This window comes from Manis javanica, chromosome 13 (assembly GCF_040802235.1).
Source record: "Manis javanica isolate MJ-LG chromosome 13, MJ_LKY, whole genome shotgun sequence".
In the NCBI taxonomy this organism is placed as follows: domain Eukaryota; kingdom Metazoa; phylum Chordata; class Mammalia; order Pholidota; family Manidae; genus Manis; species Manis javanica.
Genome location: NC_133168.1, coordinates 97,692,374 through 97,763,064, shown reverse-complemented (window position 1 = coordinate 97,763,064; position 70,691 = coordinate 97,692,374). Strand labels below are relative to the sequence as shown.

Genomic DNA, 70,691 nt, shown 5'->3' with positions numbered 1-70,691 from the left:
AAATGGAGGCTAGAGGTCTGGAAGGGAGGGGTCCTTGGGGCAAGTCCTCTGCCGTACGGGGGCCCAGCCTTGGGGCAGACTTGAGGTGTGCAGGGTGAGAAGGGGGAGCTGATGGGGGAAGTAGGGTCCCCCAGGCCCCCAACGGCCTCGTCTGTCTCCTTCCCTGGCCCCAGTTGACTGGGTTCCTGGCATCCTGTGAGGACCCAGAGGACAGGTCCCTGGTCAGGACTGGGGCTGGCGCGGGGTCGGCAGCAGGGGTGGGGCCCGTGGCTGAGCAAGGTCGGCCTCTCCCTGGGTCCTCTGAGACCGTTACCCTGGGGTGCGGACCTGCCAGGTGAGCAGGGTTCAGGGAGCGCAAGACGTGCTTCAGCTTGGTGCCCATCCCACCTTATGGTGTGAGGGGAGCAGTGGTGATAGCCAGGTGACAGTGGGTGCTCAGGGCACCCTGGGACGCAGGGACCTCCCCACACACTGTGCAGGTGAGGAGCCTCTCATGGCGGCTGGCCGCGGCCCAAGGACACAAGAGAGGATGAGTGTGTGCCGGAGCTGGGGTCGCTCTAGGCTGAGAGCCTGCTGGAGGTGGGGACAGCATAGGTGCCAGGGGACGCGCGCAAGGCACCCATCAACCAAGGCCTGGTGGTGGGAGGCCGCGTGGGAGGGGAGCACGAGCACCTGAGTGTTCTGGACCTTGCAGGCGGGGAGATACCTGTTGCTGCGATGGCGGTGGGGTCGCACGGTATCCCACTACCAGGAGAACCAGGTGAGAGTTGTGTGGCACAGGTTATGGGCAGTGCGGGCGGGCCTGCACCTGCTCCTGGTACCAAGAGCCCTGAGCTGCCAGCACTGGGGTGACCAGGAGGGCGATAGCAGCTGCGTACAGGGAGAAGTTGGAGGACAGGTGCAGGGACCATAGGTCCTGGGATTGGCCAAAAGCCAGCCCTGGGAGGGACCGGGAGAGGAGCGCAGGGTGAAGGGAGGGGAGGAAGGCAGCACAGGGTGGTCCAAGGTAGCCGGGGCTGCGGGTGTGGGGTTAAAGAGAAGCTCTGTGGGCGCCCCTGAGGTAGGCGGGGACTCATCACCTCCGCACCCCCGTGGCATAGGGCATGGTCCCCTTCCTCGGATATATTCTCGATGACGTGCCCATGGAGCAACTCCCGGAATATAATGATGAAGTAAGTGAGCCCAGCGGGACACAGGGGGGCAGGATGGTGAGCTTTGGGGAGGAGAGAGCCCCAGTGAGCCCACACCTCTCAGCACCTGGCCACCCCGACTTCTGAGAGTCTCCCCTCCACACCAGGAGCTGGACCTCTAGGAGGGGACGCACGTAAGCCCCCCGGTCCTGGCCCCAGGGAAGGCGGGGCTGAGGGCTAGAGGGGCAGCATCTGGGCAGGACTGTCCTCCGCCTCAGGCCCTGCCCAGGGGGAGGCGTGTTGCTCCTTCAGGGCAGGAAGCACATCAGGGGGCTGGCAGTGCCTGCCCGCCTGAGGCCCCGTCTCCCTGTCTGCCATCACGGAGAGTTGCGTGGGAAGCTTGGCCTCAGCTCCCCAGTCCATTCCCCGCCTCTCGGTAGCCCCGATCCCGGGCCAGGTCCGGGTGCTGTTTCTGGGCAGGCCGCCCCATGGAGGGCCCTGGAGGTCCTCCACCTTGAGAAACGGTGGGGACGTTCCAGCATCGTTCTGGGCTCAGGGGGCTGCTTCCGATGCACTTTGGCTGCCTTGCTGCCTTGCAGGGTGATGGTATAAAATAAGAGTTGAGTGCCCAGCCATGAAAGGTGAGGGACAGAGTCAAGAAGCCCTGGGTGGGACCTTGTCCACCCCATCCCCTGGGTCTAACGTGTCTTGAGAGAGTTAAGCCACCCAGAGCTGAGGACACTGAAGGCGTTGTCAGCTGGGGGGTGGGGGCAGCATCAAGGCCGCCTTCCTGGAGGAGGAGCTGGAGAATCAACAGTGGGAACAGGCAGGCCTGGATGGCACTGGAGGGAAGGCGGGTCCCCGTGTGAGCAAAGATCCGGGACCATCCCAGTGCCCCCACTCCTCACCCCCCTCCTCGTCTGCATCCTGTCCTTCCTCTGCCCCAGGTCATCTCCATCCTAGACGAGATCTGGATTCAAAGGCGTGTGGCCAGGCAGTACGACCTGGAGCCCGATGAGCGCTTCCAGTCCTTTCTCCAGGCCATGGAGCCCCAGGATGAGCAGCAGAGGTGAGGCCGGCTGGAGTCAGGTGTGGGCTGCAGCTGCTCGCAGGCTCTGGGAGAAGGGACCCTGACGTGTGCCTCCAGGGGCTCACAGGTGTCCCTCTGTCCTGCAGCTACATCCTGTCCTGCCAGCTGGAGCCAGAGGGCCAGAGGGCCGGCAGAAAGGGGCTGTCGCAGCTCTTCAGGCGCCACAACATTTAAACTTCCTGGCCAGGGCCAGGTGAGTATTCTGGGCGGGGGCGATCGGCAGGGGGTGGGCTGCTCCACAGCCTCAGGGAAGCTTCGGGACACATGGGGTGTGGGGGCGTCCTAAAGACAGGTGGGGCTGTGATCCCAGCACCACGGCCGACCAGTCCTGCCAGACTGAAGGATGGTTCCCCTCCCCCTCTGGGACCCAGCCTCCTCCTCTGTGACTAGGTGACGCTCAGGAGACTTCCCGTGACAGGGACGCTCCGGGTGCTTGTGATTGACAGGACCCTCCGTGCAGGACCAGGGGCCCAGAGGGCAGTGGGGACGGGGTGCAAGCAGGATAACGGGGGGAACCCGGGATAACCTGCCTCTTCTGTGCACCTGTGTGGCCCTGCAGCTGCCGTCCTCGGGCCCGCAGCCCTGGTGGTGCCCTGGCTGCGTGCGGACGAGAGCTCCCCCTTCGGGCAGGCGGCACCTGGCACTCCCAGGCCCTAGCCTGCTTCCTGCTCCTCTTCCTGCCCCTGCTCATCCTCAGCCTCTGCTGCGGCAGGTGCTCTGGCACCTCCTCCGTCGGTCGGCAGACCCGGGCAGCTCCCCAGGCTGCCGCTGCACCCCAAGGACCCGTACGGAGCTGCAGCCAATCTGGCCTCCTTCCTGCTGGGTCGTCCCCTCTGATCGTGGCCCGCTGGACAGAGGCGAGCTGCCCCACCACGCGGAGGGTGTCACCACTTGTGCACGTGGCCTCCCGTGTTGTCAACACCACCTGCTGCCTGGGTGCCATCAGCCACCGAGTTGTAGCCACACGGTTCCAGGAAAAGGTGGGGCCGTCCCCACCAGGCCTGGACATTCCCGGGATGGACACAGACACGGCGCAGTGCTGCACGGAACCACCACCCCCTGGGTGGCCAGAGGAGGCATCTGAGGATGCAGGGGTGGCCGGCGGCCACAGGTTCCCAGGGAATGCTCCCAGGGGCGACCCTGTGCAACTTCCACCCCTCATCCCTGAGAAACAGCCTCCCTGGGGATTAAAGACGGCAGGGTGAGAGGTGACACAGAGACCTCCTCCCAAAACCACATATAATATGAAAATATAATTCACACAACTCAGCCTGAAAGAATAAAAGGAAAGAAGGCTACGCAGACTGCACACACCTAGAGAAAAGAGCAGACCTCGCGGAACAGGGTAAGGTACCAGAGCTGTGACCCGGCGGGACTCGAGCCCTTCCCCCACCGCAGCGCATCGGCGGGAGGAAGAGACACAGACCAGGGACGGAGTGGACGCCTGGCACTGCTGAACACCCAGCTCTGGAGATCTGTTCGGAGCACAAACCTACATTGCATGGTGCTCTGGTGATTAGCGGGGCTGGAATACCTGGAGAGATGGAGATTCCCACTGCTTGTGGAGAACAGGGATTCATCTCCGGCTGCTCTGGGCGGGCAGTCTCAAAAACTTCCTAAAAGCAAGAGGGCTGCTGAAGGGGCAAGGATTGCACAGAGCTTACTGCTCAGGAGAAAGGCACAGGGCTCTGGGGACAGACCATCATCGGAACCCAGAGAGAAGCCATGTGGCTGAGGCTGCCAGCAGCATCGATGCCGGCAGCTGCTGCTCCAGGGGCAGGGATGTCAGGAGCCTGTCCCATCCTCCGCTGCGGTCGGCAGATCCTCTGGGTGCCAAGTGTATGGACACAGCCCCGGCCCCTCCCTTCAGGGGAGGCCTGCTGGCCATAGGGGCAGCTGGCCACCGGAGGAGGTGAGGCCCTGGCCCTTGCTGCCCCCCCACTGTTTTTTCAGAAGATATATTTAACTTTAATAATAAAAATAAAGAAATAGCCTCCCTGAGGGCAGTGTGATGTGGATGTTGTCCCTGGGGGTCACCCCTGTGCAGGTGGGATGCAGTCAGTCAGAGGACTGCCCCCACCCTGCTCTTTCCTCTCATAGCTCTGCCCCACAGGCAGTCATCTTGTGCCCCCCGACCCACCCCGGCCCTCAAACCCTCTGACCCAGGGTGGTCCCGACCTGTGTATGCCAGGTTGCCCTCCATTCTCCGTCCTTGCTCATAAGGTGCTCAGGAAGAGCGGGGTGCTCTAAGACCCAGGCGTGCACACCTTGGCAGCACTGGGAAGAGCTGCCCAAAAAGAACCTGGGCCTTACTGCCTGTCACCTATAGATTATGATCAGACATGAAAGTCTACTGATTAGAAGCCCCGGGGTGTCTCCTCATGTCTGGGACACCAATGCACATGTAACCCAAGTAGATCCCAGGGCTGCAGGCCACCAGTCTAGCACTGTCCCACTTGATGAGACACAGCTGCCCCACACATTTCAGAAATTCCATTGCAAAAAGGTGGAACTTGGTCTCTCAAAGCACCTCCAAGAGGTGCATGCCTTCCATTGGGGGGCTTTCTCTGAGCCCAATTTCTCCACACTTCACACCTCAAAGCTCCCAGGACCCCAGTCCTCCCCCATGGTGCCCCTCAGCCGCCCATCCCCAGGCCAGGCTGGTGTGAGGCCCCTGGTGTCCCGCTCCTGGGTCCTGGCTGAGTGGCCTGAAATCTGTGACAAATGGCTGGGGAGGCTGAGCGGAGGCACTTGGCTCTGATTCTCCCCACACGCTCCCCCAGGGCTCTCAGGATGTGTTCACCCTCCCAGGAGGGGAGGCCTGGGCTAGAGGGGAGTTCCAGGATCACCACAAACACCCCCTTGGGGGGCTCCAGGCTGGAGACAGTCTCCAGGCCTTATGCTGCACGTGGAGCCACAGACTGGGGACTGGGGAAGCAGACGTGGGCCCTCCTGACAGCCTCAGGTGACCAGGTGGCAGGAGGTAAAATCGGGATACCCAGGCCACCCTCCTTTCCCTGGTCCTGCCCACAGAACCCTCAGAGCCATCTGCCTGCATGGTGGTCCCAGGGATGACCTCAGGCTCCCCGGCCACATAGGGAGGGAGGTTTGGGCAGGAGGACGGCAGACGGGCCCCTAGCAAGGCAGGGGCCCAGGTCAGACCTGTCATCCTGCACGGCCCACCAGCCTCAACCTGACACAGAAGAGCTCTGGGCCCAGAAACAAAGCAGCAGCCCTGGGCCTGCTGGGTGGTCACTGGGCCAGCGGTCCGTCCTGCCCAGGGTCTGTGCGTTACAGCCTAGACCGCTGGTGCAGGGACACCAGGATCACACGGCGGCGTGGCCACCCTGACTGTGGGCTGCAGCCCACCTTCTCCACCCGGCGTGTGCTGGGGAGGTGGCTGGGCCCTCTGGTCCCTGGTGCGCTCCTCTGCACCCAGGCACGGGCTCTGGGGGCTCCCCGTCTTCGGGCTGTTCAGAGAAGCTGATGCTGGTGTTCTTGTTCGCAGGCTCAGAGAATGAACTTTGCAAACACTCAAGGAAGGAGAGCATGGGCGAGGCTTCTATTTACGGATAATGCAGAGGACAGAGCTCCTGGCTTGCCCCTGCCCGGAGGGGACAAGAGAGCCCCGGGGTGATGCACTGTCTAGGGGATGTAGAGGCAGGTGAGAGACAAAGGGCCAGGGATGCAGACCTGCTGAACGGTCCCCAAATGCTTATCTTCGAAGAGACACTAAGTTTCTGACCAGTCTTCCAGATTATTTTGCTTACTTGCCTGTATTACTTGCCTCCATTGCACATCATCTGATTAGGGCTAGAGGAAGAAAAGCAGCATCTGGGTAGTTAAAGAAAATGGGCGATGCTGCAGTCTTTTCTTATGTGGGGGATATTCAAACATTTCAGGACAACTCACTCCTCCTGCCTTTTTAGTTTGAATTAATCTCACACAAGAACGCTTATGTTACTTTAGAGAATGAATGTGACTGACTTTGCTTAATTGTCTGATACGGAGTTTCAGTAAGGGTTTTATTCCGGAGGCCCTCACCCGGCTCTGTCTGCACCCACAGTCCCTGCCTCGCCAGCACTCAGGCCCCGTGGCTTCCCTCCCCAGCTGCCATTCCCTCCGAGTTCCTCCTCCAGGCTTCCCTTCCACACTCCCCAAGCTCTCTGCTCCCATGCTCGCACCCCTCTCCCCCCGCCCTCCCAGCCTTCTCCTACCCCCACCCCTCCCCTGGGCTGGGACTCCTGTTAGGAGGGCATTGTGCATTTTTCTCACTTCTTGTCCCCGCTGCAGCAAAGAACTGAAACGCAGAGACACAGTAGTGAAGTAGAATAAAAGTTTTATTTATGGAGAGAAAGTGCACACTCAGACAGAGGGGAGTGTGGGCTACCTCAGAGAGAAAGGCGCATGGAAATGTAGGGGGATCCCGCTTTTAAGGATTTTTCAGGAATGTGACAAAGGGCTAGGGGTGTGGACCTGTGAAGTGGTCTCAAGATGAGACGTGACGTTTCTTATCAGTCCTCCGGGTAATTCTGCAAAATTAGCTTAACACAAGAAATGCACTGCTCAGATTCCCTGCAGAATAGCAGCTTCGTGGTTGGAGAGCATATCATTTAAGACTGCCTTCCCTGCCTCCAAGGTGGGCTGAGTTACTGTATGTTTGCTCAAGAGCATGCTAAGTGTGGATAAAATGAAAATTCCTGGGTCCAGGATTCTCACCTGGGCCTAGTCGGCTAGCTCACCACTCATGTGGGCAATAGGTTGCTATTGACTCTATATAAAAAAGCTCCCACCCAGTGCTCTGGGTGACACGGTGACAGGGCTGCGAGGCTGCAGGAGAGCAGAGCAGAGGCTGGAGTGGTGGCAGCGCTGAGGTCAGAGGCCTAGAGGATGTCTGCAGGACGGCTGTGCAGGCAGAGAGGCCCAGGGGCAGAGACCGGCTTGCTGCATGCAGACTCGCTCTCATTGGATGGCATGTTAGGGATTGACCTGCCACGGTGGAAATAAAGTTGGGTATAGCCCTTCCACCCCGAGAGCGGTTTACTGTCATTGCTTTGATCACATTGAATCCATAGCGAACTTGCCCGGGGTTGAAATCGATCAGCAGGACATTAAAACTCTTACTTCTTCACTTCCTGGGCTTTGAAATGCAATCTTAGCTTTAAGATCGAATCTTTCCTGTCTTACTGTGCTGCGATGGCTGGGCTGGCGTGCTACGTGAACTGTCCAGTCCGCAAATTACTTGAATATACGGGGATGGAGGAGGAGAAAGAGCACATAGGTACAGGTAAAAAAATAAGCTGGGCCTTTAAGCAGGCTACGTGAGTCTCACCATGACATGATTCACTAAACACAATCAAGACAAGGGTGTGCCGAGAGACCTTCCTTTGTCTGGGGAATACTCAAGCATTCCAGGCCAGTTACTCCTGGCTTCTGGAACTTTAACTGATCTCACTGAAGAATGCCTATATTCTTAGTTTGCTATTTTTACCCTAGAGAAGGGAGAAGCACAAGGTGCCAAAGAGCCCCGTGCACCTTATTAAGAAGTGCAGACTCTATTTCATTGGCCATACAGGGTCAGAGAAGGATTTTGAGCAGCGAAATATGATCACTTTCTTATAGGTAGGTGATCTACAGTAGTGAGGGGGAAGAATTTAAGTGGGAGGCAGTGAAGGCTTGGGGGTCAAGTAGGAGGCCACTGCACAGCTTAGGGGAGAGACGGTGAGGGCTTGGAAACCCAGTGTGGTGGTGAGAACTGAGAGGAGACACAGACGTGAGAAAGAGCAAAGTCACTGGAACCGGGCCTGACTCGCTATGCGCAGGATGGAAGGCGAAGCCGTCTCCCAGGTTTCTTCCTGGGATGGCTGGGGGACAGGTAGCGATACTGGTAATAAAGTTGTGGGCAGAGGAAGATAATGGACTAAGTTTGGAAGACTTTAGGTTTGGGATACTTGTGAGTAACCTAGGAAGAATTAATATTGTCAAAATGGTAATCCTACCTACGGCAATCTACAGATTCAAATGCAAACCCTATCAAAATACCAACAGCATTCTTCAACGAACCAGAACCAATCGTTCTAAACTTCATAGGGAACCACAAAAGACCCCGAATAGCCAAAGCAATCCTGAGAAGGAAGAATAAAGCCGGGGGCATGTCACTTCCAAAATTTCAACTCTTAGTAAATCTGCATAAAAAGTCAAGATCTACTACAAAGACACAGTAATCAAGACAATTTGGTACTGGCACAAGAACAGACCCACAGACCAGTGGAACACAATAGAGAGTCCAGATATTAACCCAAACATATGCGGTCAATTAATAGGCGATAAAGGAGCCATGGATTTATAATGGGGAAATGACAGCCTCTTCAACAGCTGGTGTTGGCAAAACCGGACAGCTACATGTTATAGAATAAAACTGGATCACTGTCTAACCCCACACACAAAAGGAAAGTCAAAATGGGTCGAAGACCTGAATGTAAGTCATGAAACCATAAAACACTTAGAAAAAAAACATAGGAAAAACTCTCCTGGACAGAAACAGGAGCAACTTCTTCATGAACATATCTCCCCAGGCAAGGGAAACAAAAGCAAAAATGAACAAGTGGGACTATATCAAGCTGAAAAGCTTCTGTACAGCAAAGGACACCGTCAACAGAACAAAAGGACATCCTACAGTATCGGAGAATATGTTCATAAATGACATATCCGATATGGGGTTGACATCCAAAATATATAAAGACCTCACGAACCTCAGCAGACAAAAAGCAAATAATCCATTTAGAAAATGGGCACAGGATTAGAACAGACACTTCTCCAACGAAGAAATTCAGATGGCCAACAGGCACATGAAAAGATGCTCCGCAATTGCTAATCATCAGAGAAATGCAAATTAAAACCTCAATGATACATCACCTCATACCAGTGAGGATGACCACCATCCAAAAGACAAACAACAAATGTTGGCGAGGATGTGGAGAAAGGGGAAGCGTCTTACACTGCTGGTGGGAATGTAAATTAGTTCAACCATTGTGGAAAGCAGTATGGAGGTGCCTCAAAAATCTCCAAAGAGAAATACCATTGACCCCGGAATTCCACTCCTAGGAATTTACCCTAAGAATGCAGCAGCCCAGTTTGAAAAAGACAGATGCACCCCTGTTTATTGCAGCACAATTTACGATAGTCAGGAAATGGAAGCAACCTAAGTGTCCCTCAGTAGATGAATGGATAAAGAAGATGTGGTACATATACACAATGGAATATTATACAGCCAGAAGAAGAAGAAAATCCTACCATTTGCAACAACATAGCTGGAGCTAGAGGGTATTATGCTCAGTGAAATAAGCCAGGCAGAGAAAGACAAGTATCAAATGATTTCACTCATCTGTGGAGTGTAACAACAAAGAAAAAAAACCTGAAGGAACAAAACAGCAGCAGACTCGCAGAACCCAAGAATGGACTGACAGTTACCAAAGGGAAAGGGACTGGGGAGGATGGGTGGGAAGGGAGAGATCAGTCGGATAAAAGGTGCATTACTATTAGCAGACATAATATAGGGGGGCCACGGGGAGGGCTGTACAACACAGAGAAAACAAGTAGGGATTCTATAGCATCTTACTATGCTGACGGACACTGATTGTAATCGGGTATGTGGGGGGGACTTGATGATGGGGGAGTCTGGTAAACATAATGTTGCTCATGTAACTGTAGCTTGATACCAAAAAATAATCATAATAACAACTTAATAAAAAATTGAAAAAAAGATTATCATTTAAATTTGAAGGAGGGATTAAACAATTTCTAGATAAGCAAAAGCCGAGAGAATTTAGCTCCCAGCAACCATCTCTACAGTGTATTTTTGAGGGACTGATATAGATGGAAGTGTTCCTAACATTAAATAGCTGTCACCAGAAGTAACAAAAGGGGATAGACAAAGAGTACAGAATATGACACCTAATATATAAAGAATGAGGAGGGAAAATTAAAAAAACAGCCTCCCTTAGACTGTTTGTAATAGCATACTTAACTGAGTTAAGATAGATTCTTAGATAGTAAGGAAGGTAAGGCACCCTTGAACCTTTGGTCACCACGAACCTAAAGCCTGCAGTGGCAATAAAGACATACCTACTGCTAATCACCCTAAATGTAAATGCTCTGAATGCACCAATCAAAAGACACAGAGTCACTGAATGGATAAGAAAACAAGACCCATCTATATGCTGCCTACAAGAGACGACTCACTTCAAACCCAAGGACATACAAAGACTAAAAGTCAAGGGATGGAAAGAGATATTTCATGCAACTAATAGGGAGGAAAAAGCAGGTGTTGCAGTACTTGCATTAGACAAAATAGACTTGAAAACAAAGAAAGTCACAAGAGACAAAGACAGACGTTACATAATGATAAAGGGGTCAATCCAAAAAGAGGATATAAGCATTATAAATATCTATGCACCCTACACAGAAGCACCTACATACGTGAAACAAATACTCACAGGATTCAAAGGGGAAATAGAATCAATGCACTCATGTTAGGAGACTTCAACACTCCACTCACTCCAAAGAACAGATCAACCAGACAGAAAATAAGTAAGGAGACAGAGGCCCTGAACAACACATTGGAACAATGGACCCGACAGACATCTACAGAACTCTCCACTCAAAAGCAGCAGGACACACATTCTTCTCAAGTGCACATGGCACATTTTCAAGAACAGATCATATACTAGGCCACAAAAAGAGCCTCAGGAAATTCAAAAGGATTGAAATTGTACAAACCAGCTTCTCAGACCACAAGGGTATGAAACTAGAACTAAATTACACACAGACGAAAAAGCCTACAATCACATGGAGGCTTAACAACATGCTCCTAAATAACCACTGGCTCAATGACCAAATAAACACAGAGATCAAGCGATATATGGCGAGAAATGACAACAATAATTCAACAACGAAAATCTGGGATGCAGCAAAGACACCGCCGAGAGGGAAGTATATTGCAGCACAGGCCTACCTCGGGGAAGAAGGGCAATCCCATATGGACACTGCAAACTCACAACCAACCAAGCCAGACAAAGAAGAAAAACTGAGGCCCAAAGTCAGTAGAGGGAGGGACATACTAAAGAGTAGAGCAGAAATAAATAAAATAGAGAAGAATAAAACAATAGAGGGAATCAATGAAAGCAGGAGCTGGTTCTTTGAGAAAATAAACAAAATAGTAAACCCCTAGCCAGACTTATCAAGAAAAAAAGAGAGTCAACGCACATGAACAGAATCAGAAATGAGAAAGGAAAATACAGTACTGACAGCACAGAAATATGAAGAATTATGAGAGAATACTATGAAAAATTATATGGAAAGAAACTGGATAACCTAGAAGAAATGGTCAACTTTCGAGAAAAACGCAACCTCCCACGGCTGAGCCAGGAAGAAACAAAACCTGAACAGACCAGGGGCCGCAGGGACGCTGACCCGGGAACCCCCGACGGCAAGGCCGACAGGCACCTCGGGAAACACTTCTGATTCCGAAGGCGCGGCCCCCGGCGGCCCGTCCCCCGCCGCCCCGACGCGGGCACCGCCGGGCCCCTCAGCGCGCCCGGCCCTCGCCCTCGAGGCCGCCGCCGAGAACCTCCACACGCGGCAGGACGCCCTCCGGCCTCCCGCCTGCGCGGCCCCCGGCCGGGCCCAGCGAGGACCCACCACCCGCGCAGCCCGCCGAGCCCTCGCGCGGCCGCCCCCTCAGCGGCGCCCCCGCGCCCGCAGGCGGAGGCACAGGTCCACGCGGACACCTACCTTCCGGCCCGCAGAGCCGTCGCTGTCGCCTTCACCCCTGAAGCGCGGCCCGCCCGGGACGCTCGGCCGCAGGTCCGCCGGGAGGAAGGCGCCGCCGAGCACAGCGCGGGTCCACCCTCACGCGGTCTCCGCGGGGCCCGCTGCGCGGACGGGGCGGCGGCCCGGAGCATGGACGGAGCCGCGGGAGCTGCCTGGGCCTACGGCGCCCGCGAGGCTACCGACTCTTGAATGCGGCGGCGGCGGCGCCTGCAGCTACTCAGCAGCCGCCGGGCTCACTGGTTCCGCGCGCTCGCCCAATGGCTGCCGGCTCCGCGGCGCCGCCTGGCTTATTGGCCGCGAGTGCCGTCAGTCGGAGGCGGGCCTTCTCGAGACCTGCGCGCTCATTGGCCGCCAGGGCAGTCCCGCGCCGGCTGTCATTTTCTTCGATAGACTTTCTGATTTTTCATGAGATGACCCACGCGTTAGTTTTTTAAAAAATTAATCAATTAATTAATTTAGGTGTCCTTAATACACAATCACATGAGCAACAATGTGGTTACTAGATTCCCCCCATTAAGTCCCCCCCCACCCCATTACAGTCACTGACGATCCGCGTAGTGAGACGCTGTAGAGTCACTACTTGTCGTGTCCGTGTTGTACCGCCCTCCCCGCGCCCCCCCTGCCTTCTGTGCGCTGCCCCTGCTGCCCCTCTTTCCCCTTGTCCCTCCCTCCCGAGTCCCTTTCCCGCTGGTAACTGTCAGTCCGCTCTTGGGTTCTGTGCGTCTGCGGCTGTTTCGTTCCTTCAGTGTTTGCTTTGTTCTTATGCTCCACACGAGTGAAATCATTTGGTGCTTGTCTTTCTCCGCCTGGCTTGTTTCACTGAGCGTAATACCCTCTAGCTCCGTCCATGGTGTTGCAAATGGTAGGAGTCGTTTTCTTCCTATGGCTGAATAATATTCCATTGTGTATATGCACCACATCTTCTTTATCCATTCATCTACTGAGGGACACTTAGGTTGCTTCCATTTCTTGGCTATTGTAAATAACTCACCTGTTATTAAGTTATTTAATTTTCAAGGGACTGGGGATTTTCTACATATCTTTGTATTACGGATTTGTAACTTAATGCACTACGGTCAGAGAACAAATATATTTTGTATGATTTCAATTCTTTGAAATTTAGTTCAGTTTTGTGATCTATGTGATCAATATGTTATATGCTCCTGAAAATTCTGTTGTTGTGGAGTGGGATGTTCTATTAGTGTTGACTAGATCTAGTTGGTGGATACCATTCAGTTTTTCTGCATCTTTGCTGAGTTTTTTATCTACTTGTCCTATCGGTTACTGAGAAAAAAAGTGTTGACATATCCAAGTAGATTGATGGACTTGTCTGTGCTTTCCCTTGAGTTACATTAGTTTTTCTTTTCTTTCTGTTAGCATTTTGGGATGCTTTTAGGAGGTGCTGTAATATATCCTCCTGGCGAGTTTATACTTTCCTCATGATGTTTGGAGATGGGTGTGAGCGCGCGGGCCGGTCCCGCTGCCTCTGCGTGTCTTCGGCGCGGGCGCCCCGGCACTTGCACAGCGCACCTGCTGTTGCGGGAGAGCAGCGCGGGACGCGCGGCAGCAGGGTGCCCAGGGCGGCACGTGGCCGGCGGCGGGCGGCCCGGTCCGTGCCCGGGGTGGGGGGCGGGGCTCGAGGCCACGGACACCACCCTCGGGCGGCGGGCGCGCCCAGGGACCCAGGGACGGTGGTCCCCTCCTGTGGGGCCGGGCCTGCCCTACCTCCCTACCGTGGCCAGGAGGGGAAAAGCCCTGCCTCCGGGAGCGCAGCACGGGCCGGGGGACGGGGGGTCTAAGGCCGGCGCTGGCCGGCGGGTGGGCGCGAGTGGAGGCGATAGGAGCGCAGGGCTTAGGGGCTCCCGCGCTGCGGAGGGAGCCCGGAGGGAGCCCAAGGCCTGCCTGCCTGCGGGCTGGGGAACCCGCCGGCCTGCCCGCGGGTTGGCCCTGCCTCTGGGCGGGGTTGCCAGGCTGAAGGCGGGTGTGCCCACCGCCACCCCCAGTCCCGGACGCGTGTGGGGGTGGGGGACGAGGCCCGGCAGCCGCAGGTGGTCACGGCGGGGCGGGGAAGGCGCTGGGCGGGGGGGGGGGGGCACCCGCGGTCAGCGGGCAGGAGGGGCAGGTGGCCGCGGACTCTCTTGTCCCCCCCGCCAACCCCCACTGGCCACAGGAGCTCTTTTCTCCGACTTTCTCTCTAAATAAAAGCCTCCCTGGCTTTCTTTCCTACCTTGATCAGTGTTTGCCAAGTTCAGTCTTTGACTCTGGGAACAAGAACCCCGGTATCATTTTAGTCTTTTAAAATTCCCCGTTCTGCCCCCTCATTGTTTCTGTGTCCCATCAAGTATTTTATCAGACCTGTCCTGTTTTATATTCCTGTGAATTACTTCCCTTTCCCCTTGAAGTCGCAGACCCTCACCCCTTCTCCTTGGTTCAGGATGACACACAGACCTCATTCTCCCCACGTAACCCCAGGGAGGGGAGATCCCAGGGCAAAACACATTTGCAAGCCAAATCAGGCAAAGGGAGAAATAGTGTTCAAAAGCCGTTTATTGCCTACAAGCAGTCGCCCTGCGTCTCCCTCCCTCTCTCTCCTGCTGCAGTGGAAGAGAGCCAATACTCCCACCAAGCTCTCCGGTCCAGGGAAGCCCTCGCTCGCCCATGGAGACGGAATACCTCTCTCCACCCCTTGGGAACCCCTGTGGATGCGGACACGCACTAAAGCCAGCCCAAGAGAGTCGGCAAATACTGCAATTTTACCCACACCCTGTCTGTGGAACAGATGTCTATGGCTTCCCTGGATGTACTTGACTAAATTTTGTTACTTTTCCTCCTGTTCATCTGTTTCCTGTCAATCTGTTTCTTACTCCAGCTAAGGGAACCTCAGGGAGAGGAGAAATTCTTCCTGCCACCACCGGTCAAGTAGCTGTTTACCAAGGGCTGAACCAGGACCTCCACCTTTTTGTTGGAAGGAGCAGGATCGTGTGGAGAAAATGGAAATTATAGCCAGGCTTCTTGCCTGGGTGTCACACGTTGTAGACCTGAAGGGCCTGTTAGCACGTCTATGGGATGTTCACAGAGAGGCTGGTCAGTCTTTGGAGTGTTAGGCAGAAAGTCAGCTATGAGCGGGATGAGAGGGAATTAAGGCCAGTAAAGCCCACTAAAAAAGGGACTCAAAGAGCATTCTGTCCCAGGGGCTGAGGAGGAGCAGAAAAGAAAAACAAAACGCTAGGGAAGTGGCGCAGGAATGTCTGCTTTGGACCCTTGCAAGCAGCTACTTCATGTGTCTGCACCCCAGCCTCTCTCCTACCATTTCCCCTTGAAAAGCCCTGACCCCTTGCGTGTCAGGAGGACGGCGGTTCTCTAAGGCAGGAGCCTGCCACTCCCTTATTTGCTAGCAAGTCAATAAACTATTCTTTCCTTTCCTCAAAACCTTGTCACTGTGTTTTGTGATTTGACCTCAGGGACGAGGACCGGGTCTTGGTATCACGAGCAGCACCCCCGACCCCGACCAAGTGCCCGCAGGGCCGCTCCCTCAGTGTCAGAGGCCACAGGGCCGAGCTGTCAGGGACGCAGAGCTCCCGGCTTCCTCCTTGCTAGCCACAGGGGACTGTGCCGGCCAGGAGTGCCTGCTGTGTGGCGGGTCAAGCACAAGCCTCTAGAACTCCCTGTAAAGTATACATTGAAAGCAGTACTGCCTTCCAGGAGAGCTTACAGACTGGAGTGACCACCAAGGCCTTGGAAGATGTCGGGTGGTGATTTCCACAGACCCTTATTGAAGTCACTCACTTGGCCTACTCAGAAAAAGGATGAATCTTGGAGATGACAGTGCATGATGGTCACCGTCATCGGAGTGTCTCAGATTGCAGTCACTGCTGCACATGGGGCTTCATCACTTGGTCCCCAAGCACCCAGTGTGTAAGTATTGGTCAGGAAAATGCTCTTTGTTCTCCTCCTGTGAGTAAAGACCAGCAGGGCAGTTATCTTTGAGCCGGCAAGGAGAGAAAACTATCTCAGAGGTATGTCCAATCTCCAGACTTAGGTTGTCCCTTAGTTCGAAGGAACCTTCCTGTTCTTTTCCTTCCAGAAGCCGTCACACTGGCCAATCCCATTGATGGCACTACGCCCACTGGACCCAGGGATCAGGAAGTACAACTTGTCTAAGCACCCTGATAGAGCAGTCACGGGTCAGAAGGTGGGAAATAAATGCAACACAAATTCAGGGGCCTTTCATCTTCGAGAAGTTTCTACAAGTCTATTGTGTGGGCATGCCTAGCTCTCCTAAGGTGATGAATGAGGTGCTGTACCTGGACTCTCCTCCACCCCCCACACACAAAGGGCACAGCAGCCTGGTAGACCAACTTGCATTTCAGAGGCAGCAGAGACCTCATTTCCAGTCTGCTACTCTGACCCATTTACTGATTGGTCTGAAAAGCACCTAGTCTGAGAGCAGCCTGGACCTTTGGAAGGTGGATGCCAGTAGATGGCAACACCTGGAACGCCTTTCATTGCTGCACCTTAGAGGTGCACCCCTGAAAACGGCCTACCGGGGGACTGACCTGCCCAAGATCACAAGGCCTGAACCCAAGCCTGACTTGCGTGGTGTTCCACGCCCCGTGCCAAGCCTGGTTGGCATTCTGCCATCTCCGAGTCTGTGCATTAGACACACGTGACACCAGCCCCCAGGAGCTGGACGGTCATCCATATATCCCTGGGGATGTCCCTAGGGAGGAATGTCTGGCGTGACCCTGCCTGTGCAGGTTGGGACGTTGGGCACCTCCTGGGAGATACTGTGGCCTCAGCGGGACAGGGAACTGGGGAGAAAAAGAGGCCTGAACTCAGCTGGACTCCTCAGAGCTGGGACCCTGGTGACACTGCCAAAGAGTGAGGGGAGGGCTCTTGTGGAGATCTGTGCAGTCGTGCTGGGCAAGGGCCAGGAGGGTGGGCAGTCAGCAGCCCAGAGGGGCATGTGGGCGTGTCTGAATGCAAGGAGGGGCCCCGGAAAAGGACCCTTGAAGAAGTGATGTCACTGAAGACACGCCCAGTAGAACCTGAATTGTGACCCGGACGGAACCCAGATCCTGGCCGCAGACCCCAGTCCTGCTCACTTGACCGGAGGCGCTCGACAGAGCAACATGCGGTCTTGTTGTGCGGAGCCTTCTGAAGGCGTGGGAGTCAGGGAAGCCGAGACGGAGAGTCCTGCTGCTCGCTGTGGGCGCTGGCTCAGTGACCTCCTCCACCGCCTCTGTCCATGTCTCCCGAGGAGCCCCGAGGTAACATAGGGTGGCCCAGAGCGGGCCCCTCCAGGGCCAGGCCACAGCGTGACCCATCCCGGGCTGAGCTTCCAATGGCTCTTCCTGTGTATGTGTGTGTGTTGGGCGTGGGGCATGGGTGGGACTGAAGGTTGGGGATGAGAGGGGCCGTTCCTGGGTGGCAGCATGTTCTGAGTTGGTGGACCCCTAGCAGGGCAGTCAGTGTCACAGCTCTGGTCTCAGCATTCATGACATGGAGGTGAGTGTTGGGACCAGGTACTTCCACGCACATGTTAATCCTGAGCCCGGGGGTGTCCTCTCCTTCCCTCAGGGACTGGATGTCTAGGCAGATGGCCCCGTGTGCCTGATCTCGGGGGCATGGTTTGGGGCCCACACTGGCGCCTGCGGGGAGGTCCGCGCAGCCCCAGGTGCCTCCTCCGCAGCTATGAGGGGCCAGCTTTGCAGAGCTCCACTCTGGGGTGCGACGTGGAGCTGGTGGATGAATTCACCTACTCCATCTCCCTGGACCCGGGGCAGGCTGTCTACACCCAGGACCCTGTTCCAAACCTGGCAACCTGCCAGGGCCCTCCCAGGGCTGCCCCATGAGAGTGGCCGACAGGCCCACTCCAGAGGGCCTGGAACCTCGTCCCTGGGGGCACCCCGTGCTTCTCATTGCTCGCACCGCAGGGGGCTGGAGGCTCTCGGGTGAGCTGCGAACCTCCCTCATCCTGGTGGTGCCTGGGTTTCCCACTGACTATATCCCTGCTGCCCCCCTCAGCCTGAATATGAGTCAACTATTCATGGGACTAAGGTCCCCAAAGTCAGGGATCCCTGGACACGCGTGAGAAGGAAGTGGAGAAAGCGCTCGGCACGAGTGGGACCAGCTCCAAACACCAGCCAGAGTGCTCCCGAGGCTACACTCCTTCCCGACCATGCTGACCACCCTACCACAGGCCAGCGGCTCCCCTGGTGAGTACCCAACCCCCTCCTCAGCACAGTCTGGCCTCTGCCCACAGTCCGTTCTGTGTCTTGAGCGTGCCCACATGTGTCTGAGCCATGGTGTGTTCCTCTGACAGGTAGAGTGGCTGGTGATCAGCCTGTTAGGGTGCCCATGGGGAACATGGGAGGAGCGTTAGAGGGGCTCCCCAGGCACTAGGTGCTGCAGAAAGGACTGCCGGCCAAGCTGGGCCACTTCGGGGCTATTACTTCTCTGTACCTGACGAAAAGCTTTCGGCGTCACCCGTCAGTGGCCTCGATTTGGAAAAGCACAAGGAAAGCAGCCTTGGGAGCAGAGGCTCGCGATTCCCTCTGTCTGGGCCCGGTCTTGTCCTCACTGAGTTCACATGAGGGGCCTCTGGGGACAGCAGAGGGGTACCTGGACAGGTTCTGCGGGGACTTCCTTCAGCAACAATAGGTGTGCAGCACCCATTTGGTGCAGGCCCTTTGGGCACACTTAGCATAACTGTGTGAAGGAAGCAGACACAATACTGGGACCCTGTTCCGGGGGGAGTCGGGAAGTCACTTGAGGTGTAATCCGCAGGTCATGGCCGGGGAGCGCCATGGGCGATGCCCTCACGGATTCCTCATGTGATGGGGGGCATGACGAGGGCCCAGAGAATGAACTGAGAATGTGAGTTTTCACCACGCCCAGAGGGGGCACCGCCCGTGTGCACAGAATGGGGGGAGGAGGCGTTTGGGGCTTGGGGCAGGGGGCGCCCAGCAGAGCCCAGCAGGTCACCCATCTTTGGATTCCCACGGGCCGGCTGACGACTGGGGACTTCCTACTCGGGAGGACGGGAGAGGATGGGGACCCAGGACAGACACGCAGGGTCAGGAAGGGGGGTGGCAGGTGCCTGGGCAGGCAGGGGAGGGCAGAGCGGCTGGAAACACCAGCCTTCTCACTCTGCCACCCACCTGCCTTATCGCAGCCCGAGGACAGGACTGGCTAGGCGCCTTCCCTGGGAGCCCGAGAGTGCGCCCGCGGTCCACCATGACAGCCAGCCTTCATCCACCCTGGAGGGCCAAGTTCTCCACCATTTGGTCCAGGAGGAGCACCTGGGGCCCACAGTGGCAGAGCTGGAAGGTGAGGGGCTGCAGCCAGGGGACCTTCTAACGTGGGCTTCCCTTCAAAGCCATGAGGGCTTTTCTGTCATTGTGGGGCGTGGGGAATCAGGCCCGGAGTGACCCTTTCTCTGTGTCCTGCTCCAGCACTACGTCAGAATAAACAGAGATGGCGCTGCCGGTACCTGTCGTGCCAGCTGTATCTACAGCCACTTAAGGAGCTCCCTGAGACCCCTGTGCTGGAGCTACACCCGGCGTCACCTGCTTCGGTCCCTGCAGAGATGGAGGACGTCCCAGCAGTGTCCTCAGTCCCGGTGCTAGCTGTGAGCACCGGGGACATCCCAGGAGTGGTCTCAGGCCCCGAGCTGGAGCCCCTTGAGCCCTCAGGCCCGGGGCTCAGGGCACCTGCAGGAATGGCACCAGGCCTGATAGAGCCAGAGGCAGACCCGGAGCCCACCAGCCCCTGTGCCGCGAGCACCCCCTGTGCCGTGAGGGAGGAGCCGCCCACCATCCTGCAGTTCACCCCCCGCCTGGTGGCTGAGCAGCTGACCCTGATGTGTGCGGTGAGCAGAGCGGGCTCTCGGGGTCGGGGCTGGGCCTTCCCTGTGTCACGGGCTGCCCGAGACCTGCCCTCCCCTGACGTGGACTCCTGTGATCTGGGCCCACGTCCCAGCTTCCGCACGACTCACCCTGTGCCCTGAGAGACCCTCCCCACGCCCAAGACTGCACTGAGCACAGGGGGACGGTAGGGCTGGCCCGTAGGGGTCCTTGCCGACCAACGAGGAGTGGAGGGAAGGTGGGCAGGGCCTGGCTGGGCTGGGAGGGGCAGGGCAGGGGAGGGGTGTTCAGGGAGGTGCTGCCAGGGCCTGAGGTCCTCCGGCCATTGGCCTGGCAGTCCTCCACAGCCTCGGCACTTCAGAGGCCCCTGCCATGGACCTGACGGCGTGGGAGACACAGACACCACCAAAGGCCCTGGGTGCAATCGTTTTGGGGAAACTACACCTGAGTGGGTACCGGGATCCACGGGGTGGCAGAATGGGAGGTAGATCCCCCAGGATGGCAGGGTGAGCTGCCTTGTGCTGCAGGGAGGAGGTGAGCGAGGGTGCCTGCGAGCAGAGCCCCTCCGTTCCCCACCACTGTGGGGCCATGTGCATCCGGTCCTGGGCGACTCAGTGGACGGGCTGCAAAGCCCGGATGGCCACAAGGCTCACAGCACACCCCCAGCTGCCTGGGCTCCAGCTCTGAACGGTCACCCTGCCTGGGCATGGGGGCACGAGGGGCACACCTGGATGACACACACTTGTCATCCCTAGGAGCTGTTCACCAAGCTGACATATTCTCAATGGAAGGCCAACCTTTGGCACCAGGCACCGACAAGAACCACTGAGCACCTAGCCCCCACCATCCATCAGATCAGGCAATCTGGTGCCACAGCTAACGTGGTCACCTCCTCCTGCCTTGGGGCCCCGAGCATGACGGACCGGGACAGGGCCCGAGTGGTGGAGTTCTGGATCTGGGTGGCCAAGGTGAGTCATGGGACAGCCCCTGGGGTCCATCCTGGCATCTTGGGACCGGCTCCCCTCCTTGGTCTGCTGTCAGGATGGGTGCCTGGGGCTGCCTACACAGTATCTGGGCCCCTCCTGCCTGGGGAATGTGGACCTGGACCCACAGGCCCCAGGGGGCGGGGGGCAGGGACAGTCATCCCTGGCCCCTTCCTTGGGTTGAGCTACAGTCCTCCACCCAGGAGGGCTGCTCAGCAGGTACCAGGTGTGCTGCGCTCCCTGGGTGTCTGTCTCCTTAAGGACAGGAATTCATGGGGGGACAGAAGCAGAGAAGCAGGCCATGCGCTCAGCTCTGTCTTCCCTCCCAGGAGTGTCTGGCCCTCAGGAACTTTGCTGCCCTACATGCCATTCTCTTGGCCCTGCAGTGCCCTGCTATTCGTCGTCTGGAGAGCACCTGGAGACATGTGTCCTGGTGGGTAGTCCTGTACCAAGGACCAGGGTACCTGAGGGGACAGGGATACCCCTAGGTCTGGGAGTGTCCCCTCAGTCGGCTGGGACCTCCTGGGAGGCGGCAGAGCCTAGGGACAGGGATGGCGGGCACTTGGGGCCCCCTGTGGGTTAGGTCAGCGATACCCCTGGAGGAATCAGTTCCCCGCAATGTCAGGTGTGGGGTGAAGCCAACTGGAGACCTCGAGCATGCGTTCTGCAGCAGGAGGTCTCTGCCCCAAGGACAGCGACCTGGCCCAAAGCAGATTCGCCCCTGGGAGAACTGGGAATGGAGGCCCCGGGTGGAAACAGCAGCCCCCTCCCCAGGCCACGGAGTCCCCAGGGCTCAGGGCCGTGCTGGAAAGCCTCCTGCAGGCTAGTGGGTCTCGTGGATGCCCCAGGAAAAGGGGTCTGCCCCCAAACTCTCCTTCTGGCCATGTTTCTCCCTGCTCCTGTCCCCTCCCCGTAGGAAGAGCTCCTGGATCTACAAAAAACTTAAAAACACGGACAAGGGGGTTAACAGGAAGCAGCACCTCAAGGTAAGTGGGGGCTGGGGGTCTGGAAGGGACGGGTCCATGGGGCAAGTCCTCTGCCGTGCTGTGGCCCAGCCTTGGGGCAGACTTGAGGTGTGCGCGGTGGGAGGGGGAGCTGATGGGGGAAGTAGGGTCCCCCAGGCCCCTAAGGCCCTCGTCTTTCTCCCTCCCTGGCCCCACTTGACTGGGGTCCTGGCATCCAGTGAGGACCCAGAGGACAGGCCCCTGGTCAGGGCTGGGGCTGGCGCGGGGTCGGCAGCAGGGGTGGGGCCCGTGACTGAGCAAGGTCGGCCTCTCCCTGGATCCTCTGAGACCGTTATCCTGGGGTGCGGACCTGCCAGGTGGGCAGGGTCCAGGGAGCACAAGACGGGCTTCAGCTTTGTGCACCCCACCTGCTTGTGTGAGGGGAGTCATGCTGATAGCCAGGAGACACTGAGACCTAAGGGCACCCTGGGAGGCAGGGAACTCTCCTGACACTCGGCAGGTGAGGAAGCCCCTTGGGGCATCCAGATGCCTTCTGAGGACACCTGTGATTATGGGTAAGTTCTGGAGCTGTGATTGGCCTACACTGAGAGCCTGCTGGAGGTGGGGACAGCATAGCTGCCAGGGGGCTCAGGCAAAGCATCCACCCACCACGGTCTGCTTGTGGGAGGCATGTGGGAGGGGAGCACGAGCACCTGAGTGTCCGGGGCCTTGCAGGAGGCGACAGCCACCATGATGCAACAGCTATGGGCCCCCAAGGGATCCCAGGATATGAAGAAGCAGGTGAGAGTGGCGTGGCGCGTGTCACGGGCGGTGGGGGTGACCCTGCACCTGCTCCTGGTCCCACCAGCTCTGAACTGCCAGCTCTGGTGTGACCAGGAGGGCGAGAGCAGCTGGGTACAGGGGGAAGGTGGAGGACAGGTGGAGGGACCACAGGTCCTGGGATTGGCCAAAAGCCAGCCCTGGGAGTGCCCGGGAGGGTACAGCAGGGTGAAGGGAGGGGAGGGAGGCAGCACAGGGTGGTCCACAGGAGATGGGGGCTGCGGGTATGGGGTTCAGGGGAGGCCCTGTGGGATTCCCTGGTGCAGGTGGGGACTCATCAACTCCCCACCCCGGTGGCACAGGGCATGGTCCCGTTCCTCGGAGTGTTTCTGGATGACCTGCTCGCAGACAAACTCCTGAAACATAGGGAAAACGTGAGTGAACCAGCAGGGCACAGGGGGTCAGGATAGTCAGCATTAGAGAGGAGACAGCGCCCACTGAGCCTGGACGTCACAGCACCAGCCTCACCAACCTCCTTAGTGCCCCCAACTCTACCCCAGGAGCTGGGCTTCTTGGAGAGGGATGGAGTCAAGAACCCATGGGCAGGACCCTGTCTGGCACATCCCCTGGGTTTAACGTATCTTCACACAGTTGAGACATGCAGAGCTGAGGACACTAAAGGCTTTGTCAGGTGGGGGGTGGGGGTGGCATCAAGGACACCTTCCTGGAGGAGGAGCTGGAGACCCAATACAAGGAACAGGCAGGGTTGGTTGGCATTGGAGTAAAGGCAGATTCCAGTGAGCAAAGATCCAGGACCATCCCAGTGACCACTCCTCACCCCCCTCCTTGTCTACATCCTGTACTTCCTCTGCCACAGGTCACTGACATCCTAGATGAGATCATGGCATACAAGGGTGTGGCCACGCTGTATGACCTGGATCCCGAGAAGCGCTTCCTGTCCTTTTTCCGGTCCGTGGAGCCCCTGGATGAGCAGCAGAGGTGAGGCCGGCAGGAGTCAGGCGTGGGCTGCAGCTGCCCGCAGGCTCTGGGAGAAGGTACCCTGACGTGTGCCTCCAGGGGCTCACAGGTGTCCTTCTGTTCCGCAGCTACAACCTGTCCTGCGAGCTGGAGCCAGAGGGCCAGAGGGCCGGCAGAAAGTGGCTGTTGCAGTTCTTCAAGTCCGACAAGATTTAACCTTCCTGACCAGGGCCAGGTGAGTTTCCGTGCAGGGGTGATCGGCAGGGGGTGGGCTGCTCCACAGCCTCAGGGAAGCTTCTGGCCACATGGGGTGTGGGGGCGTCCTAAAGACAGGTGGGCCTGTGATCCCAGCTGCACGACAGACCAGTCCTGTCAGACTGAAGGGTGGTTCCCCTCCCCCTCTGGGACTCAGCCTCCTCCTCTGTGAGTAGGGAACGCCCAGGACGCTTCCCGAGACACGGACACCCCGGAGGCTGGTGATTGACAGGACCCTTCGTACAGGGCCAGAAGCCCAGAGGGCAGTGGGGACGGGATGGAAGCAGGATAACGGGGGGAACCCGGGATAACCTGCCTCTTCTGTTCACCTGTGTGGCCCTGCAGCTGCCGTCCTCTTCCTCCCCCTCCTCATCCTCAGCCTCTGCTGCGGCAGGTCCTCTGGCACCTCCTCCGTCGGTCGGCAGACCCGGGCAGCTCCCCAGGCTGCCGCAGCACCCTCAAGGACCTGTACGTAGCTGCAGCCAATCTGGCCTCCTTCGTGCTGGGTCGTCCCCTCTGATCGTGGCCCGTTGGACAGAGGCGAGCTGCCCCACCACGCGGAGGGTGTTACCAATTGTGCACGTGGCCTCCCGTATTGTCAATACCACCTGCTGCCTGGGTGCCATCAGCCACCGAGTTGTAGCCACACGGTTCCAGGAAAAGTTGGGGCCGTCCTCACCAGGCCTGGACATTCCTGGGATGGACACAGACACGGCGCAGTGCTGCGCGGAACCACGACCTCCTGGGTGCCCAGAGGAGCCATCTGAGGATGCAGGGGTGGACAGCGGTCACAGGTTCCCAGGGGTGGCCCTGAGCAACTTCCACCCCTCATCCCTAAGAAACAGCCTCCCTGGGGATTAAAGACGGCGGGGTGAGAGGTGAGACAGAGACCTCCTCCCAAAACCACATATAATATGAAAATATAATTCATACAACACAGCCTGAAAGAATAACAGGAAAGAAGGCTACGCAGACTGCACACACCTAGAGAAAAGAGCAGACCTCGCGGAACAGGGTAAGGTTCCAGAGCTGTGACCCGGCGGGACTCGAGCCCTTCCCCAACCCCAGCGCATCGGCAGGAGTAAGAGACACACACCAGGGACGGGATGGACGCCTGGCACTGCTGAACACCCAGCTCTGGAGATCTGTTCGGAACACAAACCTACATTGCATGGTGCTCTGGTGATTAGCGGGGCTGGAATACCTGGAGAGATGGAGATTCCCGCTGCTTGTGGAGAACAGGGATTCATATCCGGCTACTCTGGGCGGGCAGTCTCAAAAACTTCCTAAAACCAAGAGGGCTGCTGAAGGGGCAAGGATTGCACAAAGCTTACTGCTCAGGAGAAAGGACAGGTAGACAGAATTGGGTGGGTGCACTCTGCCCAGCAGGTTGGGAACTTAAAACGATCTTCAGGCGCTACATCCCTCTGGCTGGCCACGCAGCTCCGAGGACCCCCACGCTGATATGCAGCCTGCTGTGTCTTCCTCCGGGCTAGACTGTACCTGGCTCGCAAACCGCCTGCCCCTGCCCTGGCATCACGCCGACCAGACGGACGTCCCGCCTACTCCAGGTACAAACACAAAGCACAGAGGCTGACACCTGTGTGTGCGGCCACTGGTTCTGGCCGTGGAGAGAGGCACAGCAGCTGGGAAACAGGGAACAGCTCTGTCCTCCCCGAAGGCACCAGCACCACTCCCCTGCGACCCCCAGCACTTACAAACATGAAACCTCAAAAGAACCTCGTTCAAAGCAAACTCTAAACACTAGAGAAAGGATGGAGTGAGACTGAATTAATAAATCTTCCTACGCAGGCTGCAGGAAGAAAGGAGCAGCAGCCCGTGGGGAGAACCTTGGGTTTTCCCAAAATTCAGGAAAATCTTGATCCTTTTTGGAATAAGCAAAAACAATTCTACACGAAAATGTAAAGCAGGTCTCATATCAAATCCTGAGAGCCAGCTAAATGTCAGAGAAAAACAGAATGGTTAACTTAATACGATATATCCACACCCGAGAATGTTGACTATTTTAAATGATGTGTAGGAAGAGTTGACAGAAAGATAACACGTTTATGATGAAATGTCAAAAGTTTTTTACCTTTATTTTTAAGACTGTGTGTTGTGTAAACCTTTAACAATATGCATAACAAAGCCTATAAATAAATATATAATTATATTAAAGTAACTTTTCAGATTATTCCAGATTGTCCGCATAATATTTTATAATGGGGAAACAACTGTTAAGAGTACACTTCCCCACTACGAGATGACAGCTCACATCGTAGGTGTCACCTATTGTAGGGTGGCTATATCAAAAAGAGACAGTGGCGAGGATAGGAGAAACTGTGACCCCCATAAATTGCTAGCAGAGACGTGAAATGGTGTAGCCACTTTGGAAAATGGCTTGACAGTTTCTTAAGGTTAAACGCAGAGCTACCATGTGACCCAGCAACTCCTAAGGATATACCCAAGAAAAATGAAAACATACATCCACACAAACACTTGCACAGGGCTGTTCATTCACAGTAGCCAAAGAGTCCAAACAGCCCAAACATTTATTCAAATGGTGACTTAAAATGCAGGACAGCCATACAATGTAATATTATTCAGCAATAAAAGGGAAGGAAGTACTGACATGTGCTCCAAGTTGGACGAACCTTGAAAGCATCATGTTAAGTGAAAGAAACCATGCTTCAAGGACCCCAGATTGTAAGGCTCCATTATATGAAATGTCGAGAGCAGCCGTATCTTATGGACACAGAGGACGTGGGGAGGTGGGGAGAGGAACTGGGGTAGACCAGTAAGCCGGATTGGATTTGTTTTGGGGGTGATGAAGTCCTAAAATTAGATATTGATGGTGACTGTGCAACTCTGTAAATACACCAATATCCATTGCACTGTATACTTTAAGCAAACCATCTGGTATATGAATTATAATATCTCAATAGAGCCTTAAAGAAATGTTTCCTCAACAACAAAATGAAAAGGTAACTTACTGTATGGAAGGACATATTTGCAAATGACAAAGGGCTAATATTTACCAATATGGAAGGAACTCATACAACTCAACACCAAAATAACAACAAATAATCCTATTGAAAAACGGCCAGGGGTCCGGAATAGACATTTTTCCAAAGAAGACATACAGATGGCCAACCGACGCTTGAAAGGATGTTGCACATGGCTCATCTTCAGGGGAACGCAAATCAAAGCTGCGCTGACGTATCACTTTCACACCAGTCAGAATGAATGGCCACCATCCAAAAGACAAGAAAATAACAAGTGTTGGTGAGGGTGTGGAGAAAAGGGAACCCTTGGGCGCTGCTGGTGGGAGCGTAAAGTGGCGCAGCCACTATGGGAAACAGTATTTAGATTCCTCAAAAATCTGGAATAGAAACACCACACAACTAGGTAATTCCACTTCAGGGAATTTACTCAAAAGAAAACAAAACCACTAATTCGTGAAATCGTATTTGCGCAACCGAGTGACAATGCGGCCCCCTGTGCCTCCACGCTGTATTCGTCTCCTCTGCTGCCTTAACCTTTGGGCCAAAAGGAGAAAGGACGAAGGGCTTCTGCTCAGGCTGCAGCCCTGCACACAGGCTTGTTGATCTTTCAAAGCAATTCGGCTGACAGGGTGAGATTTCTGTCAACAGCCCCTTACCTGAAGCTTGCCTCCCACAGGACATACGGAAATTATGTATCAAAATAATGACTGTCTTGTCAAGGAGTTTTAGGAACATCCGGCCAGATCTAAGTCGGCAAGAGTCACCTAAGCAAGGACACAGAGTTGCTCAGCTCTCCGTGGAGCCTCGCTGGCACCCAGATGTCTGCAGGCTTCTCACGCCCAAACCTGCTCCCCCTCCCGTTCCCCCTCCCGTGAGCACAGAAGCAGCTCGCAAACAACCCTTAGTTAAGGTGGGGCTTTAAGACACGAGTGCCCCGTCTTCTAGGTGGGCTGGCTCTCCGAACAAAGCTGCTTTCCTTGGCCCGCCGCTGCTCCCCGTCCAGCCCCGCTGCTGCGGCGCCTCCTCCTCCAGCCCCGCGGCCGCTGCTCAGTGTCGATGCTCCTCCTCCCCCTCCTGCCCCGCCGCTGCAGCCCCTCCTGCCCCGCCGCTGCAGCCCCTCCTGCCCCGCTGCGCCTCCTCCTCCATCCTTTCAGCCGACAGGGGGAGAAAAGTATCTCAGCAGTGCATCGCATCTCCAGACCGAGGTTGTCATTCCGTCAGAAGGAACCTTCCTGTCCTTTCCCTTCCAGAAGCCGTCCCGCTGGCCCATCCCATTGACGGCACCACGACGCCTGCACCCAGGGATCAGGAAGCACACCCTGTCTGAGCCCCCTGATAGAGCGGTCACGGGTCAGAAGGTGGGAAATAAACGAACACAAATTCAGGGGCCTTTTTCTTTTCTTTCATTTACCATTTATTTTGGTATTATTAATCGACAGTTACATGAAGAACATTATGTTTACTAGGCTTCCTTCCCCCTTCACCAAGTCTCCCCTCCCCCACAAACCCCATTACACTCACTTTCCGTCAGCATAGTAAGATGCTGTAAAATCACTACTTGTCTTCTCTGTGTTGCACAGCCCTCCCCATGCTCCCCCCCCATAGTATACATGCTAATCATGCTGCCCCCTTTCTTTTTCTCCACCCTTATACCTCCCTTCCCACCCGCCCTCCCCAGTCCCCTTCTCTTTGGTAACTGCTGGTCCATTCTTGGGTTCTGTGATTGTGCTGCTGTTTTGTTCCTTCAGTTTTTCCTGATTCTCATACTCCACATATGAGTGAAATGATTTGGTCCTTGTCTTTCTCCTCCTGCCTTAGTTCACTGAGCATAATACCCTCTAGCTCCATCCATGTTGCTGCAAATGGCAGGATATGTTGTCTTCTTACGGCTGAACAATATTGCATTGTGTATATGTCCCACTTCTTTATCCATTCACCAACTGATGGACATTTAGGTTGCTTCCATTTCTTGGCTATTGTGAGTAGTGCTGCGATAAACATAGGGGTGCATCTGTGTTTTTCACACTGGGCTACAGTATTCTTAGAGTAAATTCCTAGAAGTGGAATTCCTGGGTCAGATGGTGTTTCTATTTTGAGCTTTATGAGGAACCTCCATATTGCTTTCCACAATGCTTGAACTAATTTACATTCCCACCAGCAGTGCAGGAGGGTTCCCCTTTGTCCACACCCTCGCCAACATTTGTTGCTGTTTGTCTTTTGGATGCTGGCGATCCTTACTGGTGTGAGGTGACATCTCCTTGTGCTTTTAATTTGCATTTCTCTGATGACAAGCGATGTGGAGCATCTTTTCAGGTGTCTGTCGGCCATCTGAATTTCTTCTTTGGAGAACTGCCTCTTCAGCTCCCCTGCCCATTTTTTAATTGGATTATTTGCTTTGTGTTTGTTGAGGTGCGTGAGCTCTTTATATATTTTGGATGTCAACCCTTTATCGGGTTTGTCACTCATGAATATATTCTCCCATACTGTAGGATACCTTTTGTTCCATTGACGGTGTCCTTTGCTGTACAGAAGCTCTTCAGCTTAATAGAGTCTCACTTACTCATTTTTGCTTTTGTTTCCCTTACCGGGGAGATATGTTCATGAACAAGTCGCTCATGTTTATGTCCATGAGATTTTTGCCTATGTGTTTTTCTAAGAGTTTTATGGTTTTATGACTTACATTCAGGTCTTTGATCCATTTCGAATTTACTTTTGTGTATGGGGTTAGACAACGCTCCAGTTTCATTCTCTTACATGTGGCTGTCCAGCTTTGCCAGCACCAACTGTTGAAGAGGCTGTCTTTTCCCCATTGTATGTCCATGGCTCCTTTATCATCTATTAATTGACCATATATGTTTGGGTTAATGTCTGGACTCTCTATTCTGATCCACTGGTCTGTGGCTCTGTTCTTGTGCCAGTACCAAATTGTCCTGATTGCTGTGGCTTTTTAGTAGAGCTTGAAGTTGGGGAGCGAGATCTCCCCCACTTTGTTCTTCCTTCTCAGGATTGCTTTGGCTATTTGGGGTCTTTGGTGGTTCCATATGAATTTTTGAACTACTTTTTCCAGTTCGTTGAAGAATGCTGTTGGTAATTTGATAGGGACTGCATTGAGTCTGTATATTGCTTTGGGCAGGGTGGCCATTTTGACAATATTAATTCTTCCTAGCCAAGAGCATGGGATGAGTTTCCATTTGTTAGTGTCTTCTTTAATTTCTCTTAAGAGTGTCCTGTAGTTTTCAGGGTATACGTCTTTCACTTCCTTGGTTAGGTTTATTCCTAGGTATTTTATTCTTTTTGATGCCATTGTGAATGGAATTGTTTTCCTGATTTCTCTTTCTATTAGTTCATTGTTAGTGTATAGGAAATCCACAGATTTTTGTGTCTTAATTTTGTATCCTGCAACTTTGCAGAATTCTGGTATTAGTTCTAGTAGTTTTGGAGTGGAATCCTTAGGGTTTTTTATGTACAAGATCATGTCATCTGCAAATAGTGACAGTTTAGCTTCTTCTATACCAATCTGGGGTTCCTTGTATTTCTTTGCTTTGTCTGATTGCCGTGGCTAGGACCTCCAGTACTATGTTGAATAACAGTGGGGCGAGTGGGCATCCCTGTCTTGTCCCCGATCTCACAGGAAAAGCTTTCAGCGTCTCGCTGTTCAGTATGACGTTGGCCGTGGGTTTGTCACATATGGCCTTTATTATGTTGAGGTACTTGCCCTCTATACCCATTTTGTTCAGAGTTTTTATCATGAAAGGATGTTGAATTTTGTCGAATGCTTTTTCACCATCTATGGAGATGATCATGTGGTTTTTGTCCTTCTTTTTGGTGATGTGGTGGATGATGTTGATGGATTTTCGAATGTTGTACCATCCTTGCATCCCTGAGATGAATCCCACTTGGTCATGGTGTATGAGCCTTCTGATGTATTTCTGAATTCGGTTTGCTAATACTTTGTTGAGTATTTTTGCATCTACATTCATCAGGGATATTGGCCTGTAGTTTCCTTTTTTAGTGGGGTCTTTGCCTGGTTTTGGTATTAGGGTGATGTTGGCTTCATAGAATGAGTTTGGGAGTATTCCCTCCTCTTCTTTGTTTTGGAAAACTTTAAGGAGAATGGGTATTATGTCTTCTCTGTATGTCTGATAAAATTCCGAGGTAAATCCATCTGGCCCAGGGGTTTTGTTCTTGGGTAGCGTTTTGATTACCGCTTTAATTTCGTTGCTGGTAATTGGTCTGTTTAGATTTTCTGTTTCTTTCTGGGCCAGTCTCGGAAGGTTGTATTTTTCTAGGAAGTTGTCCATTTCTTCTAGGTTTTCCTGCTTCTTGGCATAGAGGTTTTCATAGTATTCTCTAATATTTCTTTGTATTTCTGTGGGGTCCGTCATGAGTTTTCCTTTCTCGTTTCTGATTCTGTTGATGTGTGTTGATTATCTATTTTGTTTATTTTCTCAAAGAACCAGCTCTTGGTTTCACTGAGTTTTTTCCTTTTGTTTCATTCTTCTCGATTTTATTTATTTCTTCTCTGATCTTTATCATGTCCCTCCTTCTGCTGACTTTAGGCCTCATTTGTTCTTTTTCCAATTTTGATAATTTTGACTTGAGACTATTCATTTGGGATTGTTCTTCCTTCTTTAAATATGCCTGGATTGCTATATACTTTCCTCTTGAGACTGCTTTCGCTGCGTCCCACAGCAGCTGGGGCTTTGTGTTCCTGTCATTTGTTTCCATATATTGCTTCATCTCTATTTTAACTTGGTCATTGATCCATTGATGATTTAGGAGCATGTTGTTAAGCCTCCATGTGTTACTGAGCCTTTTTGTTATCTTTGTACAATTTATTTCTAGTTTTATACCTCTGTGGCCTGAAGAGTTGGTTGGTAGAATTTCAATCTTTTGGAATTTACTGAGGCTCTTTTTGTGGCCTAGTATGTGGTCTATTCTGGAGAGTGTTCCATGTGCACTTGAGAAGAATGTGTATCCTATTGCTTTTGGACATAGAGTTCTGTAGATGTCTATTAGGTCCATCTGTTCTAGGGTGTTGTTCAGCACCTCTGTGTCCTTATTTATTTTCTGTCTGGTGGATCTATCCTTTGGAATGAGTGCTGTGTTGAAGTCTCCTAAAATGAATGCATTGCATTTTATTTCCTCCTTTAATTCCGTTAGTATTTGTTTCACATATGCTGGTGCTCCAGTATTGGGTGCATATACATTTGTAATGGTTATATCCTCTTGGTGGACTGACCCCTTTATCATTATGCAACGTCATTCTTTATCTCCTGTTACTTTTCAGGGGCCTTTTGTCTTAGAGAACGTTCTAGAAGTCTATCGTGTGGGCCTGCCAAGCTCTCCCTTCTAAGGTGGTGAATGAGGTGCTGCATCTGGTCTCTTCTCCCCGCCCCCGGCACACACACACATAAAAGGGCACAGCAGCCTGGTGGACCACCTCGGATTCCAGAGGCAGCACAGACCTCATTTCCAGTGGGCTACTCTGACCCATTCACTGATTGGTCTGAAAAGCACCTAGTTTGAGAGCAGCCTGGACCTTTGGTAGGTGGATGCCACTAGGAGACACAACCTGGAACTCCTCCCATTGCCATCCCTTCAAGGTGCACACCTGAAAATGGCCTACCGGGGGACTGACCTGCCCAAGATCACAAGGCCTGAACCAAGGCCTGACTTGCGTGGTGTTCCACGCTCCATGCCAAGCCTGGTTGGCATTCTGCCATCTCTGAGTCTGTGCATCAGACACATGTGACACCAGCCCCCAGGAGATGGAGGGGTCATCCATGTATTCCTGGGGACGTCCCTAGGGAGGAAGGTCTGGTGTGACCCTGCCTGTGCAGGTTGGGACATTGGGCAGCTCCTGGGGGGTACCGTGGCCTCAGAGGGACAGGGAACTGGGGAGAAAAAGAGGCCTGAGCTCAGCTCTTGTCTCCTCAGAGCTGGGACCCTGGTGTCATTGCCAAAGAGAGAGGGGAGGGCTCTGGTGGAGATCTGTGTACTCATGCATGGCAAGGGCCAGGAGGGTAGGCAGTCAGCAGCCCAGAGGAGCATGTGGGTGTGTCTGAATGCAGGGAGGGGCCCCGGAAATGGACCCTTGAAGAAGTGATGTCACTGAAGACACGCCCAGTAGAACCTGAATTGTGACCCGGACGGAACCCAGATCCTGGCCGCAGACCCCAGTCCTGCTCACTTGACCGGAGGCGCTCAACAGAGCAACATGCGGTCTTGTTTTGCGGAGCCTTCTGAAGGCGTGGGAGTCAGGGAAGCCGAGACGGAGAGTCCTACTGCTCGCTGTGGGCGCTGGCTCAGTGACCTCCTCCACCGCCTGTGTCCGTGTCTCCCGAGGAGCCCCGAGGTAACACAGGGCGGCCCAGAGCGGGCCCCTCCAGGGCCAGGTCACAGTGTGACCCATCCCGGGCTGAGCTTCCAACGGCCCTTCCTGTGTGTGTGTGTGTTGGGCGTGGGACATGGGTGGGACTGAACGCTGGGGATGAGGGGAGCTGTTGTTCCTGGGTGGCAGCACGTCCTGAGTTGGTGGAACCCTAGCGGGGCAGTCAGTGTCACAGCTCTGGTCTCAGCATTCAGGACGTGGAGGTGAGTGTTCAGACCCGGTACTTCCACCCACATGTTAGTCCTGAGCCCGGGAGTGTCCTCTCCTTCCCTCAGGGACTGGATGTCTAGGCAGATGGCCCCGTGTGCCTGATCTCGGGGGCACGGTTTGGGGCCCACACTTCCCCCTGCAGGGAGGTCCAAGCAGCCCCGGATGCCTCCTCCGCAGCTACGAGGCGCCAGCTTTGCAGAGCTCCACCCTGGGGTGCGACGTGCAGCTGGTGGATGGATTCACCTACTCCATCTCCCAGGACCCGGGGCAGGCTGTCTACACCCAGGACCCCGTTCCAAACCTGGCAACCTGCCAGGGCCCTCCCAGGGCTGCCCCACGAGAGTGGCCGACAGGCCCACTCCAGAGGGTCTGCAACCTTGTCCCCGGGGGCACCCCGTGCCTCTCCTTGCTCGCACTGGAGGGGGCTGGAGGCTCTCCGGTGAGCTGCGAACCTCCCTCACCCTGGTGGTACCTGGGTTTCCCACTGACTATATCCCTGCTGCCCCCCTCAGCCTGAACATGAGCCAACTGTCCCTGGGACTGAGGTCCCCAGGCTCAGGGCTCCCCGGACTCGCGTGAGGAGGAAGTGGAGAAAGCGCTCGGCACGAGTGGGACAGGCTCCAAACACCAGCCGGAGCACTCCTGAGGTCACCCTCCCTCCCGAGGAAGCCGAGCAGCCGACCACGGGACAGCGGCTCCCCTGGTGAGCACCCAACCCCTCCTCGGCACAGTCGGGCCTCTGCCCACAGCCCGCGGTGTGTCTTCAGTGTGCCCACATGTGTCTGAGCCATGGTGTGTTCCTCTGATGGGTAGGGTGGCTGGTGATCAGCCTGTTAGGGTGCCCATGGGGAACACGGGAGGAGCCTCAGAGGGGCTCCCCAGGCACTGGGTGCTGCAGAAAGGACTCCCGGCCAAGCTGGGCCACTTTGGGGCTATTACTTCTCTGTACCTGATGAAAAGCCTTTGGCTTCACCCGTCAGTGGCCTCAGTTTGGAAAAGCACAAGGAAAGCAGCCTTGGCAGCAGAGGCTCACGATTCCCTGTGGCTGGGCCCGGTCCTTGTCCTCACTGAGGCCACATGAGGGGCCTCTGGGGGCAGCAGAGGGGTACCTGGACAGGTTCTGGGGGGACTTCCTTCAGCAACAATAGGTGTGCAGCACCCACTTGGTGCAGGCCCTTTGGGCACACTTAGCATAACTGCGTGAAGGAAGCAGGCACAATACTGGGACCCCGTCCCGGGGGGAGTCGGGCAGTCACCTCAGGCGTCATCCGCAGGTCATGGCCGGGGAGCGTCATGGGCGATGCCCTCACAGCCTCCTCATGTGATGGAGGGCATGACAAGCGGCCAGAGGAGGAAGTGAGAATGTGAGTTTTCACCAGGCCCAGAGGGGGCACTGCCCGTGTGCACAGAATGGGCAGGGGAGGCGTTTGGGGCTTGGGGCAGGGGGCGCCCAGCAGAGCCCAGCAGGTCACCCATCTTTGGATTCCCACGGGCGGGCTGACGACTGGGGACTTCCTACTCGGAGGACGGGAGAGGATGGGGACCCAGGACAGACACGCAGGGTCAGGAAGGGGGGTGGCAGGTGCCTCGGCAGGCAGGGGAGGGCAGAGCGGCTGGAATGACCAGGCTTCTCACTCTGCCACCCCCCGGTTATATCCTCTTGGTGGACTGACCCCTTTATCATTATGCAACCTTCCTAGGCGCCTTCCCTGGGAGCCCGAGAGTGTGTCCAGCGTCCTCCACTGCACCCAGCCTTCAATCACCCTGAAAGGCCAAGTCCTCCACCACTTGGGCCAGAAGGAGCACCTGCAGCCCACGGTGGCTGAGCTCAAAGGTGAGGGGCTGGACCCAGGGAACCGTCTAGGGTGTGCTTCCCGGACTGGGGTTCCCTTCACCCCAGTGAGGCGCGGGGAATCGGGCACGGGTTGACGCTTCCTCTGTGTCCTGCTCCAGCACAACGGCAGATGCAGCTGGGTCCAGAGACACAGAGAAGACCGTCCTCAAGGCTAGAGCCCATCCCGGAGCTCCCTGACACCCCTGAGCTGGAGCTACGACCGGTGTCACCTGCTTCAGCCCGTGGAGAGCCGGAGGATGTCCCAGCAGTGGCCTCAGCCCCGGCTCCAGGACCCAAGCTGGAGCCCCATGAGCCCTCAGGCGTGGGGCCCGGAGCACCTGTCGGAGTGGCACCGGGCCTGCCAGAGCCAGAGGTGGGCCTGGACCCCACCAGACACTGTGCCGTGAGCCCCTGGGACATCCCAGGAGGGGTCTCATGCCCCGAGCTGGAGCCCCGAGAGCCCTCGGGCCCGGGGCACGTAGCACCTACCGGAATGGCACCATGCACGGCAGAGCCAGAGGCAGGGCCAGTGCCCACCAGCCCCTGTGCCGCGAGCACCCCCTGTGCCATTAGGGAGGAACCACTCACCATCCTGCAGTTCCCTCCCCACCTGGTGGCCAAGCAGCTGACCCTGATCTGTGCGGTGAGTGGAGCGGGCTCTCGGGGTCGGGGCTGGGCCTTCCCTGTGTCACGGGCTGCCCTCGACCTCCCCTCCCCTGACGTGAACTCCAATGATGTGCGCCCACGTCCCAGCTTCCCCACGGACTCAGCCTGTGCCCTGAGAGACCCTCCCCACGCCCAAGACTGCACTGAGCACAGGGGGACGGTAGGGCTGGCCCTTAGGGTTCCTTGCCGACCAACGAGGAGGAGTGGAGGGAAGGTGGGCAGGGCCTGGCCGGGCTGGGAGGGGCAGGGCAGGGGAGGGGTGCTCAGGGAGGTGTTGCCAGGGCCTGAGGTCCTCCAGCCATTGGCCTGGCAGTCCTCCACAGCCTCGGCACTTCAGAGGCCCCTGCCATGGACCTGATGGCGTGGGAGACACAGACACCACCAAAGGCCCAGGGTGGAATTGTTTTGGGGGAAACTGTACCTGACTGGGTACCAGCATCCACGGGGTGGCAGAATGGGAGGCAGATACCCCAGGATGGTAGGGTGAGCGGCCTTGTGCTGCAGGGAGGAGGTGAGCGAGGGTGCCTGCGAGCAGAGCCCCTCCGTTCCCCACCACTGTGGGGCCCTGTGCATCTGGTCCTGGGTGCCTCAGTGGACGGGCTGCAAAGCCCGGATGGCCACAAGGCTCACAGCACACCCCCAGCTGCCTGGGCTCCAGTTCCGACCGGTGGCTGCCTGGCACAGCGGCACCAGGGGCAGAGCTGGATGACACCCCTTGTCATCTCCAGGAGCTGATCACCAAGGTCACCCGTGATGAATGCGAGGCCTACGTTGCATACAAGCCACAGATGGGAAGAAGGTACCAGCCAGGGAAGGCAAGCATTGAGCACATGGCCCCCACCATCCATAAGGTCATGAAGAAGTTTGAAGCCACGGTTAGGTTGGTCACCACCTCCTGCCTCGGGACCCCGAGCATGACAGCCCAGGACAGGGCCCGAGTGGTGGAGTTCTGGATCCGGGTGGCCAAGGTGAGTCATGGGACGGCCCCCGGGGTCCATCCTGGCGTCTTGGGACCTGCTCCCCCCCTTTGCCAACTCTCATGATGAATGCCTGCGGTCTGCCCTGCACTGTCCCTGGGCCCTCCTGCCAGGGGAGTGCGGACCTGGACTCACAGGCCCCAGGGGGGGACAGCCATCCCTGCCCCTTCTTTGGGTTGAGCCACCCAGGAGGGCTGCTCACCAGGTACCAGGTGTGCTGGGCTTCAGGACAGGAGTTCATGGGGGGACAGAGCAGAGAAGCAGGCCACGCTCTCAGCTCTGTCTTCCCTCCCAGGACTGTGAGACCTTCCTGAATTTTGCATCCCTCCACGCGATTCTCTTGGCCCTGCAGTGCCCTCCTGTAGGTCGTCTTCAAACCACCTGGGGACATGTTTCCTGGTGGGTAGTCCTGTCCCCGGGACCAGGGCACCTGAGGGGACACGGATACCCCTAGGGCCTGGGAGTGTCCCCTCAGTCGGCTGGGACTTCCTGGGTGGCAGCAGAGCCTAGGGACAGGGGTGGTGGGCTCTTGAAGCCCCTGTGGGTTAGGGCAGCGATACCCCTGGAGGAATCAGTTTCCCGCAATGTCAGGTGTGGGGTGAAGCCAACGGGAGATCTCGAGCATGCGTTCTGCAGCAGGAGGTCTCTGCCCCAAGGACAGCGACCTGGCCCAAAGCAGATTCGCCCCCAGGACACCTGGGAATGGAGGCCCCGGGTGGAAACACGCAGCCCCCTCCCCAGGCCACGGAGTCCCCAGGGCTCAGGGCTGTGCTGGAAAGCCTCCTGCAGGCTAGTTGATATCTGGGGTCTCCAGGAAAACGGGTCTGCACCCAGACTCCCCACCTGCTGGCCACATGTCCCCTCCTCCTCTCCCCGCCCCTTAGGAAGAGCGCCTACATGTTTAAACAACTTAAAAAGATGGACAAGAAGGCTGACCGGCAGTGGTTCCACGCGGTAAATGGAGGCTAGAGGTCTGGAAGGGAGGGGTCCTTGGGGCAAGTCCTCTGCCGTACGGGGGCCCAGCCTTGGGGCAGACTTGAGGTGTGCAGGGTGAGAAGGGGGAGCTGATGGGGGAAGTAGGGTCCCCCAGGCCCCCAACGGCCTCGTCTGTCTCCTTCCCTGGCCCCAGTTGACTGGGTTCCTGGCATCCTGTGAGGACCCAGAGGACAGGTCCCTGGTCAGGACTGGGGCTGGCGCGGGGTCGGCAGCAGGGGTGGGGCCCGTGGCTGAGCAAGGTCGGCCTCTCCCTGGGTCCTCTGAGACCGTTACCCTGGGGTGCGGACCTGCCAGGTGAGCAGGGTTCAGGGAGCGCAAGACGTGCTTCAGCTTGGTGCCCATCCCACCTTATGGTGTGAGGGGAGCAGTGGTGATAGCCAGGTGACAGTGGGTGCTCAGGGCACCCTGGGACGCAGGGACCTCCCCACACACTGTGCAGGTGAGGAGCCTCTCATGGCGGCTGGCCGCGGCCCAAGGACACAAGAGAGGATGAGTGTGTGCCGGAGCTGGGGTCGCTCTAGGCTGAGAGCCTGCTGGAGGTGGGGACAGCATAGGTGCCAGGGGACGCGCGCAAGGCACCCATCAACCAAGGCCTGGTGGTGGGAGGCCGCGTGGGAGGGGAGCACGAGCACCTGAGTGTTCTGGACCTTGCAGGCGGGGAGATACCTGTTGCTGCGATGGCGGTGGGGTCGCACGGTATCCCACTACCAGGAGAACCAGGTGAGAGTTGTGTGGCACAGGTTATGGGCAGTGCGGGCGGGCCTGCACCTGCTCCTGGTACCAAGAGCCCTGAGCTGCCAGCACTGGGGTGACCAGGAGGGCGATAGCAGCTGCGTACAGGGAGAAGTTGGAGGACAGGTGCAGGGACCATAGGTCCTGGGATTGGCCAAAAGCCAGCCCTGGGAGGGACCGGGAGAGGAGCGCAGGGTGAAGGGAGGGGAGGAAGGCAGCACAGGGTGGTCCAAGGTAGCCGGGGCTGCGGGTGTGGGGTTAAAGAGAAGCTCTGTGGGCGCCCCTGAGGTAGGCGGGGACTCATCACCTCCGCACCCCCGTGGCATAGGGCATGGTCCCCTTCCTCGGATATATTCTCGATGACGTGCCCATGGAGCAACTCCCGGAATATAATGATGAAGTAAGTGAGCCCAGCGGGACACAGGGGGGCAGGATGGTGAGCTTTGGGGAGGAGAGAGCCCCAGTGAGCCCACACCTCTCAGCACCTGGCCACCCCGACTTCTGAGAGTCTCCCCTCCACACCAGGAGCTGGACCTCTAGGAGAGGACGCACGTAAGCCCCCCGGTCCTGGCCCCAGGGAAGGCGGGGCTGAGGGCTAGAGGGGCAGCATCTGGGCAGGACTGTCCTCCGCCTCAGGCCCTGCCCAGGGGGAGGCGTGTTGCTCCTTCAGGGCAGGAAGCACATCAGGGGGCTGGCAGTGCCTGCCCGCCTGAGGCCCCGTCTCCCTGTCTGCCATCACGGAGAGTTGCGTGGGAAGCTTGGCCTCAGCTCCCCAGTCCATTCCCCGCCTCTCGGTAGCCCCGATCCCGGGCCAGGTCCGGGTGCTGTTTCTGGGCAGGCCGCCCCATGGAGGGCCCTGGAGGTCCTCCACCTTGAGAAACGGTGGGGACGTTCCAGCATCGTTCTGGGCTCAGGGGGCTGCTTCCGATGCACTTTGGCTGCCTTGCTGCCTTGCAGGGTGATGGTATAAAATAAGAGTTGAGTGCCCAGCCATGAAAGGTGAGGGACAGAGTCAAGAAGCCCTGGGTGGGACCTTGTCCACCCCATCCCCTGGGTCTAACGTGTCTTGAGAGAGTTAAGCCACCCAGAGCTGAGGACACTGAAGGCGTTGTCAGCTGGGGGGTGGGGGCAGCATCAAGGCCGCCTTCCTGGAGGAGGAGCTGGAGAATCAACAGTGGGAACAGGCAGGCCTGGATGGCACTGGAGGGAAGGCGGGTCCCCGTGTGAGCAAAGATCCGGGACCATCCCAGTGCCCCCACTCCTCACCCCCCTCCTCGTCTGCATCCTGTCCTTCCTCTGCCCCAGGTCATCTCCATCCTAGACGAGATCTGGATTCAAAGGCGTGTGGCCAGGCAGTACGACCTGGAGCCCGATGAGCGCTTCCAGTCCTTTCTCCAGGCCGTGGAGCCCCTGGATGAGCAGCAGAGGTGAGGCCGGCTGGAGTCAGGCGTGGGCTGCAGCTGCCCGCAGGCTCTGGGAGAAGGGACCCTGACGTGTGCCTCCAGGGGCTCACAGGTGTCCCTCTGTCCTGCAGCTACATCCTGTCCTGCCAGCTGGAGCCAGAGGGCCAGAGGGCCGGCAGAAAGGGGCTGTCGCAGCTCTTCAGGCGCCACAACATTTAAACTTCCTGGCCAGGGCCAGGTGAGTATTCTGGGCGGGGGCGATCGGCAGGGGGTGGGCTGCTCCACAGCCTCAGGGAAGCTTCGGGACACATGGGGTGTGGGGGCGTCCTAAAGACAGGTGGGGCTGGGGCCCCAGCTCCACGGCCGACCAGTCCTGCCAGACTGAAGGATGGTTCCCCTCCCCCTCTGGGACCCAGCCTCCTCCTCTGTGACTAGGTGACGCTCAGGAGACTTCCCGTGACAGGGACGCCCCGGGTGCTTGTGATTGACAGGACCCTCCATGCAGGACCAGGGGCCCAGAGGGCAGTGGGGACGGGGTGCAAGCAGGATAACGGGGGGAACCCGGGATAACCTGCCTCTTCTGTGCACCTGTGTGGCCCTGCAGCTGCCGTCCTCGGGCCCGCAGCCCTGGTGGTGCCCTGGCTGCGTGCGGACGAGAGCTCCCCCTTCGGGCAGGCGGCACCTGGCACTCCCAGGCCCTAGCCTGCTTCCTGCTCCTCTTCCTGCCCCTGCTCATCCTCAGCCTCTGCTGCGGCAGGTGCTCTGGCACCTCCTCCGTCGGTCGGCAGACCCGGGCAGCTCCCCAGGCTGCCGCTGCACCCCAAGGACCCGTACGGAGCTGCAGCCAATCTGGCCTCCTTCCTGCTGGGTCGTCCCCTCTGCTCGTGGCCCGCTGGACAGAGGCGAGCTGCCCCACCACGCGGAGGGTGTCACCATTTGGGCACGTGGCCTCCCGTGTTGTCAACACCACCAGTGCCTGGGTGCCATCAGCCACCGAGTTGTAGCCACACGGTTCCAGGAAAAGGTGGGGCCGTCCCCACCAGGCCTGGACATTCCTGGGATGGACACAGACACGGCGCAGTGCTGCACGGAACCACCACCCCCTGGGTGGCCAGAGGAGGCATCTGAGGATGCAGGGGTGGCCGGCGGCCACAGGTTCCCAGGGAATGCTCCCAGGGGCGACCCTGTGCAACTTCCACCCCTCATCCCTGAGAAACAGCCTCCCTGGGGATTAAAGACGGCAGGGTGAGAGGTGACACAGAGACCTCCTCCCAAAACCACATATAATATGAAAATATAATTCACACAACTCAGCCTGAAAGAATAAAAGGAAAGAAGGCTACGCAGACTGCACACACCTAGAGAAAAGAGCAGACCTCGCGGAACAGGGTAAGGTACCAGAGCTGTGACCCGGCGGGACTCGAGCCCTTCCCCCACCGCAGCGCATCGGCGGGAGGAAGAGACACAGACCAGGGACGGAGTGGACGCCTGGCACTGCTGAACACCCAGCTCTGGAGATCTGTTCGGAGCACAAACCTACATTGCATGGTGCTCTGGTGATTAGCGGGGCTGGAATACCTGGAGAGATGGAGATTCCCACTGCTTGTGGAGAACAGGGATTCATCTCCGGCTGCTCTGGGCGGGCAGTCTCAAAAACTTCCTAAAAGCAAGAGGGCTGCTGAAGGGGCAAGGATTGCACAGAGCTTACTGCTCAGGAGAAAGGCACAGGGCTCTGGGGACAGACCATCATCGGAACCCAGAGAGAAGCCATGTGGCTGAGGCTGCCAGCAGCATCGATGCCGGCAGCTGCTGCTCCAGGGGCAGGGATGTCAGGAGCCTGTCCCATCCTCCGCTGCGGTCGGCAGATCCTCTGGGTGCCAAGTGTATGGACACAGCCCCGGCCCCTCCCTTCAGGGGAGGCCTGCTGGCCATAGGGGCAGCTGGCCACCGGAGGAGGTGAGGCCCTGGCCCTTGCTGCCCCCCCACTGTTTTTTCAGAAGATATATTTAACTTTAATAATAAAAATAAAGAAATAGCCTCCCTGAGGGCAGTGTGATGTGGATGTTGTCCCTGGGGGTCACCCCTGTGCAGGTGGGATGCAGTCAGTCAGAGGACTGCCCCCACCCTGCTCTTTCCTCTCATAGCTCTGCCCCACAGGCAGTCATCTTGTGCCCCCCGACCCACCCCGGCCCTCAAACCCTCTGACCCAGGGTGGTCCCGACCTGTGTATGCCAGGTTGCCCTCCATTCTCCGTCCTTGCTCATAAGGTGCTCAGGAAGAGCGGGGTGCTCTAAGACCCAGGCGTGCACACCTTGGCAGCACTGGGAAGAGCTGCCCAAAAAGAACCTGGGCCTTACTGCCTGTCACCTATAGATTATGATCAGACATGAAAGTCTACTGATTAGAAGCCCCGGGGTGTCTCCTCATGTCTGGGACACCAATGCACATGTAACCCAAGTAGATCCCAGGGCTGCAGGCCACCAGTCTAGCACTGTCCCACTTGATGAGACACAGCTGCCCCACACATTTCAGAAATTCCATTGCAAAAAGGTGGAACTTGGTCTCTCAAAGCACCTCCAAGAGGTGCATGCCTTCCATTGGGGGGCTTTCTCTGAGCCCAATTTCTCCACACTTCACACCTCAAAGCTCCCAGGACCCCAGTCCTCCCCCATGGTGCCCCTCAGCCGCCCATCCCCAGGCCAGGCTGGTGTGAGGCCCCTGGTGTCCCGCTCCTGGGTCCTGGCTGAGTGGCCTGAAATCTGTGACAAATGGCTGGGGAGGCTGAGCGGAGGCACTTGGCTCTGATTCTCCCCACACGCTCCCCCAGGGCTCTCAGGATGTGTTCACCCTCCCAGGAGGGGAGGCCTGGGCTAGAGGGGAGTTCCAGGATCACCACAAACACCCCCTTGGGGGGCTCCAGGCTGGAGACAGTCTCCAGGCCTTATGCTGCACGTGGAGCCACAGACTGGGGACTGGGGAAGCAGACGTGGGCCCTCCTGACAGCCTCAGGTGACCAGGTGGCAGGAGGTAAAATCGGGATACCCAGGCCACCCTCCTTTCCCTGGTCCTGCCCACAGAACCCTCAGAGCCATCTGCCTGCATGGTGGTCCCAGGGATGACCTCAGGCTCCCCGGCCACATAGGGAGGGAGGTTTGGGCAGGAGGACGGCAGACGGGCCCCTAGCAAGGCAGGGGCCCAGGTCAGACCTGTCATCCTGCACGGCCCACCAGCCTCAACCTGACACAGAAGAGCTCTGGGCCCAGAAACAAAGCAGCAGCCCTGGGCCTGCTGGGTGGTCACTGGGCCAGCGGTCCGTCCTGCCCAGGGTCTGTGCGTTACAGCCTAGACCGCTGGTGCAGGGACACCAGGATCACACGGCGGCGTGGCCACCCTGACTGTGGGCTGCAGCCCACCTTCTCCACCCGGCGTGTGCTGGGGAGGTGGCTGGGCCCTCTGGTCCCTGGTGCGCTCCTCTGCACCCAGGCACGGGCTCTGGGGGCTCCCCGTCTTCGGGCTGTTCAGAGAAGCTGATGCTGGTGTTCTTGTTCGCAGGCTCAGAGAATGAACTTTGCAAACACTCAAGGAAGGAGAGCATGGGCGAGGCTTCTATTTACGGATAATGCAGAGGACAGAGCTCCTGGCTTGCCCCTGCCCGGAGGGGACAAGAGAGCCCCGGGGTGATGCACTGTCTAGGGGATGTAGAGGCAGGTGAGAGACAAAGGGCCAGGGATGCAGACCTGCTGAACGGTCCCCAAATGCTTATCTTCGAAGAGACACTAAGTTTCTGACCAGTCTTCCAGATTATTTTGCTTACTTGCCTGTATTACTTGCCTCCATTGCACATCATCTGATTAGGGCTAGAGGAAGAAAAGCAGCATCTGGGTAGTTAAAGAAAATGAGCCGGGCCTTTGAGCAGCTACGGTACATTTTACAACAGCCTCATTGAATGGACACAGTGAAGACATGGGCGATGCTGCAGTCTTTTCTTATGTGGGGGATATTCAAACATTTCAGGACAACTCACTCCTCCTGCCTTTTTAGTTTGAATTAATCTCACACAAGAACGCTTATGTTACTTTAGAGAATGAATGTGACTGACTTTGCTTAATTGTCTGATACGGAGTTTCAGTAAGGGTTTTATTCCGGAGGCCCTCACCCGGCTCTGTCTGCACCCACAGTCCCTGCCTCGCCAGCACTCAGGCCCCGTGGCTTCCCTCCCCAGCTGCCATCCCCTCCGAGTTCCTCCTCCAGGCTTCCCTTCCACACTCCCCAAGCTCTCTGCTCCCATGCTCGCACCCCTCTCCCCCCGCCCTCCCAGCCTTCTCCTACCCCCACCCCTCCCCTGGGCTGGGACTCCTGTTAGGAGGGCATTGTGCATTTTTCTCACTTCTTGTCCCCGCTGCAGCAAAGAACTGAAACGCAGAGACACAGTAGTGAAGTAGAATAAAAGTTTTATTTATGGAGAGAAAGTGCACACTCAGACAGAGGGGAGTGTGGGCTACCTCAGAGAGAAAGGCGCATGGAAATGTAGGGGGATCCCGCTTTTAAGGATTTTTCAGGAATGTGACAAAGGGCTAGGGGTGTGGACCTGTGAAGTGGTCTCAAGATGAGACGTGACGTTTCTTATCAGTCCTCCGGGTAATTCTGCAAAATTAGCTTAACACAAGAAATGCACTGCTCAGATTCCCTGCAGAATAGCAGCTTCGTGGTTGGAGAGCATATCATTTAAGACTGCCTTCCCTGCCTCCAAGGTGGGCTGAGTTACTGTATGTTTGCTCAAGAGCATGCTAAGTGTGGATAAAATGAAAATTCCTGGGTCCAGGATTCTCACCTGGGCCTAGTCGGCTAGCTCACCACTCATGTGGGCAATAGGTTGCTATTGACTCTATATAAAAAAGCTCCCACCCAGTGCTCTGGGTGACACGGTGACAGGGCTGCGAGGCTGCAGGAGAGCAGAGCAGAGGCTGGAGTGGTGGCAGCGCTGAGGTCAGAGGCCTAGAGGATGTCTGCAGGACGGCTGTGCAGGCAGAGAGGCCCAGGGGCAGAGACCGGCTTGCTGCATGCAGACTCGCTCTCATTGGATGGCATGTTAGGGATTGACCTGCCACGGTGGAAATAAAGTTGGGTATAGCCCTTCCACCCCGAGAGCGGTTTACTGTCATTGCTTTGATCACATTGAATCCATAGCGAACTTGCCCGGGGTTGAAATCGATCAGCAGGACATTAAAACTCTTACTTCTTCACTTCCTGGGCTTTGAAATGCAATCTTAGCTTTAAGATCGAATCTTTCCTGTCTTACTGTGCTGCGATGGCTGGGCTGGCGTGCTACGTGAACTGTCCAGTCCGCAAATTACTTGAATATACGGGGATGGAGGAGGAGAAAGAGCACATAGGTACAGGTAAAAAAATAAGCTGGGCCTTTAAGCAGGCTACGTGAGTCTCACCATGACATGATTCACTAAACACAATCAAGACAAGGGTGTGCCGAGAGACCTTCCTTTGTCTGGGGAATACTCAAGCATTCCAGGCCAGTTACTCCTGGCTTCTGGAACTTTAAGTGATCTCACTGAAGAATGCCTATATTCTTAGTTTGCTATTTTTACCCTAGAGAAGGGAGAAGCACAAGGTGCCAAAGAGCCCCGTGCACCTTATTAAGAAGTGCAGACTCTATTTCATTGGCCATACAGGGTCAGAGAAGGATTTTGAGCAGCGAAATATGATCACTTTCTTATAGGTAGGTGATCTACAGTAGTGAGGGGGAAGAATTTAAGTGGGAGGCAGTGAAGGCTTGGGGGTCAAGTAGGAGGCCACTGCACAGCTTAGGGGAGAGACGGTGAGGGCTTGGAAACCCAGTGTGGTGGTGAGAACTGAGAGGAGACACAGACGTGAGAAAGAGCAAAGTCACTGGAACCGGGCCTGACTCGCTATGCGCAGGATGGAAGGCGAAGCCGTCTCCCAGGTTTCTTCCTGGGATGGCTGGGGGACAGGTAGCGATACTGGTAATAAAGTTGTGGGCAGAGGAAGATAATGGACTAAGTTTGGAAGACTTTAGGTTTGGGATACTTGTGAGTAACCTAGGAAGAATTAATATTGTCAAAATGGTAATCCTACCTACGGCAATCTACAGATTCAAATGCAAACCCTATCAAAATACCAACAGCATTCTTCAACGAACCAGAACCAATCGTTCTAAACTTCATAGGGAACCACAAAAGACCCCGAATAGCCAAAGCAATCCTGAGAAGGAAGAATAAAGCCGGGGGCATGTCACTTCCAAAATTTCAACTCTTAGTAAATCTGCATAAAAAGTCAAGATCTACTACAAAGACACAGTAATCAAGACAATTTGGTACTGGCACAAGAACAGACCCACAGACCAGTGGAACACAATAGAGAGTCCAGATATTAACCCAAACATATGCGGTCAATTAATAGGCGATAAAGGAGCCATGGATTTATAATGGGGAAATGACAGCCTCTTCAACAGCTGGTGTTGGCAAAACCGGACAGCTACATGTTATAGAATGAAACTGGATCACTGTCTAACCCCACACACAAAAGGAAAGTCAAAATGGGTCGAAGACCTGAATGTAAGTCATGAAACCATAAAACACTTAGAAAAAAAACATAGGAAAAACTCTCCTGGACAGAAACAGGAGCAACTTCTTCATGAACATATCTCCCCAGGCAAGGGAAACAAAAGCAAAAATGAACAAGTGGGACTATATCAAGCTGAAAAGCTTCTGTACAGCAAAGGACACCGTCAACAGAACAAAAGGACATCCTACAGTATCGGAGAATATGTTCATAAATGACATATCCGATATGGGGTTGACATCCAAAATATATAAAGACCTCACGAACCTCAGCAGACAAAAAGCAAATAATCCATTTAGAAAATGGGCACAGGATTAGAACAGACACTTCTCCAACGAAGAAATTCAGATGGCCAACAGGCACATGAAAAGATGCTCCGCAATTGCTAATCATCAGAGAAATGCAAATTAAAACCTCAATGATACATCACCTCATACCAGTGAGGATGACCACCATCCAAAAGACAAACAACAAATGTTGGCGAGGATGTGGAGAAAGGGGAAGCGTCTTACACTGCTGGTGGGAATGTAAATTAGTTCAACCATTGTGGAAAGCAGTATGGAGGTGCCTCAAAAATCTCCAAAGAGAAATACCATTGACCCCGGAATTCCACTCCTAGGAATTTACCCTAAGAATGCAGCAGCCCAGTTTGAAAAAGACAGATGCACCCCTGTTTATTGCAGCACAATTTACGATAGTCAGGAAATGGAAGCAACCTAAGTGTCCCTCAGTAGATGAATGGATAAAGAAGATGTGGTACATATACACAATGGAATATTATACAGCCAGAAGAAGAAGAAAATCCTACCATTTGCAACAACATAGCTGGAGCTAGAGGGTATTATGCTCAGTGAAATAAGCCAGGCAGAGAAAGACAAGTATCAAATGATTTCACTCATCTGTGGAGTGTAACAACAAAGAAAAAAAACCTGAAGGAACAAAACAGCAGCAGACTCGCAGAACCCAAGAATGGACTGACAGTTACCAAAGGGAAAGGGACTGGGGAGGATGGGTGGGAAGGGAGGGATCAGTGGAATAAAAGGTGCATTACTATTAGCAGACATAATATAGGGGGGCCACGGGGAGGGCTGTACAACACAGAGAAAACAAGTAGGGATTCTATAGCATCTTACTATGCTGACGGACACTGATTGTAATCGGGTATGTGGGGGGGACTTGATGATGGGGGAGTCTGGTAAACATAATGTTGCTCATGTAACTGTAGCTTGATACCAAAAAATAATCATAATAACAACTTAATAAAAAATTGAAAAAAAGATTATCATTTAAATTTGAAGGAGGGATTAAACAATTTCTAGATAAGCAAAAGCCGAGAGAATTTAGCTCCCAGCAACCATCTCTACAGTGTATTTTCGAGGGACTGATATAGATGGAAGTGTTCCTAACATTAAATAGCTGTCACCAGAAGTAACAAAAGGGGATAGACAAAGAGTACAGAATATGACACCTAATATATAAAGAATGAGGAGGGAAAATTAAAAAAACAGCCTCCCTTAGACTGTTTGTAATAGCATACTTAACTGAGTTAAGATAGATTCTTAGATAGTAAGGAAGGTAAGGCACCCTTGAACCTTTGGTCACCACGAACCTAAAGCCTGCAGTGGCAATAAAGACATACCTACTGCTAATCACCCTAAATGTAAATGCTCTGAATGCACCAATCAAAAGACACAGAGTCACTGAATGGATAAGAAAACAAGACCCATCTATATGCTGCCTACAAGAGACGACTCACTTCAAACCCAAGGACATACAAAGACTAAAAGTCAAGGGATGGAAAGAGATATTTCATGCAACTAATAGGGAGGAAAAAGCAGGTGTTGCAGTACTTGCATTAGACAAAATAGACTTGAAAACAAAGAACGTCACAAGAGACAAAGACAGACGTTACATAATGATAAAGGGGTCAATCCAAAAAGAGGATATAAGCATTATAAATATCTATGCACCCTACACAGAAGCACCTACATACGTGAAACAAATACTCACAGGATTCAAAGGGGAAATAGAATCAATGCATTCATGTTAGGAGACTTCAACACTCCACTCACTCCAAAGAACAGATCAACCAGACAGAAAATAAGTAAGGAGACAGAGGCCCTGAACAACACATTGGAACAATGGACCCGACAGACATCTACAGAACTCTCCACTCAAAAGCAGCAGGACACACATTCTTCTCAAGTGCACATGGCACATTTTCAAGAACAGATCATATACTAGGCCACAAAAAGAGCCTCAGGAAATTCAAAAGGATTGAAATTGTACAAACCAGCTTCTCAGACCACAAGGGTATGAAACTAGAACTAAATTACACACAGACGAAAAAGCCTACAATCACATGGAGGCTTAACAACATGCTCCTAAATAACCACTGGCTCAATGACCAAATAAACACAGAGATCAAGCGATATATGGCGAGAAATGACAACAATAATTCAACAACGAAAATCTGGGATGCAGCAAAGACACCGCCGAGAGGGAAGTATATTGCAGCACAGGCCTACCTCGGGGAAGAAGGGCAATCCCATATGGACACTGCAAACTCACAACCAACCAAGCCAGACAAAGAAGAAAAACTGAGGCCCAAAGTCAGTAGAGGGAGGGACATACTAAAGAGTAGAGCAGAAATAAATAAAATAGAGAAGAATAAAACAATAGAGGGAATCAATGAAAGCAGGAGCTGGTTCTTTGAGAAAATAAACAAAATAGTAAACCCCTAGCCAGACTTATCAAGAAAAAAAGAGAGTCAACGCACATGAACAGAATCAGAAATGAGAAAGGAAAATACAGTACTGACAGCACAGAAATATGAAGAATTATGAGAGAATACTATGAAAAATTATATGGAAAGAAACTGGATAACCTAGAAGAAATGGTCAACTTTCGAGAAAAACGCAACCTCCCACGGCTGAGCCAGGAAGAAACAAAACCTGAACAGACCAGGGGCCGCAGGGACGCTGACCCGGGAACCCCCGACGGCAAGGCCGACAGGCACCTCGGGAAACACTTCTGATTCCGAAGGCGCGGCCCCCGGCGGCCCGTCCCCCGCCGCCCCGACGCGGGCACCGCCGGGCCCCTCAGCGCGCCCGGCCCTCGCCCTCGAGGCCGCCGCCGAGAACCTCCACACGCGGCAGGACGCCCTCCGGCCTCCCGCCTGCGCGGCCCCCGGCCGGGCCCAGCGAGGACCCACCACCCGCGCAGCCCGCCGAGCCCTCGCGCGGCCGCCCCCTCAGCGGCGCCCCCGCGCCCGCAGGCGGAGGCACAGGTCCACGCGGACACCTACCTTCCGGCCCGCAGAGCCGTCGCTGTCGCCTTCACCCCTGAAGCGCGGCCCGCCCGGGACGCTCGGCCGCAGGTCCGCCGGGAGGAAGGCGCCGCCGAGCACAGCGCGGGTCCACCCTCACGCGGTCTCCGCGGGGCCCGCTGCGCGGACGGGGCGGCGGCCCGGAGCATGGACGGAGCCGCGGGAGCTGCCTGGGCCTACGGCGCCCGCGAGGCTACCGACTCTTGAATGCGGCGGCGGCGGCGCCTGCAGCTACTCAGCAGCCGCCGGGCTCACTGGTTCCGCGCGCTCGCCCAATGGCTGCCGGCTCCGCGGCGCCGCCTGGCTTATTGGCCGCGAGTGCCGTCAGTCGGAGGCGGGCCTTCTCGAGACCTGCGCGCTCATTGGCCGCCAGGGCAGTCCCGCGCCGGCTGTCATTTTCTTCGATAGACTTTCTGATTTTTCATGAGATGACCCACGCGTTAGTTTTTTAAAAAATTAATCAATTAATTAATTTAGGTGTCCTTAATACACAATCACATGAGCAACAATGTGGTTACTAGATTCCCCCCATTAAGTCCCCCCCCACCCCATTACAGTCACTGACGATCCGCGTAGTGAGACGCTGTAGAGTCACTACTTGTCGTGTCCGTGTTGTACCGCCCTCCCCGCGCCCCCCCTGCCTTCCGTGCGCTGACCCTGCTGCCCCTCTTTCCCCTTGTCCCTCCCTCCCGAGTCCCTTTCCCGCTGGTAACTGTCAGTCCGCTCTTGGGTTCTGTGCGTCTGCGGCTGTTTCGTTCCTTCAGTGTTTGCTTTGTTCTTATGCTCCACACGAGTGAAATCATTTGGTGCTTGTCTTTCTCCGCCTGGCTTGTTTCACTGAGCGTAATACCCTCTAGCTCCGTCCATGGTGTTGCAAATGGTAGGAGTCGTTTTCTTCCTATGGCTGAATAATATTCCATTGTGTATATGCACCACATCTTCTTTATCCATTCATCTACTGAGGGACACTTAGGTTGCTTCCATTTCTTGGCTATTGTAAATAACTCACCTGTTATTAAGTTATTTAATTTTCAAGGGACTGGGGATTTTCTACATATCTTTGTATTACGGATTTGTAACTTAATGCACTACGGTCAGAGAACAAATATATTTTGTATGATTTCAATTCTTTGAAATTTAGTTCAGTTTTGTGATCTATGTGATCAATATGTTATATGCTCCTGAAAATTCTGTTGTTGTGGAGTGGGATGTTCTATTAGTGTTGACTAGATCTAGTTGGTGGATACCATTCAGTTTTTCTGCATCTTTGCTGAGTTTTTTATCTACTTGTCCTATCGGTTACTGAGAAAAAAAGTGTTGACATATCCAAGTAGATTGATGGACTTGTCTGTGCTTTCCCTTGAGTTACATTAGTTTTTCTTTTCTTTCTGTTAGCATTTTGGGATGCTTTTAGGAGGTGCTGTAATATATCCTCCTGGCGAGTTTATACTTTCCTCATGATGTTTGGAGATGGGTGTGAGCGCGCGGCCCGGTCCCGCTGCCTCTGCGTGTCTTCGGCGCGGGCGCCCCGGCACTTGCACAGCGCACCTGCTGTTGCGGGAGAGCAGCGCGGGACGCGCGGCAGCAGGGTGCCCAGGGCGGCACGTGGCCGGCGGCGGGCGGCCCGGTCCGTGCCCGGGGTGGGGGGCGGGGCTCGAGGCCACGGACACCACCCTCGGGCGGCGGGCGCGCCCAGGGACCCAGGGACGGTGGTCCCCTCCTGTGGGGCCGGGCCTGCCCTACCTCCCTACCGTGGCCAGGAGGGGAAAAGCCCTGCCTCCGGGAGCGCAGCCCGGGCCCGTGGACGGGGGGTCTAAGGCCGGCGCTGGCCGGCGGGTGGGCGCGAGTGGAGGCGATAGGAGCGCAGGGCTTAGGGGCTCCCGCGCTGCGGAGGGAGCCCGGAGGGAGCCCAAGGCCTGCCTGCCTGCGGGCTGGGGAACCCGCCGGCCTGCCCGCGGGTTGGCCCTGCCTCTGGGCGGGGTTGCCAGGCTGAAGGCGGGTGTGCCCACCGCCACCCCCAGTCCCGGACGCGTGTGGGGGTGGGGGACGAGGCCCGGCAGCCGCAGGTGGTCACGGCGGGGCGGGGAAGGCGCTGGGCGGGGGGGGGGCACCCGCGGTCAGCGGGCAGGAGGGGCAGGTGGCCGCGGACTCTCTTGTCCCCCCCGCCAACCCCCACTGGCCACAGGAGCTCTTTTCTCCGACTTTCTCTCTAAATAAAAGCCTCCCTGGCTTTCTTTCCTACCTTGATCAGTGTTTGCCAAGTTCAGTCTTTGACTCTGGGAACAAGAACCCCGGTATCATTTTAGTCTTTTAAAATTCCCCGTTCTGCCCCCTCATTGTTTCTGTGTCCCATCAAGTATTTTATCAGACCTGTCCTGTTTTATATTCCTGTGAATTACTTCCCTTTCCCCTTGAAGTCGCAGACCCTCACCCCTTCTCCTTGGTTCAGGATGACACACAGACCTCATTCTCCCCACGTAACCCCAGGGAGGGGAGATCCCAGGGCAAAACACATTTGCAAGCCAAATCAGGCAAAGGGAGAAATAGTGTTCAAAAGCCGTTTATTGCCTACAAGCAGTCGCCCTGCGTCTCCCTCCCTCTCTCTCCTGCTGCAGTGGAAGAGAGCCAATACTCCCACCAAGCTCTCCGGTCCAGGGAAGCCCTCGCTCGCCCATGGAGACGGAATACCTCTCTCCACCCCTTGGGAACCCCTGTGGATGCGGACACGCACTAAAGCCAGCCCAAGAGAGTCGGCAAATACTGCAATTTTACCCACACCCTGTCTGTGGAACAGATGTCTATGGCTTCCCTGGATGTACTTGACTAAATTTTGTTACTTTTCCTCCTGTTCATCTGTTTCCTGTCAATCTGTTTCTTACTCCAGCTAAGGGAACCTCAGGGAGAGGAGAAATTCTTCCTGCCACCACCGGTCAAGTAGCTGTTTACCAAGGGCTGAACCAGGACCTCCACCTTTTTGTTGGAAGGAGCAGGATCGTGTGGAGAAAATGGAAATTATAGCCAGGCTTCTTGCCTGGGTGTCACACGTTGTAGACCTGAAGGGCCTGTTAGCACGTCTATGGGATGTTCACAGAGAGGCTGGTCAGTCTTTGGAGTGTTAGGCAGAAAGTCAGCTATGAGCGGGATGAGAGGGAATTAAGGCCAGTAAAGCCCACTAAAAAAGGGACTCAAAGAGCATTCTGTCCCAGGGGCTGAGGAGGAGCAGAAAAGAAAAACAAAACGCTAGGGAAGTGGCGCAGGAATGTCTGCTTTGGACCCTTGCAAGCAGCTACTTCATGTGTCTGCACCCCAGCCTCTCTCCTACCATTTCCCCTTGAAAAGCCCTGACCCCTTGCGTGTCAGGAGGACGGCGGTTCTCTAAGGCAGGAGCCTGCCACTCCCTTATTTGCTAGCAAGTCAATAAACTATTCTTTCCTTTCCTCAAAACCTTGTCACTGTGTTTTGTGATTTGACCTCAGGGACGAGGACCGGGTCTTGGTATCACGAGCAGCACCCCCGACCCCGACCAAGTGCCCGCAGGGCCGCTCCCTCAGTGTCAGAGGCCACAGGGCCGAGCTGTCAGGGACGCAGAGCTCCCGGCTTCCTCCTTGCTAGCCACAGGGGACTGTGCCGGCCAGGAGTGCCTGCTGTGTGGCGGGTCAAGCACAAGCCTCTAGAACTCCCTGTAAAGTATACATTGAAAGCAGTACTGCCTTCCAGGAGAGCTTACAGACTGGAGTGACCACCAAGGCCTTGGAAGATGTCGGGTGGTGATTTCCACAGACCCTTATTGAAGTCACTCACTTGGCCTACTCAGAAAAAGGATGAATCTTGGAGATGACAGTGCATGATGGTCACCGTCATCGGAGTGTCTCAGATTGCAGTCACTGCTGCACATGGGGCTTCATCACTTGGTCCCCAAGCACCCAGTGTGTAAGTATTGGTCAGGAAAATGCTCTTTGTTCTCCTCCTGTGAGTAAAGACCAGCAGGGCAGTTATCTTTGAGCCGGCAAGGAGAGAAAACTATCTCAGAGGTATGTCCAATCTCCAGACTTAGGTTGTCCCTTAGTTCGAAGGAACCTTCCTGTTCTTTTCCTTCCAGAAGCCGTCACACTGGCCAATCCCATTGATGGCACTACGCCCACTGGACCCAGGGATCAGGAAGTACAACTTGTCTAAGCACCCTGATAGAGCAGTCACGGGTCAGAAGGTGGGAAATAAATGCAACACAAATTCAGGGGCCTTTCATCTTCGAGAAGTTTCTACAAGTCTATTGTGTGGGCATGCCTACCTCTCCTAAGGTGATGAATGAGGTGCTGTACCTGGACTCTCCTCCACCCCCCACACACAAAGGGCACAGCAGCCTGGTAGACCAACTTGCATTTCAGAGGCAGCAGAGACCTCATTTCCAGTGTGCTACTCTGACCCATTTACTGATTGGTCTGAAAAGCACCTAGTCTGAGAGCAGCCTGGACCTTTGGAAGGTGGATGCCAGTAGATGGCAACACCTGGAACGCCTTTCATTGCTGCACCTTAGAGGTGCACCCCTGAAAACGGCCTACCGGGGGACTGACCTGCCCAAGATCACAAGGCCTGAACCCAAGCCTGACTTGCGTGGTGTTCCACGCCCCGTGCCAAGCCTGGTTGGCATTCTGCCATCTCCGAGTCTGTGCATTAGACACACGTGACACCAGCCCCCAGGAGCTGGACGGTCATCCATATATCCCTGGGGATGTCCCTAGGGAGGAATGTCTGGCGTGACCCTGCCTGTGCAGGTTGGGACGTTGGGCACCTCCTGGGAGATACTGTGGCCTCAGCGGGACAGGGAACTGGGGAGAAAAAGAGGCCTGAACTCAGCTGGACTCCTCAGAGCTGGGACCCTGGTGACACTGCCAAAGAGTGAGGGGAGGGCTCTTGTGGAGATCTGTGCAGTCGTGCTGGGCAAGGGCCAGGAGGGTGGGCAGTCAGCAGCCCAGAGGGGCATGTGGGCGTGTCTGAATGCAAGGAGGGGCCCCGGAAAAGGACCCTTGAAGAAGTGATGTCACTGAAGACACGCCCAGTAGAACCTGAATTGTGACCCGGACGGAACCCAGATCCTGGCCGCAGACCCCAGTCCTGCTCACTTGACCGGAGGCGCTCGACAGAGCAACATGCGGTCTTGTTGTGCGGAGCCTTCTGAAGGCGTGGGAGTCAGGGAAGCCGAGACGGAGAGTCCTGCTGCTCGCTGTGGGCGCTGGCTCAGTGACCTCCTCCACCGCCTCTGTCCATGTCTCCCGAGGAGCCCCGAGGTAACATAGGGTGGCCCAGAGCGGGCCCCTCCAGGGCCAGGCCACAGCGTGACCCATCCCGGGCTGAGCTTCCAATGGCTCTTCCTGTGTATGTGTGTGTGTTGGGCGTGGGGCATGGGTGGGACTGAAGGTTGGGGATGAGAGGGGCCGTTCCTGGGTGGCAGCATGTTCTGAGTTGGTGGACCCCTAGCAGGGCAGTCAATATCACAGCTCTGGTCTCAGCATTCATGACATGGAGGTGAGTGTTGGGACCAGGTACTTCCACGCACATGTTAATCCTGAGCCCGGGGGTGTCCTCTCCTTCCCTCAGGGACTGGATGTCTAGGCAGATGGCCCCGTGTGCCTGATCTCGGGGGCATGGTTTGGGGCCCACACTGGCGCCTGCGGGGAGGTCCGCGCAGCCCCAGGTGCCTCCTCCGCAGCTATGAGGGGCCAGCTTTGCAGAGCTCCACTCTGGGGTGCGACGTGGAGCTGGTGGATGAATTCACCTACTCCATCTCCCTGGACCCGGGGCAGGCTGTCTACACCCAGGACCCTGTTCCAAACCTGGCAACCTGCCAGGGCCCTCCCAGGGCTGCCCCATGAGAGTGGCCGACAGGCCCACTCCAGAGGGCCTGGAACCTCGTCCCTGGGGGCACCCCGTGCTTCTCATTGCTCGCACCGCAGGGGGCTGGAGGCTCTCGGGTGAGCTGCGAACCTCCCTCATCCTGGTGGTGCCTGGGTTTCCCACTGACTATATCCCTGCTGCCCCCCTCAGCCTGAATATGAGTCAACTATTCATGGGACTAAGGTCCCCAAAGTCAGGGATCCCTGGACACGCGTGAGAAGGAAGTGGAGAAAGCGCTCGGCACGAGTGGGACCAGCTCCAAACACCAGCCAGAGTGCTCCCGAGGCTACACTCCTTCCCGACCATGCTGACCACCCTACCACAGGCCAGCGGCTCCCCTGGTGAGTACCCAACCCCCTCCTCAGCACAGTCTGGCCTCTGCCCACAGTCCGTTCTGTGTCTTGAGCGTGCCCACATGTGTCTGAGCCATGGTGTGTTCCTCTGACAGGTAGAGTGGCTGGTGATCAGCCTGTTAGGGTGCCCATGGGGAACATGGGAGGAGCGTTAGAGGGGCTCCCCAGGCACTAGGTGCTGCAGAAAGGACTGCCGGCCAAGCTGGGCCACTTCGGGGCTATTACTTCTCTGTACCTGACGAAAAGCTTTCGGCGTCACCCGTCAGTGGCCTCGATTTGGAAAAGCACAAGGAAAGCAGCCTTGGGAGCAGAGGCTCGCGATTCCCTCTGTCTGGGCCCGGTCTTGTCCTCACTGAGTTCACATGAGGGGCCTCTGGGGACAGCAGAGGGGTACCTGGACAGGTTCTGCGGGGACTTCCTTCAGCAACAATAGGTGTGCAGCACCCATTTGGTGCAGGCCCTTTGGGCACACTTAGCATAACTGTGTGAAGGAAGCAGACACAATACTGGGACCCTGTTCCGGGGGGAGTCGGGAAGTCACTTGAGGTGTAATCCGCAGGTCATGGCCGGGGAGCGCCATGGGCGATGCCCTCACGGATTCCTCATGTGATGGGGGGCATGACGAGGGCCCAGAGAATGAACTGAGAATGTGAGTTTTCACCACGCCCAGAGGGGGCACCGCCCGTGTGCACAGAATGGGGGGAGGAGGCGTTTGGGGCTTGGGGCAGGGGGCGCCCAGCAGAGCCCAGCAGGTCACCCATCTTTGGATTCCCACGGGCCGGCTGACGACTGGGGACTTCCTACTCGGGAGGACGGGAGAGGATGGGGACCCAGGACAGACACGCAGGGTCAGGAAGGGGGGTGGCAGGTGCCTGGGCAGGCAGGGGAGGGCAGAGCGGCTGGAAACACCAGCCTTCTCACTCTGCCACCCACCTGCCTTATCGCAGCCCGAGGACAGGACTGGCTAGGCGCCTTCCCTGGGAGCCCGAGAGTGCGCCCGCGGTCCACCATGACAGCCAGCCTTCATCCACCCTGGAGGGCCAAGTTCTCCACCATTTGGTCCAGGAGGAGCACCTGGGGCCCACAGTGGCAGAGCTGGAAGGTGAGGGGCTGCAGCCAGGGGACCTTCTAACGTGGGCTTCCCTTCAAAGCCATGAGGGCTTTTCTGTCATTGTGGGGCGTGGGGAATCAGGCCCGGAGTGACCCTTTCTCTGTGTCCTGCTCCAGCACTACGTCAGAATAAACAGAGATGGCGCTGCCGGTACCTGTCGTGCCAGCTGTATCTACAGCCACTTAAGGAGCTCCCTGAGACCCCTGTGCTGGAGCTACACCCGGCGTCACCTGCTTCGGTCCCTGCAGAGATGGAGGACGTCCCAGCAGTGTCCTCAGTCCCGGTGCTAGCTGTGAGCACCGGGGACATCCCAGGAGTGGTCTCAGGCCCCGAGCTGGAGCCCCTTGAGCCCTCAGGCCCGGGGCTCAGGGCACCTGCAGGAATGGCACCAGGCCTGATAGAGCCAGAGGCAGACCCGGAGCCCACCAGCCCCTGTGCCGCGAGCACCCCCTGTGCCGTGAGGGAGGAGCCGCCCACCATCCTGCAGTTCACCCCCCGCCTGGTGGCTGAGCAGCTGACCCTGATGTGTGCGGTGAGCAGAGCGGGCTCTCGGGGTCGGGGCTGGGCCTTCCCTGTGTCACGGGCTGCCCGAGACCTGCCCTCCCCTGACGTGGACTCCTGTGATCTGGGCCCACGTCCCAGCTTCCGCACGACTCACCCTGTGCCCTGAGAGACCCTCCCCACGCCCAAGACTGCACTGAGCACAGGGGGACGGTAGGGCTGGCCCGTAGGGGTCCTTGCCGACCAACGAGGAGTGGAGGGAAGGTGGGCAGGGCCTGGCTGGGCTGGGAGGGGCAGGGCAGGGGAGGGGTGTTCAGGGAGGTGCTGCCAGGGCCTGAGGTCCTCCGGCCATTGGCCTGGCAGTCCTCCACAGCCTCGGCACTTCAGAGGCCCCTGCCATGGACCTGACGGCGTGGGAGACACAGACACCACCAAAGGCCCTGGGTGCAATCGTTTTGGGGAAACTACACCTGAGTGGGTACCGGGATCCACGGGGTGGCAGAATGGGAGGTAGATCCCCCAGGATGGCAGGGTGAGCTGCCTTGTGCTGCAGGGAGGAGGTGAGCGAGGGTGCCTGCGAGCAGAGCCCCTCCGTTCCCCACCACTGTGGGGCCATGTGCATCCGGTCCTGGGCGACTCAGTGGACGGGCTGCAAAGCCCGGATGGCCACAAGGCTCACAGCACACCCCCAGCTGCCTGGGCTCCAGCTCTGAACGGTCACCCTGCCTGGGCATGGGGGCACGAGGGGCACACCTGGATGACACACACTTGTCATCCCTAGGAGCTGTTCACCAAGCTGACATATTCTGAATGGAAGGCCAACCTTTGGCACCAGGCACCGACAAGAACCATTGAGCACCTAGCCCCCACCATCCATCAGATCAGGCAATCTGGTGCCACAGCTAACGTGGTCACCTCCTCCTGCCTTGGGGCCCCGAGCATGACGGACCGGGACAGGGCCCGAGTGGTGGAGTTCTGGATCTGGGTGGCCAAGGTGAGTCATGGGACAGCCCCTGGGGTCCATCCTGGCATCTTGGGACCGGCTCCCCTCCTTGGTCTGCTGTCAGGATGGGTGCCTGGGGCTGCCTACACAGTATCTGGGCCCCTCCTGCCTGGGGAATGTGGACCTGGACCCACAGGCCCCAGGGGGCGGGGGGCAGGGACAGTCATCCCTGGCCCCTTCCTTGGGTTGAGCTACAGTCCTCCACCCAGGAGGGCTGCTCAGCAGGTACCAGGTGTGCTGCGCTCCCTGGGTGTCTGTCTCCTTAAGGACAGGAATTCATGGGGGGACAGAAGCAGAGAAGCAGGCCATGCGCTCAGCTCTGTCTTCCCTCCCAGGAGTGTCTGGCCCTCAGGAACTTTGCTGCCCTACATGCCATTCTCTTGGCCCTGCAGTGCCCTGCTATTCGTCGTCTGGAGAGCACCTGGAGACATGTGTCCTGGTGGGTAGTCCTGTACCAGGGACCAGGGTACCTGAGGGGACAGGGATACCCCTAGGTCTGGGAGTGTCCCCTCAGTCGGCTGGGACCTCCTGGGAGGCGGCAGAGCCTAGGGACAGGGATGGCGGGCACTTGGGGCCCCCTGTGGGTTAGGTCAGCGATACCCCTGGAGGAATCAGTTCCCCGCAATGTCAGGTGTGGGGTGAAGCCAACTGGAGACCTCGAGCATGCGTTCTGCAGCAGGAGGTCTCTGCCCCAAGGACAGCGACCTGGCCCAAAGCAGATTCGCCCCTGGGAGAACTGGGAATGGAGGCCCCGGGTGGAAACAGCAGCCCCCTCCCCAGGCCACGGAGTCCCCAGGGCTCAGGGCCGTGCTGGAAAGCCTCCTGCAGGCTAGTGGGTCTCGTGGATGCCCCAGGAAAAGGGGTCTGCCCCCAAACTCTCCTTCTGGCCATGTTTCTCCCTGCTCCTGTCCCCTCCCCGTAGGAAGAGCTCCTGGATCTACAAAAAACTTAAAAACACGGACAAGGGGGTTAACAGGAAGCAGCACCTCAAGGTAAGTGGGGGCTGGGGGTCTGGAAGGGACGGGTCCATGGGGCAAGTCCTCTGCCGTGCTGTGGCCCAGCCTTGGGGCAGACTTGAGGTGTGCGCGGTGGGAGGGGGAGCTGATGGGGGAAGTAGGGTCCCCCAGGCCCCTAAGGCCCTCGTCTTTCTCCCTCCCTGGCCCCACTTGACTGGGGTCCTGGCATCCAGTGAGGACCCAGAGGACAGGCCCCTGGTCAGGGCTGGGGCTGGCGCGGGGTCGGCAGCAGGGGTGGGGCCCGTGACTGAGCAAGGTCGGCCTCTCCCTGGATCCTCTGAGACCGTTATCCTGGGGTGCGGACCTGCCAGGTGGGCAGGGTCCAGGGAGCACAAGACGGGCTTCAGCTTTGTGCACCCCACCTGCTTGTGTGAGGGGAGTCATGCTGATAGCCAGGAGACACTGAGACCTAAGGGCACCCTGGGAGGCAGGGAACTCTCCTGACACTCGGCAGGTGAGGAAGCCCCTTGGGGCATCCAGATGCCTTCTGAGGACACCTGTGATTATGGGTAAGTTCTGGAGCTGCGATTGGCCTACACTGAGAGCCTGCTGGAGGTGGGGACAGCATAGCTGCCAGGGGGCTCAGGCAAAGCATCCACCCACCACGGTCTGCTTGTGGGAGGCATGTGGGAGGGGAGCACGAGCACCTGAGTGTCCGGGGCCTTGCAGGAGGCGACAGCCACCATGATGCAACAGCTGTGGGCCCCCAAGGGATCCCAGGATATGAAGAAGCAGGTGAGAGTGGCGTGGCGCGTGTCACGGGCGGTGGGGGTGACCCTGCACCTGCTCCTGGTCCCACCAGCTCTGAACTGCCAGCTCTGGTGTGACCAGGAGGGCGAGAGCAGCTGGGTACAGGGGGAAGGTGGAGGACAGGTGGAGGGACCACAGGTCCTGGGATTGGCCAAAAGCCAGCCCTGGGAGTGCCCGGGAGGGTACAGCAGGGTGAAGGGAGGGGAGGGAGGCAGCACAGGGTGGTCCACAGGAGATGGGGGCTGCGGGTATGGGGTTCAGGGGAGGCCCTGTGGGATTCCCTGGTGCAGGTGGGGACTCATCAACTCCCCACCCCGGTGGCACAGGGCATGGTCCCGTTCCTCGGAGTGTTTCTGGATGACCTGCTCGCAGACAAACTCCTGAAACATAGGGAAAACGTGAGTGAACCAGCAGGGCACAGGGGGTCAGGATAGTCAGCATTAGAGAGGAGACAGCGCCCACTGAGCCTGGACGTCACAGCACCAGCCTCACCAACCTCCTTAGTGCCCCCAACTCTACCCCAGGAGCTGGGCTTCTTGGAGAGGGATGGAGTCAAGAACCCATGGGCAGGACCCTGTCTGGCACATCCCCTGGGTTTAACGTATCTTCACACAGTTGAGACATGCAGAGCTGAGGACACTAAAGGCTTTGTCAGGTGGGGGGTGGGGGTGGCATCAAGGACACCTTCCTGGAGGAGGAGCTGGAGACCCAATACAAGGAACAGGCAGGGTTGGTTGGCATTGGAGTAAAGGCAGATTCCAGTGAGCAAAGATCCAGGACCATCCCAGTGACCACTCCTCACCCCCCTCCTTGTCTACATCCTGTACTTCCTCTGCCACAGGTCACTGACATCCTAGATGAGATCATGGCATACAAGGGTGTGGCCACGCTGTATGACCTGGATCCCGAGAAGCGCTTCCTGTCCTTTTTCCGGTCCGTGGAGCCCCTGGATGAGCAGCAGAGGTGAGGCCGGCAGGAGTCAGGCGTGGGCTGCAGCTGCCCGCAGGCTCTGGGAGAAGGTACCCTGACGTGTGCCTCCAGGGGCTCACAGGTGTCCTTCTGTTCCGCAGCTACAACCTGTCCTGCGAGCTGGAGCCAGAGGGCCAGAGGGCCGGCAGAAAGTGGCTGTTGCAGTTCTTCAAGTCCGACAAGATTTAACCTTCCTGACCAGGGCCAGGTGAGTTTCCGTGCAGGGGTGATCGGCAGGGGGTGGGCTGCTCCACAGCCTCAGGGAAGCTTCTGGCCACATGGGGTGTGGGGGCGTCCTAAAGACAGGTGGGCCTGTGATCCCAGCTGCACGACAGACCAGTCCTGTCAGACTGAAGGGTGGTTCCCCTCCCCCTCTGGGACTCAGCCTCCTCCTCTGTGAGTAGGGAACGCCCAGGACGCTTCCCGAGACACGGACACCCCGGAGGCTGGTGATTGACAGGACCCTTCGTACAGGGCCAGAAGCCCAGAGGGCAGTGGGGACGGGATGGAAGCAGGATAACGGGGGGAACCCGGGATAACCTGCCTCTTCTGTTCACCTGTGTGGCCCTGCAGCTGCCGTCCTCTTCCTCCCCCTCCTCATCCTCAGCCTCTGCTGCGGCAGGTCCTCTGGCACCTCCTCCATCAGTCGGCAGACCCGGGCAGCTCCCCAGGCTGCCGCAGCACCCTCAAGGACCTGTACGTAGCTGCAGCCAATCTGGCCTCCTTCGTGCTGGGTCGTCCCCTCTGATCGTGGCCCGTTGGACAGAGGCGAGCTGCCCCACCACGCGGAGGGTGTTACCAATTGTGCACGTGGCCTCCCGTATTGTCAATACCACCTGCTGCCTGGGTGCCATCAGCCACCGAGTTGTAGCCACACGGTTCCAGGAAAAGTTGGGGCCGTCCTCACCAGGCCTGGACATTCCTGGGATGGACACAGACACGGCGCAGTGCTGCGCGGAACCACGACCTCCTGGGTGCCCAGAGGAGCCATCTGAGGATGCAGGGGTGGACAGCGGTCACAGGTTCCCAGGGGTGGCCCTGAGCAACTTCCACCCCTCATCCCTAAGAAACAGCCTCCCTGGGGATAAAAGACGGCGGGGTGAGAGGTGAGACAGAGACCTCCTCCCAAAACCACATATAATATGAAAATATAATTCATACAACACAGCCTGAAAGAATAACAGGAAAGAAGGCTACGCAGACTGCACACACCTAGAGAAAAGAGCAGACCTCGCGGAACAGGGTAAGGTTCCAGAGCTGTGACCCGGCGGGACTCGAGCCCTTCCCCAACCCCAGCGCATCGGCAGGAGTAAGAGACACACACCAGGGACGGGATGGACGCCTGGCACTGCTGAACACCCAGCTCTGGAGATCTGTTCGGAACACAAACCTACATTGCATGGTGCTCTGGTGATTAGCGGGGCTGGAATACCTGGAGAGATGGAGATTCCCGCTGCTTGTGGAGAACAGGGATTCATATCCGGCTGCTCTGGGCGGGCAGTCTCAAAAACTTCCTAAAACCAAGAGGGCTGCTGAAGGGGCAAGGATTGCACAGAGCTTACTGCTCAGGAGAAAGGACAGGTAGACAGAATTGGGTGGGTGCACTCTGCCCAGCAGGTTGGGAACTTAAAACGATCTTCAGGCGCTACATCCCTCTGGCTGGCCACGCAGCTCCGAGGACCCCCACGCTGATATGCAGCCTGCTGTGTCTTCCTCCTGGCTAGACTGTACCTGGCTCGCAAACCGCCTGCCCCTGCCCTGGCATCACGCCAACCAGACGGACGTCCCGCCTACTCCAGGTACAAACACAAAGCACAGAGGCTGACACCTGTGTGTGCGGCCACTGGTTCTGGCCGTGGAGAGAGGCACAGCAGCTGGGAAACAGGGAACAGCTCTGTCCTCCCCGAAGGCACCAGCACCACTCCCCTGCGACCCCCAGCACTTACAAACATGAAACCTCAAAAGAACCTCGTTCAAAGCAAACTCTAAACACTAGAGAAAGGATGGAGTGAGACTGAATTAATAAATCTTCCTGAAAGAGATTTCAAAGTAAAAATCATAAACATGTTCATGGAGGTACAGAAAAATATTCAAGAACTCAGCAACGAATTTAGGAAGGAGATCCAATCGCTCAAGAGCACAATAGAGGGTATTAAAAGCAGGTTGGATACGGTGGAGGAGATGATAAATCAAAGAGAAATTAGGGAAGGGAAATACAAAGAAGCTGAACAACAGAGAGAAAAAAGGATCTTCAGTAATGAGAAAATACTGAGAGAAATGTGTGACCAATCCAAATGGAACAATATTCATATTACAGGGGTAGTAGAAGAAGAAGAGAGAAAAATGGGTGGAAAGTGTCTTTCAGGAGGTAATTGCTGAAAGCTTCCCCAATCTCAGGAAGGACATAGTCTCTGAGGCCACGGAGGTGCACAGATCTCCCAACACAAGGGACCCAAGGAGGATAACACCAAGACATATAATAATTAAAATGGAAAAGATCAAGGATAACGACAGACTATTAAAAGCAGCCAGAGAGAGAAATTAGATCACATACAAAGGAAACCCCATCACGCTGTCATCAGACTTCTCAGCACAAACCTCACAGGCCAGAAGGGTGTGGCATGGTACATTTACTACAACGAAGCAGAAGGGCCTCGAACCAAGAATACTTTATCCAGCCAGATTATCATGTAAATTTGAGGGAGGGATTAAACAATTTCCGGATAAGAAAAACCTGAGAGAATTTAGCTCCCACAAACCATCCCTACAGTGTATTTTGGAGGGACTGCTACAGATGGAAGTGTTCTCAGGGTTAAATAACTGTCACCAGAGGTAATAAAAAGGGATGGACAGAGAGTCCAGAATATGATACATAACATATAAAGAATGGAGAAGAAAAAAAGGGAGGAAAAAAAGACCTTTATATTGTGTTTGTCATAGCACAATAAGTGAGGTAAGTTAGGCTCTTAGTAAGGAAGTTACCCTTGAACCTTTGGTAACCACGAATCAAAAGCTTGCAATGGCAATGAGGACATACCTACCGATAACCACCCTAAATGAAAATGGTCTCAATGCACCAATCAAAAGACACAGAGTCACTGAATGGATAAAAAAACAAGACCCAACTATATGCTGCCTACAAGAGACTCACTTCAAACCCAAAGACATACAAAGACTAAAAGTGAATGGATGGGAAAAGATATTTCAAGCAACCTATAGGGAGAAGAAAGCAGGGGTTGCAGTACTTTTATCAGACTGAATACACCTCAAAACAAAGAAAGCCACAAGAGACAAAGAGGGACATTGCGTGATGATAAAGGGGTCAATTCAACAAGAGGATATACGCATCATAAATATCTATGCACCCAACACAGTATCACTTACATATGTGAAACAAATACAGAATTCAAAGGGGAACTAGAATGCAATGCATTCACTATAGGAGACCTCAACAGTCCACTCACTCCAAGGAACAGATCCCCCAGACAGAATATAAGGAGACAGAGCCATGGAACAACACATTACAACAGATGGACCTACTGGACGTCTACAGAACTCTCCACCCAACAGCAACAGGATACACATTCTTCTCAAGTGCGGCACATGGAACATTTTCAAGAATAGATCATATACTCGGCCACAAAAAGAGCCTCAGGAAATTCAAAAAGATTGAAATTGTACCTCCCAGATTCTCACACAACAAGGGTATGAAACTAGAAATAAATTACGTAAAGAAAATGAAAAAGCCTACACACACATGGAGACTTAACAACATGCTTCTAAATAACCAACGGATCAATGACCAAATAAAAACAGAGATCAAGCAATATATGGAGACAAATGACAATAATTCAACAACACAAAACTTGTGGGACACAGACAAGGCGGTGTAAGAGGGAAGTACATGGCAATACAGGCCTACCTCAGGAAAAAAGAACAGTCCAATATGAACAGCTGAAACTCACCGTTAACCAAACTAGAAAAAGAAGAACAAATGAGGCCCAAAGTCAGTAGAGGGAGGGACATAATAAAGATTACAACAGAAATTAAATCGAGAAGAATAAAACAATAGAAAGAATCAATGAAAGCAGGAGCTGGCTCTTCGAGAACATAAGCAAACTAGATAAAACCCTAGCCAGACTTATCAAGAAAATAAGAGTCGACATGCATAAACAGAATCAAAAATGACAAAGGAAAAATCACTACGGACACCACAGAGATACAAAGAAGTACTAGAGAATACTATGAAAAATTATATGCTAACAAACTGGATAACCTAGGAGAAATGGACAACGTTCTCCAAAAGCACAACCTTCCAAGGCTGACCCAGAGAGAAACAGAAGATCTGAACAGACCAGTTACTGGCAACAAAACTGAATTTGTAATAATAAAAGTACCTCAGGACAAAACCCCCGGAATAGAGGGCTTCACCACTGAATTTTACCAAACATTTAGTGAAGAACTAATAATACCTATTTATTCTCCTCAAAGTCTTCCAAAATGTAGAAAAGGAAGGAATACTTCCAAACGCATTCTATGAGCCCAGCTGATGAACACAGATGCAAAAATTCTCAACGAAATACTAGCAAACCGACTGCAAAAATGCATCCAAAAGACCATCCATCATGATCAAGTAGGATTTATTGTGGGGAAGCAAGGATTGGTACAGTATTAGAAAACCCACCATCATCATCCATATCAACAGAAAGAAGGACAAAAACCAGATGATCATCTCCATGGATGCCAAGAAAGCATTTGACAAAATTCAACACCTATTCATGATAAAAACTCTCAACAAAATGTGCACAGAGGGCAAGCACCTCAACATAATAAAGGCCATAGATGACAAGCCCACAGCCAACATCATATTGACAGCGAGAAGCTGAGAGCCTTTCCTCTGAGATCTGAAACAAGACAGGGATGCCCACCCTCCCCACTTTTCATCAACACAGTACTGCAGGTCCTTGGCACAGCAATCAGAAAGCGCAAAGAAATAAAAGGCATGCAGATTGGTAAGGGAGTCAAACTGTCCCTGAATGCAGATGACATGATATAGTACATAAAAAACCCTAAAGAATCCGCTCCAACACTACGAGAACTAATACCTGAATTCAGCAAAGTAGCAGGATACAAAACTGGGAAGCACGGGGGAGGGCTGCTCTGGGCCCAGGCACGGGGCTCTGGGCACAGCCCGTCATCAGAACCCACAGAGAAGCCATGAGGCCGAAGCTGCCAGCACCATCCATGCCCGCAGCTGCTGCTCCAGGGGCAGGGACATCAGGAGCCTGTCCCATCCTCTGCTGCAGTGGGCAGATCCTCTGGGTGCCCAGTGTATGGACACAGCCCCGGCCCCTCCCTTCAGGGGAGGCCTGTTGCCCACCACTGAATTTTCATGTGAAATCTTCATAAGAGTGTATATCAATAATACCTTAATAATAATAAAAAAAAAAAAGAAATAGCCTCCCTGAGGGCAGTGTGATGTGGATGTTGTTCCTGGGGGTCACCCCTGTGCAGGTGGGATGCAGTCAGTGAGAGGACTGCCCCCACACTGCTCTTTCTTCTCAAAGCTCTGCCACACAGGCAGACATCGTGTGCCCCCCGACCCACCCCGGCCCTCAAACTCTCTGACGCAGGGGCGCCCTGACCTCCGCCAGGTTGCCCTTCATCCTCTGTCCTCCCCCATAAGGTGCTCAGGAAGAGCGGAGCGCTCTAAGCCCCAGGCGGGCACACCTTGGCAGCACTGGGGAGGGCTGCCCATAAAGAACCTGGGCCTTACTGCCTGTCACCTATAGATTATGATCAGACATGAAAATCTATTGATTAGAAGCCCCGGGGTGTCTCCTCACGTCTGGGACACCAATGCCCATGTAACCCAAGTAGATCCCAGGGCTGCAGGCCACCAGTCTAGCTGTGTCCCATTGATGAGACACAGCTGCCCCACACGTTCCAGAAATTCCGTTGCCAAAAACATTGAACTTGGACTCTGAATGCACCTTCAGGAGGTGCGTGCCTTCCATTGGGGGGGCTTTCTCTGAGCCCAATTTCTAGACGCTTCACAACTCACAGCACCCCCCAAAACTCCCCAGTACCCAGTCCTCCCCCATGGTGCCCCTCAGCCGCCCATCCCCAGGCCAGGCTGATATGAGGCCCCTGGTGTCCCCCTCCTGGGTCCTGGCTGAGTGGCCTGAAATCTGTGACAAATGGCTGGGGAGGCTGAGCGGAGGCACTTGGCTCTGATTCTCCCCACACGCTCCCCCAGGGCTCTCAGGATGTGTTCACCCTCCCAGGAGGGGAGGCCTGGCCTGGAGGGGAGTTCCAGGATCAGCACAAGCACCCCTTTGGGGGGCTCCAGGCTGGAGACAGTCTCCAGGCCTTATGATGCAGGTGGAGCCACAGATTGGGCACTGGGGAAGCGGGCGTGGGTCCTACTGACAACCTCAGGTGAACAGGTGACAGGAGGTAAAATCGGGACACCCAGGCCAACCTCCTTTCCCTGGTCCTGCCCACAGTACCCTCAGAGACATCTGCCTGCACGGTGGTCCCAGGGATGACCTCAGGCTCCCCAGCCACATAGGGAGGGAAGTATGGGCAGGAGGACGGCAGACGGGCCCCTAGCAAGGCAGGTGCCCAGGTCAGACCTGTCATCCTGCACGGCCCACCAGCCTCAACCTGACACAGAAGAGCTCTGGGCCCAGAAACAAAGCAGCAGCCCTGGGCCTGCTGGGTGGTCACTGGGCCAGCGGTCCGTCCTGCCCAGGGTCTGTGCGTTACAGCCTAGACCGCTGGTGCAGGGACACCAGGATCACACGGCGGCGTGGCCACCCTGACTGTGGGCTGCAGCCCACCTTCTCCACCCGGCGTGTGCTGGGGAGGTGCCTGGGCCCTCTGGTCCCTGGTGCGCTCCTCTGCACCCAGGCACGGGCTCTGGGGCATCCCCGTCTTCGGGCTCTTCAGAGAAGCTCATGCTGGTGTTCTTGTTCTCAGGCTCAGAGAATGAACTTTGCAAACACTCAAGGAAGGAGAGCATGGGCGAGGCTTCTATTTACAGATAACGCAGAGGACAGAGCTCCTGGCTTGTCCCTGCCCGGAGGGGACAAGAGAGCCCCGGGGTGATGCACTGTCTAGGGGATGTAGAGGCAGGTGAGAGACAAAGGGCCAGGGATGCAGACCTGCTGAATGGTCCCCAAATGCTTATCTTTGAAGACACACTTAACTTTCCTACTTGCCTACATTGCACATCATTTGGTTAGGGCTAGAGGAAGAAAAGCAGCATCTGGGTAGTTAAAGAAAATGAGCCGGGCCTTTGAGCAGGCTACGGTACATTTTACAACAGCCTCATTCAATGGACACAGTGAAGAAATGGGCGATGCTGCGGTCTTTTCGTATGTGGGGGATATTCAAACATTTCAGGCCAAGTCACTCCTGGCTTCTTAGTTTTATTTAATCTCACACAACAACGCTTATATTACTTCAGAGAATGAATGTGACTGACTTTGCTTAATTGTCTGATACGGAGTTTCAGTAGGGGTTTTATTCCGGAGGCCCTCACCCGGCTCTGTCTGCACCCACGGTCCCTGCCTCGCCAGCACTCAGGCCCCGTGGCTTCCCTCCCCAGCTGCCATTCCCTCCGAGTTCCTCCTCCAGGCTTCCCTTCCACACTCCTCAAGTTCTCTGCTCCCATGCTCGCACCCCTCTCCCCCCACCCTCCCAGCATTCCCCTTCCCCCACCCCTTCCCTGGGCTGGGACTCCTGTTAGGAGGGCTTGTGTGTTCTCCTGGGTTCTTGTCCCCTTGCCCCGCCGCAGCAAAGAACTGAGGGGCAGAGACACAGTAGTGAAGGAGAGTAAAGGTTTTATTTAAAGAGAAAAAGTGTGCCCTCAGAGAGAGGGGACTGTGGGCTACCTCAGAGAGAGGCACACTGAAAGGGTGAGGGTTCCCCGTTTTAAGGATTTTTCAGGAATATGACAGAGGGCTAGGGGTGTGGACTTGTTAAGTTGTCTCAAGATGAGACATGAAGTTTCTTATCAGTCCTCCGGGTAATTCTGCAAAATTAGCTTAACACAAGAAATGCACTGCTCGGATTCCCTCCACAATAGCAGCTTCCTGGTTGGGGAGCATATCAATTAAGACTGCCTTCCCTGCCTCCAAGGTGGGCTGAGTTACTGTATGTTCGCTGAAGAGTATGCTAAGTGTGGATAAAATGAAAATTCATGGGGCCAGGATTCTCACCTGGGCCTAGTCGGCTAGCTCACTACTCATGTGGGCAATCGGTTGCTGCTGACTCTATATAAAAGTGCTCCCACCCAGTGCTGTGGGTGACACGGTGACACGGCTGCGAGCCTGCAGGAGAGCAGAGCAGATGCTGGAGTGGTGGCAGCGCTGAGGTCAGAGGCCTAGAGGATGTCTGCAGGACGGCTGTGCAGGCAGAGAGGCCCAGGGGCAGAGACCGGCTTGCTGCATGCAGACTCGCTCTCATTGGATGGCATGTTAGGGATTGACCTGCCACGGTGGAAATAAAGTTGGGTATAGCCCTTCCACCCCGAGAGCGGTTTACTGTCATTGCTTTGATCACATTGAATCCATAGCGAACTTGCCCGGGGTTGAAATCGATCGGCAGGACATTAAAACTCTTACTTCTTCACTTCCTGGGCTTTGAAATGCAATCTTAGCTTTAAGATCGACTCTCTCCTGTCTTACTGTGCTGCGATGGCTGGGCTGGCGTGCTACGTGAAATGTCCAGTCCGAAAATTACTTGCATATACGGGGATGGAGGAGGAGAAAGAGCACATAGGTACAGGTAAAAAAATAAGCTGGGCCTTTAAGCAGGCTACGTGAGTCTCACCATGACATGATTCACTAAACACAATCAAGACAAGGGTGTGCCGAGAGACCTTCCTTTGTCTGGGGAATACTCAAGCATTCCAGGCCAGTTACTCCTGGCTTCTGGAACTTTAAGTGATCTCACTGAAGAATGCCTATATTCTTAGTTTGCTATTTTTACCCTAGAGAAGGCACAAGCACAAGGTGCCAAAGAGCCCCGTGCACCTTATTAAGAAGTGCAGACTCTATTTCATTGGCCATACAGGGTCAGAGAAG

General features: G+C 55.5%; 1 protein-coding gene across 2 annotated transcripts; it reads left to right on the top strand.

Moving 5' to 3' along the window:
• Positions 1-52,240: 52,240 nt before the first annotated feature.
• Positions 52,241-60,323, top strand: LOC140845717 (ral-GDS-related protein-like). 2 transcript variants are annotated; one of them, XM_073220543.1, is made up of 3 exons: positions 52,241-57,889; positions 58,640-58,852; positions 59,197-60,323. In XM_073220543.1, exons 1-3 carry the CDS (start codon positions 57,608-57,610, stop codon positions 59,353-59,355), a joined length of 654 nt encoding a protein of 217 aa, XP_073076644.1. In that variant the 5' UTR covers positions 52,241-57,607; the 3' UTR covers positions 59,356-60,323. The 2 variants fall into 2 exon arrangements, with proteins under 2 accessions (XP_073076644.1, XP_073076643.1); XM_073220542.1 differs by having other exon boundaries at positions 58,640-60,323.
• Positions 60,324-70,691: the final 10,368 nt, after the last annotated feature.

What these genes read in the sequence shown, in the direction of transcription:
- LOC140845717 (XM_073220542.1), top strand. Translation starts at nt 57,608, where the DNA reads ATGGAGGACGTCCCAGCAGTGTCCTCAGTCCCGGTGCTAGCTGTGAGC. An exon ending in AGCTGACCCTGATGTGTGCG is followed by an intron (nt 57,890 to 58,639) that starts GTGAGCAGAGCG and finishes TGTCATCCCTAG; the next exon opens with GAGCTGTTCACCAAGCTGAC.